This window comes from Cephus cinctus, unplaced genomic scaffold, assembly GCF_000341935.2.
Source record: "Cephus cinctus unplaced genomic scaffold, Ccin1 Ccin1_scaffold0709, whole genome shotgun sequence".
Taxonomy (NCBI): domain Eukaryota; kingdom Metazoa; phylum Arthropoda; class Insecta; order Hymenoptera; family Cephidae; genus Cephus; species Cephus cinctus.
In genome coordinates, this window is record NW_014333329.1 from 570,275 (window position 1) to 642,363 (window position 72,089).

The window sequence follows — 72,089 nt, forward strand, 5'->3', positions numbered from 1 at the left end:
AACAGCCGTAGTATCGGTAAGCGAGCTACGAATTTACGATTATCCGTATTCGAGCGAAATAGACCCTGTGGGAGCCCGTTAACACTAAATACGGGACAAAATACCGTAGCGTGACCCCATATCGAAGAAGAAACTGACGTTTCATAGAAATTTCGAATATTCTATCGAAGCACCAAAATCGTAATTTTGAAAATGATAAAATAAAAACGAATAAAAAAACCGAACAGATATAAACAAGCCAAAACTAAACTCACCACCATCGCGGAGACCGTCCGTCTCGTTTTGGATCTGCGACAGAAAAGTTGAAGCACTTCTGGTTAGTTCACTGACAGAATATAAACTTCTTCTGGATTTGGAGCTGAACACTCAAAGCCCCATTCCTGACCGGACCAGCCGGCAGTAGGAGCTCCGGTGTTCACTCCACTGCTGATGACGGAGTTCTGTGTCGAGATTGGGGTAGCCGGGTCCTTATATACCTAACAGGCCCTACTCCAGGGGCCCTTTGACTTAGGGGAGGCCCTGGGAAAATATCTCATACAATGGCCACCTTTGCCCAATTCAAAAGACGCAACCGAGAGGGTCCGACAAGATATCCATGATTGGCCCCTTACCTGTTCTTCTTGCAGTTCCTATTTTTCGTTCCTCTCTTACTTTCTTCTCTCTTCCACCAAATCCCTCTCTTTCCTTAATACTTGCGCAATAAAGCACAAGACCACGTTCGTGCTTCTTGCCAAGGGGAACACACATATTGGGGTAGCTTGTACCATCCCTTGGGAACCATCTCCAGGTGTCATTTCCAGGCCGTTTCTTACTAACAAATATATAACCAACACGTGAGATTCTATATTTCCACCTATATTTCTATATTTCATGGCCGACACTTTGAATATCTGATACAATGTAAATTTATTTTACTAGCCCATTTGAACCTAAATGACATTGATAGTAGCTTCCTGAAATCGCCTCAGTACTGGTTATCTCATAGCGACAAAAAAATACAGCATCCATTTTAGAAAGTGCAAATGACCTTGAGAACTCCTTTACGCCCCGACCTCGCAAAAAATAATATTATGTCCGCCTCTATACCGTACAAGTTTTGCATGAAACATTTCTTGAAATTTCTATACAAATAACAGAAATATTCCAGCTGGACAAAGTTATTGGTCCACCCTGTATATGTGGCTGTCTAGATATATGCTTATATTAATATGACGCAGTTAGATTCGCACGACGCAAAAGACGTCCGGTTTGATATTTTTTTTCTTTTACAGAAGGAACATTCGCAACGCTCCCCTTTAGTGGCCAGATCCAGTTACACGAGATTGCGCAACCGTTAGCTATTTCTCATGAAACGTTTTCTCCTACCCAAACTCCTCCTGGGCCCTCGCGGTATCTTTGAACAAGCATCATGGACCCTAAAGGATCGTGCGCGTGTATGACCCAAACCATCGTGCTACTGAAATCTGCATCGAAAGAGGTTCAACTGGATTCCAGTGTGAATCTTTCACACGAGGCTTCATCTTGTGGGGCAAGGATTTTCAATATATAAAGAATAAACGAGGCAACCTGCTATTATTTTAAATTACGCCAAAATACGTTCCATTATTGAATTATTCTGCTATTTGCGTTTATTAAAACTACAGGGGTTGTTATGATTATTCCAGAAACGTGTTTCAACGCTGTCAAAAGAGCTTTCGAAAAATTTCCATCATCCTCTGTTGGCACGTAGGAAGTAACTATTTTGAAAAAAAAAAGAAGTAGAAGAGTTGGGGAGCCAGTTTTGTATCCGGGATCCTTCGAAAAACCGTTAAGATGAGACGTTATTCATCATCGGGCCCAAAAGGTCCGTAACCCCAGGCTGCAGGATCCTGATCCTGAATCGCGTGACCGAGCCTGGCTGAAATATCTGGCCCACTTCCAGCACTTGGGATCCTTGGCTTTCACGGCTCTGGCCGTTACGTATTGTGCGGTTGTCCTGCTGTTGAAACTTCTGGAAGAGGATCTGTGAGTTGGACCGGAACTAAATGGAATTTCTTTCGCGTAAAATAATATATGGGGTGGATCAAGATGCGGATTTCTTCAGATCTGTACCTTTTAAATTATTTGGAACAGCAAATGACTGCAATCCCTGGACCTAAAGATTTACTTTAATGGGCTTCCACTTTTGGGACGGAATCATCGAGGCAAACTGGTTGGCAATAAACAAGGTAAATTGCTTAGCAGTGGGCGTCCACTCCGAGCAGGCTCTTAACATTTGAAAAATCCAAGGCACAAATACCAAACTAAATGTTTTACGAGGGACTGATGCTATTAACGAGGATAAATGATAATGATTTCGCCCTCCCCGGGTAGCCGCATTAGAATTATCGATGAGCGGTAAAATACATTCGGAAATTGTTTTTTATATTTATAAAAAAATTCATACGTGAAAACAATAACTTTTACCATGAAACAGCAAAACATTGAATATCCAACTTATTTCATGTTATAAATATCATGTTATAAACATTCTAATTACATAATCTCTAACTTTCATTCGAATCGCATTAAGTAAGGTTGTAATTCCGAATTCTTAAAACTTCTACCTTGTATTCTTATTGCTTGAAGATCTCTTGTTTATTGATTAATTGATTGTACGTGTCGTCACAGGGATAACTATGTACAGAGTAAATATTCAAACTTACTTTCGGGAGAGACACTTACGTTTTATGTTTCCCTTCGGAGACACTTGGAAGTAACGAGCTTGGAAGGTTCCGGTCTGTGTACGTGCGTTACGGAACCAGTTGACTAGTGTCTAGTCCACGTCATATAACACGTGAGAGGATCTGCTCAACAAACTGGTATAACGGACGAAAATTGCATATGGAAATGTCTATAGAAAAATTTTTTTACTGCTACAGCCATAGTTCTTACAGCTGGTAGAGATGGTATTAGCATCTGAACGAAGAATGTCTAAGGCCCATAGGTAGGTATAACAGGCACCTACCAAACGTTAGAAAGATTTGTAGTTTGAGTGGTGACAAAAAATGGGAAAAGATGCCGTAAACGTGTAGCATAACTCGAACCAAGGGTTCTTCAGGGACCATTTTGGTTCTTATCTGTCAAAGACTGAAACCGTCTGTTAGGGTTTCCAAGACCATAAATTTAACATTGAGAAAGTAGAACCTCTCATAGCCCTATTGTTTCTCTGCTTTGGAGTTCTGGAAAGTAGTTAAATCCTTGTAAGTTCTATGATCAAGATTTTTTGGAAAAAGGCATTTTTCATCTTTTCAGATATTTTCAACACCATGTGGTAATACATTACATGCTGCGGAGCTCTCTGTAGTCGATGATGGCGTCACGTGGCGCTTTAATGAGAATTGATTTTTCAATAAAAACGAAATTGGCATGAATCACTTGAGGAGAGAGTGATTAGACAAATTCTAGTCTACGTGCGCGGCGTACGATGCGGGTAGCCATTAAGTCTCTTCTCCATTGGGGGAGATAATTGGGTAATGACTTTTACCGTAGCTGTGTTTTAATACCCTCCCCGTTATCTCAATCTGCTGGCTAGGTATGCATATCGCCTTTAGTTAAATACATACAAACTTTTTTGTATTTCGTTTAAAAACTTTACAGCGGTGAATTTATTTTTCAATTTTCCCAAATACTTCCACCATGTCATCCATACGTGTACAAAGGTCCCATACTATGTTGGGGTACCTCTATATTTACGCAATGGCTTGTATATCCGAAGGGTGACTATTGAGCCAGGGGTGAGAACAGTGTGTAGGAATTTTTGCATCCCTAATTCCCACGCAATGAATAGAAGCGTTTGATCCTACCTGCGTAGGCGTGTCGGTTCTCCTAGGAAGTCTGCTGTGTGTGTACATAGAACTAGGCTTGTATTACTTAGCCATTTTTATTCTACGTGTCTTTGCATATTGCCCAATGAAAAAAGGGTCAGCCATACTTCGGTGCCCTTCATCTGGATCAATGTGTAATTGGACTTACATTAGCTCATTCATACTGGACCGAATCGAATAATGCTTATTTCACGATTCGTTGCTTTAGAATTCAATGGCATTTCCTCACGCGCTATTATTACGCGTATAGGCATAGTACAGCGATAACGTATAAATGAAAATTACAGGAAACGTGATAACGTATAATCGTAAGAGTTCGTAAAATTTAGTACCGTAAGAAATAAAGTAAATGGCAGCACCGCCCGTAATCGAATAACGAATATTTCTCTGAAGTATCGAGTAAAAGGGACATATCAGTAACGAAGGGTCAGACCTATTTCTGAAGTCGCCCAGCCTTGGAGAGAAGGGAGAAAGAAAAGGAAAAAAGTACACGCGGTAATTCGAATCGTGAGAAGAAAACCAAAAGGCCTGCAGAAGGTCAACTAGCTTCCAGCCGAAGCTCTTCTAGTATTGTATCTATCCTTTACTTAGCATAGGGCGAAGTCATGACTGCCCTGCCGGTTGGTACATTGGGCCCTCTTTAGCCCAGGTCCTTACCCTTGATCCGACCCTACGGCGCACCCTTGGATACCCTTATCCAGGCTACACGTTCTCTTACGTAGGCCTTGCGTAGATTTCCGTACACGCATCTGCCTACGTTCTCACGGTTTAGCACCCGGCTTCACTAGGTTGGGATTCGTACCTATGTTCACTACGTGTATCTTCCTACAGGCGAGTTCTGTATTTCTTTATATATTACTTTCCAAATCTTTAATTCAATTTATGGAGCTTGAAAAATAAAGAATTAAACGTCTTTAGCATGTCCGGTGACTATTACTGCATGTGCTACCAAATGTGTGATGCAACGTAGGATACGTAACCTTAAGGCTATACAGATGTATAACCGACCCTTTGCACATTGAATATATACAGAAAATTGGCTTTGTGTGTTATTTGAAAGATTTTCGTGTGCGTATGCATATGAGCATGGAAGGGCCCGATGTTTTTCAGCCCTCCCTACGTTTCTATTTTTATGTATTTCAGTACGAAGTTCCAAGGTTCCCAACTTGGTTTAATAATTTTGAAGTGATTTTTTCAATTATTTTTTATGAATGTTTCGTTTTCAAGTTCTACGCATCATGAAGTAAATTTCTAAGAATTTTCGAACTTCTGAGATAATATATAATTGGATGAAAATTAATCGCGAAATACTTTTGTATCATCGTAAAAAATTTTGAAGAATTTTTCGAAATGCTTCCATTAGATAAAGAACCCCTACGCAAGATACGTTACGCTATACACAATTTATATGCTACACTATACTTTATGTCCGGTTCAATTTGAAACCTTTTTTGTATCATGTCGACACAATGAGCGCCACTGAGACCATAGGAAATGAGTGTCCTGTGGAACAAGTGCATCAACCCTCTTCACCCTCGGTGCTCCACCCTAACACACCATAACAATTCCCCATCAGCAGGTACCTGCCACTCCTCCCATAAACGGCCAGGGAATTCGGCGTAGCGCAAGAGCAGTGAAGGTAGGTTATATAGTACCCCCTAACCGCCACGCAACCCGAAATCTTACAGCGTCGTCCGTTGGGAAGACCGTTTTTTTTCCATCCCATGAATTTCGGTATTTTACTATGAATTCCCAAAAATACCCAACAGTTACTCGAAGAAGGTAATAATTACTTCCTTGGGAATTGCACGGAGTTTGGAAAAAAAAATTGGATACAATTATTAACTGTATAATTATAGATAATATATTTTTTTTCAACAGTTTCTCTTATATGTATTTATTGGTTATGAATGGATCGTAAATGAAATTATGTCAAAGTTAGGAACGAAAACCAATCTCCATAAATCTGATGACGCCATGGATCTGAAAACGTCTAGAGATATCTATTAATGTTTCACGAAGAAATTCGAGTGTTCGTTCTCACGATCAGAAGGGGGTTAGTTAATCTCGGCCAGACGCCAAGTGAGCGCGTTGCCCTAAAGATTGCCCACATTTCCTCCCTTTGAAAATGCTGACTGACTTCACACTGGTGCCCACCCTCCGCTGTGTCCCACGTGGTCGAACGCTCCTAGCAGCATTGCAGTGCATCGCATTCTACCACCCCATATCGCACCACTCACTATCGACATTTCACTTTACACCACACCCACTGGGATTCTTTATTTTTTTCTTTTTCTCCCCTTTTGGGGTGCAGCACTGGTACACGTGTGCACCAACTTTCGGACAAAGAATGACTTCTAGAATTATTCGTCCGAGTATAGAACGTGAAGCAAACCCCAGTAAAAAACATGTTGACTGTCGTAAAAATTTAGGGTAGTTTTTAATTAAAAAATTGTCCTCTTCAAAAATTTCAAATTATTTCCAAGGGCCAGATTATATTTTTAGAACTGTAAATTGTCTGACTAGTCATTCAAACGTGGCGGCAATTTTGTTTTACATTTTCGTACGCGTCTCAACGGTGGATCAGTAAGGCAAAAAGAAAGCCTCGTTTCTAATACCCGCAGGCGGTAACCTGCTGATCGAGGAAATTATACGGACTGGTGATTTATTTTAATGAACGTTTGGTACGACCTGGGCAGTTTATCGTTCCCTATTGCTAAGTACATAGGGATACGATTTCAAACGTAACTTTGTCATTAGACGTGTTCGGATGAGCTACGTAACTTGTCAAATTTGCATTCGATTATTGGGATAATACGTAATTGAAAATACTGAAATCCCACTACTTGAGTCATCTGTACCAAAGTATCGAGCTCAATGTAATTAAGGAGTAATGAGTGCATGTTGTAATTTCTTCCTTAAGTAAATCTATATGTAGAATGATATATAGCTATACACAATACACGCTGGTACAGAAGTCAAAGTATGGTGTCAAATTGTTGACACTTTATATTGTTACTTTTTGGTATTACTAAATTAAAAAAAATTTTGATAACAATAGCCATTGAAATATTTTCATAATAATTATATAATATTTTCTTACTGAGATATCTCAGCCCATATATGAAATTTTTCGTAGAGAAAGGTTTTCCCTGTTTAATGAAAAGCAAAGGAAATTCTAAAGAGAGAGATGCGGGTGGGGTGAACGTAAAAGGGTTCGATTATACACAGCTCATCCCTCGATATTCTTAATCAGAGTTAATGGATGGTTTACGGTAAAATGTGGGTACCATGGGGGTGGCTCTTGGGGAGTTCCGCGATAGGGGCATGGGAAATATGCGGAAGTTCACATTTACCATATACATATATGACTCTTGGTCACGTTGCATGGAAGCATATGTTTTCTATGGGGGTGCATTATATCTTTTTTTTTTTAAAGATTGCTGGTCACGTGTCGAATCGCAACGAAAGCAACGTCAAAGCGTTGATTTTCAGTCATGTGCGGGTACACGCGTCGGTGAGAAATCAATAACTGAAATAGGAACATTCAAAAGCTATCCATAAATTCCTTCTCCGATATTCAGTTCATTTTATAGCACTTCGTCGAAACTGTTTTTACGCGCGATATAAAGTAGCTCATATTCGTTATATAAATTCATATAGCATATTCGTAATCCGTATATGAGTATAAAAACAAAAAATATTTTTTACAGCTTTACGGCTTACCATATTTTCTAAATATTATCTCCCGTTCGTATTTCTTTTTCTCGTATAAATACGTCCTGTGAAAATAATAATGAAACGTGAAAACAATCTAGTATGCTAAGTACCTAGCATATTAATTATCCCTATATAAAGTCGCTCAACCGATTTCAGTGCAGGTTCCGTCGCATGGGAATCCAAGGGCGGTGGGTAGAAATATAGAAAACAACCGGATATCAGCACACGGGTCGCTGAATAATTCTACAAATCAGGCCACGTCCGTCGCATTTGCATAGCGACGTTTGTATAATTTTCGTAATCGTCACACGTTCAGAATTCACGGTCAATCACGCATCGAAACCGGAAGTACACAAACGGAAGGGGATGAAAAAAATTCATTGTCGGAACCCCCGGATCCGCGTGATAAACGCTTGTTACGCTTCGTAACACACATACAGATATATATACATATATATAGATACACATTATTCACGTTAAATTGGCATCCTACCTGCCACTACAAAATATTTCTCAACATAAAGCTACATCCACAACAGTCTAATTAGTCGTTAGTTCTTGACCGATCTCTTGTACTTATGATTAGTAAAATTCAAGTAGAAACTTACACCTACGTGTTTTTCGTAAGACAGTAGAGACACGCAGTGTGGATGCAGCCTAATATAATTTGCTTTACTCACACATATGGTTTCTTGGTCATCGACCGAGCTGCAAAAGTATTTCATCGCATCCGACCCTATTAAAACGAACGGACTGTGTTAGAGAGTGCAGAATGCATTAGAAGAGAAATGCACTATAGAAATCCGCATTATCCGCTTACGTCTTTCCGAACATCCTCTATTATTTCGTGAACTAAAGTCGTTCAGCTGCGGATAAACTGAAATTCTATTCGGCGGAGACTGCTTAATCGTCAATACGCATCGTTGATTCCAGCGACTCCTTTTGGCCACGCTCAATCTCACCGGAACACACGATTGCTGGAGTTTACTTAAAGCACAGAATCGAGTCGAGTCGAAGCGCAGTTCAGTTCCTTTTGTTTCTTCGTTCTCTCCGCAGAATCCGAACTTCTTTGCAAAACTGATATATTCTCGCCACGTTGATCGTAAACTTTTTCGTTATCGTATCGACTGGTAATATACACAATTTTATTCAGTATATAATATTTCCCGGTCACAATGCAAAATTAATTTCTGCTACATTCACGTCACTCACGATTCGCCGTTGGTCAATAACGCACGATTGTGATGAGTCCAGTTGTCCGTAACAAGAAACGTAGAATGTTAATGATTGCGTTGGTGAAAGCTTTTGATTAATTCAACGACAATAATGTTATACTAAAATCAATGAAATATATGGGATTTTATAAGTTGATTAATGATATCCGGTGACTGTTGTTTTACCAAGTAACATCGAATGCTACTTCGTTTTCGTATGCTATGCACTTTATGAATTTTACAAACTAGAAGTTGATTCAGGGGAATTCTCATCGACAAACAGGAAGAGGATTAAGGTTGACTGTGTAAAATTTATCGAATTTTTAAACTACGACTCAAGTATTGAAAAAGGTATTTGGTGTACGTAATTTTTTAAATTTTTAAATGAAATAACTGGAAAATTTTTGCCATAACGGAAGAGATCGTTGAGCTGTTATATTGATTCGAGGGAAATATTTTATCAGTCGTTAACAGTGATGTCTGGCCAACGCAACGTAATATTATCACCCGTTGATGGCGATACGTTCAATTAACGATAAAGGCGAGAAATAGCATCGTGGTTATGCATTTATTAATCTATCGAATCGCGCGCAACCGTTTGTCCGATGTTTCGAAATCAGCGAGCTGTGAAAATGTTCATGGAAATTGGCGCAATGGCGCACGTTAACGCCTTTACAGAAAATCCGTGAAAGTATAAACAAACGGTACAGCTTTCGGGTAATTAACCAATGCCGTATTGGCATAAATCTACAGGGACGTGGACAATGATAACATTATTGCGTAATTTTATGCAATTGCAACGCCGAACGTGAGCAATTAGTTAGGAAGGCTTTTGGGATTTTGTTCGATAAATCGGCATTGTATCACTGCATATCGCGGTGGTACCAACCCTGTGGAAATATTCGACGTATACGTTGCTTGCTTCGCAATACGTTTATTTTCAAAGTCGAATGTGGCTGAATAAAAATTTTACGGATTCTCGTTAATTATACGAGCACACCAGTGGGATTCCCTAATGTATAATATAATTCAAACTGTGTTAGGGCAAATTTATTCAACAGACGATTTCCAACTAATCCCAAAATCTAAGTGAGAAACTAATTCTGTTACTCTTAGTGACTTCAGTCCTTTGCGACACTCTGTTTCAATAGAATTCACGGGCATGACTCTAATTTCTTTGAAATCGTGAGAGACCTTACTAATAATAGTTTACTACGGTAGGATTCTGCGAATGAACCAGATGGATTTAGACATTTCTCGTCTAATAACACACTCAAGGTCACGAACTTCAAACACCTAATATAAGTGCAATTATACGAGGGGACAGACAGGGGGATAATCATTCCGGATGTCTTAGCGTTCTGTCATGTGAAACAGCAGAGGATCCCAATTACAGGGTTGAAGTGGATTACGAAATCAGAGAGGATTAGGGTCTATCTTGCGTACTAGATTGACAATGTTGGTAGGCTGTAATTCATTGAGCAATTTCGAGAACGTAACGTCGATGGTTGATTAAGGCCATTGACTGATCGAAATTGATGACGCAACGAGCTGATAAAAATCAGGTGACTTTGCGAGCTTGGGAAAAGAAGCACTTCGCTCAAAGGAAATAGGGAATAACGTGATAAAGAGTAAAAGTCGTTTGAGGTTTTGCGATAGCGATTAATGAGCTCGTAATTTCCTTTGTTCGCGACTTTCAAGTTGGTCGCGTGGGCATCAAAGCTGAAGGACGCCGACGCTGGGTTACCGTCCATCAGGAAATTCTATCAAGTATTTTTCAAGCTTCCTATAGCCGGTGAGGATTATAGGAGGGTTGCTCCGCGATGCAGTTCCAAAAGAAAAAGAAAACAAATTTTCATTACTAAGATTTTCTTTTGATTTTATGAGAATCGATTTCTTATACAGGCGAGAGGAACGTTTATGTCGTGCTAACCGACTACGGGCCCTCCGATATCGTCACGTTGAAATCCGACGATGGATTTTTGAATCAGCGCTTTCAAATCCGGATAAAAATCTACCATCATCATACTGTTATGCAAGTAACGCAATCGTACGGAAGGGCTTCTGCTCTATTTCAGGTGAGTTTTCAATTACTTTAAAATATCGATTTGAAGAAATTGCTCTGGGTACTTCGACTTTGACAGTACATAAGAAAGATCCTAGATCAGGACTAAAGTCATGCTCAAGCGCTTTTAGTACCCTAAGATTTTTTTTAATCTTCAGGCTCGCATCTTTTTATAGAAAATATATATATATGTGCGTGTACGTATGTAACCTGGCTTTTATTTAAACCATTCTCTGTAGACCCTTTGCACGTTTATCCTTCACCGTTTCGAGACTGAATGGCAGAGCTATTATTATTATCCGCACGTGCCCCCCCCCCCTCCTCTGGACCACAAAAGATTCTGCCCCATGGAAAATCTTTCTTGCGTAGTTGTCAGCTAAGACCCTACCCAGAAGGAATACCCATCTGTAGGGTTTCTGGCGGGAAATCGCACTAGGCGTCACCTACACTCTCTACCAGTTTCTGATGATTTTTCAAATTTATATATCTTTCTGATTATACCAATGCCAATTGGAAACTGTGGTCTATCATCTTTATACAGTTTGTACATTTTCATATCGTTTTTATTTCTGGCCTTCTTCATACTTCAATCCTCTCGCTTATATAACCATTGTACTTTCCCTGACTGCATAAAGATCTTCGGTGTCGGCCGAATTGAATGCAGGCATTTATAGGGGCAGCTGTCCATGTGATAACTGTAGCTGAAAGAATCTATTGTATCTACTTTGCACGTGGTACCGTTTGCGCGGGAACTTTCTCAAAATCTGGAAAAGTGTAAGTTCTGTAACCACGTGACATCCAAGGGTTTAATTCAATTGGGAGTAAAATTATTAAAAATTAGAATGGAATTTACCCAGTGAACTTATCCAAAATAAGTTTTATAAATTTCTTGATAACGTTATTACTTGTGCGATTTGGTTGTTTTTTCTCTTTTGTCATTTGAAACTTTTAGATGTAGAGTGAAGAACGTTCGTCGCGTGGCTGAAACGTGTTTTGGTTTTCCTTAGACTTCATCCTTGCCATTGTTTATATGATTTCCTACGTGAACCATTAATTATACGAGATCTTGATAAATGAAGTTTGTCCTCTGCAGTCTGCCTTTGTTTCCTCTTATTTGAATGTACCATTGTGTTCCAGTACAGCGTGGGTATGGTTCTTAGGCACGCTACGAAAATTCATCTGCAACGTGCCGCGACAATCATCGAAAAGAGGTACAAGATCCTGGAACATGGAAAGGAATTTTTAAGTTTGACTTGAAGGTTGTGTTTGACGATACTATCTGTACAAATAAATAAATCTATGTATTTGATGTATTTGATTCATATACGCAATAATGAACTGTCTTCACTACTATGAAGTTGCCACTTGATATGTATGGACAGTCCGAATTAGTTTTTCATTTTTTTTTAGTTATTCCTGAATATTTCTTACCGGTCGTTGTGCTTCTAAATTCTTGTTATTATGGAAATTATATATTTCATTTATCTGGCTGTATTTTATATAGCAGCGAACGCGTCGTTCTTCCTTTTTATACGTCTTCCGTTAGCTTTGAAATTAGCGACTATCGAAAATTGATCACTCGAATCGTCTGAAGAATATTCTCATGAAATCGTCAATATGGGCCAAGGTACTTAGCTTTTCATTTAAATGTTTGATAATATCTTTATGTATGTTGGAATAAATCAGAAATAAATAATAACCTTTATTACAGGCGAAGATTCACTGCCAACGATAATGCCTTAGTATAATTAGAGCTTTGTCCAAAGTAAACCTCTGTGAATGAAGTATCTTTAAAAATTGTGCTACGCAAGTAACAGTAAAACTCTTGTTGTCTTTAATTAAAATCTAATCAAGAACTGATTTTTTTTGGAGGTTAATCGTTAGGGTGCATCAAACGTATTGTTTATATTTTATACGGTCCTGTGAGTGTAGTAGTTTTCTTTCTTACCGACTCCTGGCACGAATTCTCAAGCAAGTTACAGACTTTTCCCACAGGGCGGCAGCACCAACGCGTTCTTCATCGAGATTTACTTCTAGATTTCATTATGTTCTTCCGTGAGTTTCGTGTTAATAAATTAGATAAACGTGCCTGCGCTAATGAAAGAGAATTGCATTGTGTCGCGAGTGTAGACAACACGATTGAACAAAGATATAACTTTTAGATACTTCTGAGATCAGTAAAACTGTTTGTTGTGCCATCGAAATACATTGTACTTCTCATCCAATTGAAATGGATTCAATCGCAACTCGAACGGCACAGCATTACTAAACACAGTCCATTACGCCGGACGGGGGTAAGTAAACTTGATAAAATATTCATGAAAATTGGCAATGAAAAGCAAATGATGATCGATATCTGCAAGCATTAAGATCTACGTTAATCCTAATTGCAATTCAGATCTACGCTATTCCTAATTATATCTACATGTGGTTTACATCAAGGCAAAACCTGCAGAGTAGAGCATGGTGGCTTGTCTGCTGCTGGTGGCGTTGATTGATACCACCAGCACCACTAATGCAAAATACCGTCCAATTACTTGTCAGTTACGAGTATTATATCCCTATTCTATTCGCAAGATAAAAGAAACAAAAAAATTCTATTAAAACATATCCTAGCACTTAGCCAATTTTTCATCAGATTGACATTGTACACAATTTAAAAAAGAGAACAATATACGTACATGAGATACTTGAAAAATATAGAATTGCAGCAAACTTATATACTATATGCGTAGCTGTAGGTATATCTATATTATCATAGCATACAGTATACATATTATATAATATTTCATATAATATAGATAATAGACACTTTCAAAAGTATCCAAGCAGTAACTATCCAATCCAATCTATCTATCAGGGAACTAAGTATTAATCACTCAAACAACCAATACCATTTTCATTAATTTCTCCTATGAATGACAACCCATAACCTAAGTTTACGAATGAAAGCGGCTGACCACCTTGTCCAACTTGGATTATTTACGGGTGTAGTTCTGGAAAACGTAAAGGAGTTTCTTGCCAAAGCAGGAACGGGGATCTTCCGCTGGATTAAATCCTGGAACATGGTATCGCTTACCCAGGAAGTCGTAGACAGGGAACGCACGGTTAGTAAGTAGGCAGGTACTCGCTTCTGACGTTAATACGGAAAGTCCTTAAGCTGCAACTGTGGAAACTTTACGGACCGTGGCAATGACAGACACAATTCTTGAGAAGCCATGTTCAGGATTTCAAGAAGTGGATGCACAGGACAAATGATACAAATAGTGTTCCCTGAGTATATCTATACGAAGAGATTGCGTAAGAGCTAAATGAAAAACGTAAAAAATGAATCGAGATTAAATATTAAGAACTTTTGCAATTTTCAGAGTTAACTGACACGCTGGAAAATCGAGCATTAACAGAAACTAGGTGCAAGGTACGAAACTTAAAATTATGATGCATTCGATACTCGAAATTGACGTCAGTTTCGTTTTAACTTTAAAACTTGTCTGCTCCTCATCCAACTTACATAATTACTGGAAACTCAAGAAGTTACATCGATTAATAATACAGCCGTCGTTTGCCAATGTTATGAATATTCAGATATACATAAATTGCCGTTATAAATGGGCTCAGAATGGATTCGGTTATTGTAATTTAATTATCGTATACATACACACATATATATATATACTGTATGCATTTTCAATTAATCAGAAAGTCCCTACTGAATTCTTGTCTAGCTCGAGTATGAACATTTTCTCTTGTCACTATAGAGATGCACTTTACTTCCGGTTTCGGAGAAGCGTTCCCCTACCTCATATCTCTTTTGTATCCAAACTCAGCTGAGTTTCACCATTAAAAGATAATTGGAGCGTGTAAACAGTGCTTCCGTGCATCACATCGGAAAACGTAGGCAGAACGGTAGGTTTTGAATTTCCGCAATTCTTTTCGGTGGCTTTGTCATGTCTCGCTGAATCGCCTATTAGGATTTTAGTACAGTCACGGACACGCGGTGTAAAATTGAATGGATTACCGAGAATACAATGGCGCTATGAGTGCAGTACAGTTAAATAACATAATGTATGCTTCTATCGGACCGGTATAGCCACATAGGTACATTTGGCTGGATATTAAGCGAGATAATTAAAATTACATCGCAGACCATATTTCCATAGTAATTAATTCTATAATGAACACTCTGATTATAGGGAAATGTGATCACGTGGAACCATTATTAAATCGCCTCCTCCCGTTCGATTCGCTTTTACCATAATAAAGCATCCGAACTGCTCAGCTGGCTGGTTCCAAATAATCAATATTTCTTGAAATTAAGAATTTCAACCGTCCCCCTTTCGTTCGGCAGCAATTTCAAGCCGTACCCATTGTAATTCCCTTGTCCATCCCTCGATCCACCCTTCGTTCAAGCATATTGCAGAAAAGAATTGAAAGGATCTCGTTGCTTTGGTCGCGCGCGAACCGACGGATGAATTTCTAAACGGAAGTCGCCGGTGCTGGGTTGCCTACGGCGATCAAGAGGGACCGAGGCAGAGCGGCGAGACAAGAGCAGGCTAAAAAGAAAGAAGAGGGTTATAAAAAAAGAAAAACGTAAGAAGGAAAAAGAAGCGATAGGAAGAAATGGCGAATGGCAATCTCAGCGTTCGAGCGTATATCACGAAGCCCAAAGACGAGATTTTGTGTTATCTGTAATGGGACGCCATACGTTATGTCGGATTATTGGTTGACTTTCCTTTCAGGAGACGTGTGGCATTTCGTGCTGGTGGCATACGAGGGTAGTTCTAAGCTATACAAATGGCGCTAAAAGAGCCTGGAGAATGTCGGCAGTTTATAAAAGGGCTTTATCCTTTTCCTTGATTATGTATCAATTCTGCGAGTCTACGGATACAAGGCCTTATGAAAATTCATCGGGTATGTCAACTGTGAGTTGTGGAATGTAAGTAGGTTTTCGTTACATTGTAAAACCCCGCGCAAAAGGTTCGGCTTCGTCCTGGCCCAGGATCATAATTAAATGACCCTCGTGGAACGTGAACATTAATAATCTTTTCATTTTTTTTTTTTGGTCCTCGTTGAACTCACCGGAGTACAAAGTTATGATAACGGAACGGCTGGTTATTGGCCAAGCCCTTTTCGAGGGATTCAGCTTTTCATGGTTCTGCCTAGGTGGTATAGTAGCGTCAGCACTGACTTGTTCCTTTGCAGTTAAGCCGCGCTTACAATGCTTCGCTCGACCGGACTCCATTAATATCGTTCTTTTGTTTTGTTTTATATCTGGGCCCGACGTCGCAGTGCGATTCTTTAACGGGATGCCCGATGCGAGCGAGAGCCGAATTACTAGGAAACAGGGTGAAGCATTGCCATCACGACGTTACCAAACTAGTACGTTGCTTCTGTTCGGTGATACGTACTATTTATGCGCTAGAAAATTTTGCACGTAAATACACGAGCGTTATATCCGTTTCAGCGACAAATCGTTGCTCGCGCGACGTACCTCGCACGAGAATGAATTTATTTCCTTGCGGAGTTGCCAGAGACAACTGTAAAACCGGGCAAATATCCGCCATTATATCTCCTGTCAGAGTTATGGCTTTACGTGGAGAATTGTAAATAATGTGAGTAATGCTCCTTTTGCTCGATATATTATTGCGACTGTTATGGGATGTAGCTTTACGATTACGATAACTGCGTATACACTCTTTGACAAGGCTGTTCTATATATTTAGGAAGTAATTGTTCAATTGGACTTGTAAATGATTTTTTATTACTTTATGGCAGTAGTATTGTACTATGGGTCAATATTTCATAGATGGTTAGCAAAGTTATCGGTAAATTGGACAAGACGAAATCTACCCTACAGCTGGGAGAGTGGCGTCTCCTGTAATCCGGCTACTCGGAGGCTAGTTACAGTGGAGGATCTGAGATCGGGGCACCCCTGTTGCTACGGGATCTACGTTGACTAGGCGTCCGCACTAAGCTCGCTATCAATATGGATGCCCTGGAGGAGTCCAGGGTGTCCAGGTTAGCTAAGGAGAGGCGAACCGGGCCAGAGGGGAAAACCCCAGCAGCCAAAAGTCTCCGTGGCGTACAGTAGTGGGATCGCGTCCGGGAGTGGGACCGTGTCGGCAGCCTGTTCAATATCATTCGACCTGTAACTTTTTTCCGAATTTTTCAAATTTTTCTACAATCCGTTAACCTCGTAATGACGTTTTTCATAAGAAATTTGATTTTTTTTATAGGATTATGTCGAATTTTTTTTCGTCCTAATACATTGGCGGGACTGTGAAATGCTTTTCAAAGTTATCAGAGCTTTTGAGCAGTGCTTTAATTGGAAATCTTCAGCCTACTTACTTTTTTGAAGTCGAGCTTTCTTATTAGGTTAATTAAATTTTTCAGTTTGTGAATAATACCTACTGCTCTTCAGCCAATTAAAGCTCTGTAAATCATTCGCTGTATATGTGTCTATGTCAAGGATAGTAATAATCCAATTTTATAACCTTATATAGAGATATATAATTTTTAACTGTGCACCTGTTTTTCCTTATATTCCATATATTAAGAAACACGTCTAATGCTTATATTCAACTAATACACATTCCTCGTGCGGATTACCCTGCGACTTGTTTAAGAAGCGCAGTTAAGCATCGTTAACGGTTAATCTTAGTTTCGCCCGTAAATCGAGCAAGCCAGCCCTTTAACGCAAAATGTGACTTTCACAGTTTCCTCAACAGTCAACACTCTTTAAGAAAATAACTTTTACCGGGTATAATTTGCGCAGACAACATTCAACACGTTTCTTAACTCCCAAGAAATTGGACTGTCCAAGCGCCATAACCGTAGGTACAGTTTCACGAGACGCGATATATTAGAACTTTTAAGAAAACACGCGGCAAGTCGTGCAATTCGTTCGAGCTAGAATGACGTAACAATAAGAAAATCGCAACTACTTAAAACGTCCGTACTCTCGTTTATTACACGGTAAAGTCGTCGCCGCGCCTTTACTGGCTTTTTGATTTATGTTACATTCGACTGCAACATCATGGCAAGTAATTACTATGACCGCTGTAGAATCGCAATGCGCCCTCGTGATAAGCATACGTAAAACTCGGTGCTAGGTTCATGTAAAAAAGTAAAAATACAAAGCACGTTTCCACGTTCAATAGCCAATACCATCCGATCCGTCCATATGCCTTGTTCGTGAAAATTTATAGTAGAACCACGTGTCAGTCTTCTTTCATTTAAAATTTGTCTTAATTTTTTTCCTCATACATTTTTCTTGAAAATACATTCAGAGTATCGTTATTCTCATTATTTTATTTTATTCGGCAAACAGTCTCCGCACTTGTGTCACCCTCCGCTCTATGGGTAACGGGAAGCATCGTGTATCTGTCTGTACCAGTTGCCAACTTCGTAGGATGAACTTCGTTCTTGACTGTTCACGTCCTTGAAGTTTCTCTCGGAGTCTGTGGGTATCTTCGACAAGAGTTATAGTTGCTGAGAGTAACAGTCAATACCAGAAAGTCTTCGTCCAACTATTAAAGGTGATTGATATCGTAGTCTCTATAGAGGGACACTTCATAATTCAGTATTAATTGAATAAATAACGTTGATCTAGCTAGATTAACTCGTAGTATGATTAAGTAGGCAATTACTGTAATAAATTAAGGTTTTGCGTTACTGGTAAATGGGATATTTATTCATTACGAAAATTTCACGAATTTTCTACAATATCTGCTTCACCGGGTGACGTTATCAGTTCACGTGCAGGTAGTCACTCCAGCATTGTCGTCTGTTACGAAACGATTGATACACGGCCCGGCTGTAGTTTTTGACTGTGACAATACTTTGCGAATTATATGAAAGCTCTGAAATTCACTGGTGACGTAATAGGATTCTTTTAAATATTCAGACGAGGGACTGTTGAACGATGGGATCTTTTAATTAAATATGACAATTAAAATACAAATAGACTAACTAGCAAGGTAATTAACAACTTTTAATCGTGAAAAGATACAAATTTTTTATTTATAATTAACTCTATTTTTTAATCTCCGGCATTGCTCTTTGTTACGTTCGTAATTACCATTCCATTTTTGTTATCCGTAATGAAACATTATTCGTGATATAATACGTTGAATGTCCACGAATGTCAAAGCTAATGATACGGAGGTAGGAAAAAATCAGCTGGTATTTGTCGTTCAAATTGCCAATAATAATTGCCATCTGATTCGACGAAGCGTAACGAGAGATAAATCGACAGAAAATACAGCCAGGTTTCTCTTATCGGAGTAACAGTCGAACGAGCGTATCGCGCGAACCGCAGCACATAAGGGTGGCCACACAATGTATCTCTGCAGGGGGTGCGTGGCGCATACTGCACACGCCATAATTCTCATTGGCCTCTGATTTAGAGTGGAGTCGGTATTAAGTGCTTCGATAGATTACCCATCCCTAGGAAAGTTGTGCCACCCCCACTCTCCCTACTCTCACCTAAGTAGATAGCCACCCTCCATTTTCAGGATCATTACGGCTCCCATGCACCTGCTGGTTGGTAAAGTCGAGCTTAGAATTCCGACCAAGTTGCACTTTATAATAACTATCATCCATTTTGGTTTGTTAGTTTCGATCGGGCCCCACTGACCAAAGTCTTAAGTATATAATCTGATTGCAATAACTCATTTATTAACTGTCAGGGATTAGGTGCAGCCTCAGAGATTATTAAATGTATTATTATTAATGTAATATTTCACTTATGCCTCAGAGATTTCATATACAGGTTTTGCCAAGAGGTATGTTAAATCTTATATATCTACTTATACGTTGTGATATCACTGTATAGATATAATCAGTGGAATTTTGCAGGGAGGCAGGCGTCACTTAACGAGACACGCAGCAGGTTCCGCTGGGATTGAAGGAAGTTGGTGCAGGCGCGTACAAAGACAGGGATTGGCTGTGGGAGTAAGTTGGGACAGGGGGCTGGCGATTATTGACAGGCTACCCTTCACTTGCTTGTTAAGCGTCTGCTCTTGCAGCTAACGTCCTGATTACGAGGTGAGTGACGTTACTGGCTTTGAATTTTTCCTGAAGCTTTCATGTTATGACGTTAAAGTACATCATGCTTTTTAACATGGATCAACGTAGTACCTTCTATTTAAATAACGAACAGGTAAGAGTTGGTTTTAAAATTCGCTTCGTGATTCGATATTCTTTTTTTTTTACGTGTGTGACTAAAAGTGTTGGATTGTCAATGACCATTTTTTAATGTATCAGAAATATATTGATTTTTAGGATTTGTTCAAGTTATGTATATATCTAATGCTTGTAATTTTGTTCTACCGGAATGTTCTGTGGGATTGGATATTTTTTTAATGTTCTAAGGCATAGACGTACTGCATCGTAATTACTCCTGGATATAACTTTTGGTATGAACTGACACGACAAGAAGCTCCAGCCTCTAGGAATTATTGGAATTGCACTGCTGATATTTCCTGGGTATTCTCCAATCATTCCCTTTGGTTGAAACTCGAAGTATGTTTATACTCCTGGGTAGTTGCGAGTTCTCCGCGAAGGCTATGAATGCAACCTAACCTAACTATTTCCATCGTTGGCTATTCTACGGTCCATCAGAGTGACGTTATTGTAGCGTCCAAATGTAACGGCCATCATTAAATTCCATAGGGTACGTGTTGTGAAATGCTCGGAATTGCTGGAACGTAATAAATCTGTATTGTTACCTGTGTAAGTTGCACTTTGCAACGAGATCGTTAGAAGCCTCCTTGTCGCACGAGAGGATCGAATAGCTCGAGTTTATTGAACGTGAAAGAGTCTCGAATCCTTCGTAATATTAAAAATGGAATAAGTCTAATCTGGTATGATGACGTACGTAAGCATTATTAGAAATGACGACGACTAGAAAATTGTCTACTTTTATATTTTTGGTAAATTAGTGCAAAAACTGTGCATAAGATCGTCTCATAACACGTAAAAAGAAAGTTGGATGTCAACAAGACTGTCTACCTAAACGTATATGCTATTTTAAGGTAACGAAGTCCTTTAGTTCAGCGTTCCGACGTTTCTCAGCATCATTCGAGATTTTCCGTCCGTTCGTTCAAAAAACAACGTAACGCTTTAATTTTTTTCTTATATTCATCCAAGAGGCATAGTGACGTAAAGGTACTTTTTTTTTAATATTACTTTCTGAAAGTATTCGATATTATAGAAATATGATAATATCATGGTTCCATTTGGCACGATGCAGCAGTGACGCATTTCTAGGACGCTCGGAGATTCTAGTTTGGAATAATGCAGTAAAGACGTCAGATTCACGGATATACCTTCGCGGCAAGCTGACGAAACTTAATGGGAGGGTCTAACGTTTTAATGAATCCTTTATTAAGGAAAAATTCATTAGTAACAGAAACTCTCGAGACTCAAGGAGAAGCTTTAATTATTTAGCGCCTGACGTAATTTTCAGTGCGAAGAGTTGAAAAATCGTGACGCTCCTCTTAACGCGCCCTATATTATTTTTACTCTGGACTGTCATATTTTACCTTAGCAGATACTGTCGCTGGATTCCAGACGGTGCTATCTTTTATCTCCCAATTAGCTATTTCAGACGTTCAGGTAGATACCAATCGCAATACCCGTGCAACAAGGTAATAGTTGCGATTTCGTACCTTACACACGTTTCAGAACAGTTTACATTACCTTGTCCATAGTTACACACGTAATAACCATAATCGTTTCCAGATCGAAATCCTGTAGCGAATACAAAATTTGCTTGCTATTAAAATCCTATTTAGATATCACGTGAAACTATAAAATTAAAAATCTCTATTTTGTAAGACCTGTTAGTATATTTAACAAACAATAAAAAAAGGGTCCATCGGCACACTAGCGTCAAATATAGTACGAGATTGATCTATTAAATGAACCACAGCATCAGTGGTCCTAGGAGGAGTGTGGAGTGGACACAAGAGTTCATCAGTGGTTTTCAATTGTCAAGAGGATCTTTGATGTTTTATTTACGTCTCTTTGACAAGATAAAAAGTACAGAGGAGTGAGAGGGAGACAAGGATTTTAAAAAGATGAAGGAAAGATAAATTGAGATACAAACGTAATGAGCGACTGACCTAAGCGGATTCTTGCTGATGCAACTTCTTTCAGATAGCACTGGTAGAGGAGACTGAGAAATTCTGGACGAAATAATTGTCTGTCTCCGGGTATCTGCCATAGCACAATGGTGTATACCAACCTAACCAGACACTTGGTGATGTTAAAAGCATGCTTTTCTTTTGCTTATTTTTGCTTCCATTCCTTTTTCCAGATATGAGAGCGACGCCAACCTACACTGTCGTCACGAGATAACTGTCGCGTCCTGCTGAGTCTCTACGATTTTACTCTATTTCAACATGGATTTCACGGATTTGTTGGTTGGGTTCGTTTAGCAGGAATTCGTTCTCCACTTATTCCAGATCATGCTCTTGCATGCTTCCCTTAATTCCCACTGGAAATAGTCTGCCTCTGAACGAGTAATTCGAGAAAGAAAAAGCTGAAGAACACTGGATCCTTAGTTAGACACCATTGTTCACGCCCTCTATATACGGATAGGTACAAACCCCGTATAGTACACCGACCACCTTTTTTATCCTATAGAAACGTACCGACGCCATTTACGAGTAAAACCCATTATCCTGAAAGGTAACAAGAAGTACAGACAACCAATCGAATCTCTTGTTGCGGGTTCCAGCAGAAATAGAGCATGGGATGTCTATTTATACTTAGGACATGCCGATCCAAGCGCAACGATCATGCAGAAAGTCACCACCCGGCAACACATGTCGACCATACGCTGGGTTCTTTTAACGTGTGAAACCAGCATTATGGCATCGGTAAGTTGGGGAATTCATCGCACGCGTTGGCCCTATATCCAGAGAGGAGCGTCGGCAAGCGTCGCACTGCTGCCGATACGTGCCTGAGTTACGAGATACTCGCAAATAAAGGAGCACTCTTGCACTCGACCCTACGCCAATGGATCTGAGAGTCCAGGAGTTACCCTCACCTACCCTTGGACTGCCGACCTTAGTGAGTCTCTTTGCCTTCCCTTTTCAGCCCGCCGATACTCTTGGCCGTCTCCTTCCTATATTGCCATGCACGTTGGATACTACAATAGCCACGGTGCTAGCTTATAACAGCTAAAGACGACGTTTCGCAAGCCCTACATTCGATCTGGACGTTATCTACCCTCTGCTCCATCAAGATCTTACAATTAGTTCCTTTCTTCGTCGTTGCTTCTCGCTACTTATTTCATACTCTGTCTGCGTCTTGGGCTCTTTCACCCTGCTACTGGGTCACGGCGCATTCTTATGACTTTATGAGACGTTAGCCAATAGCTGAACTTAGAAAGGACCCTTTTTACCTTTCAGACACTCTTTCGAATAATACGGATATGAATCATTCGTTCTCTTGGGTTGCGGTGGGACTTCCGATCGGTTCTCGTTATCGCTGGATATTGCACGAGGGTTTACGATGAGAAAGGAGGTAGTTTCTAGATTCGAAGAGAATAGAACGCGGATATCTATGGTGTAATAAAGTTGTGCTTATATACATTGGAATCGTTGGAGACGTAAACCTTCTCGGGAAACGACAGATCTACCGTATGATGTCAGTTTGATTATGAGCTTTCCTAGAAAAAAAAAATTTAGATCGAGCATAAAATGTCACTCGACAATAAAATTTTTATTAATCCTTGCATGCCTCGCGCAGTAAAAGTTTTAACAGGAATTGTAAAACGCGTGAGACGTGCGTCTTGCCAATTCAAATTAATAATCTTTATATAGATCTACTCGATTTTTAAATCAATCGCGATTTCGTATTTTTAGTTGGATTTTCTTAGCAGGATATCTCTTCGCGCTGGTTACATCGGTGCAATACGAAAGTGCTAGTCGGTCAAAACTCACGGGACTCAGGTTTTATACTCCCACAAGGTATTATGACAATTGACTATGTGTATACGTATATTCACATTCGGTGGATATACAGACTATATCTAAAGGCAGTTCGCAATAACTGCTTGCTTTGTTCATGATTGTCAAGAATATTATAGCGATACTCCTCTTCGCGGCAACTCCGATACACCTAGAGAATTGATAACTGTAACCCGGTAAATGGAATTGGAGGTTTATCGAAGTGGAATTGATATTGTTTCACTTGGAAAAAACCGATCGTGATAGGTAGACCTGTTTTATATAGTTACAGGTTGATTCATTCGAGGGCAACATTGATTCTTTGTTATCGCTGCTAAAACTAGCTGTAATAAATTCGATCGTTTCTCATAATCACCCTAAGGCTATCCTGTAATTAAGGTGCATTATAAAATGATAGAACGAGTAATTATGCATTTCAAGAATAGCAATTTAAATGGACTTTGAATTTGATTGAGGAGCTATCTCTCTCGCTCTATCTCCCTCTTTCTCCATGGATTCCCTTTTCTGCAATATTAGCATTTAGATCGTCCAATTCCAGGGAGTAGAAAGTTGTCTTATGATCAGCATGCGAAGAAGAAACGATTCGCATGGACTAGTTATTCCTTCCAAAGTTGGAAAATAACCTTGGTCGACAACTTGCCAAGATGAGAATTGCCATAGGTGTCACCACAGACCGGAGAGAACAAAAACGGAGGAGGGCACGAGAAGATGAAATCGAGAAAGTTTGAATCGAGCAATAAACAATGCATTGGATTTTGCTGCAATCGACTATGCATTCGGTTATACAGTGCGTTTCCGTATCTTCGTCCGAGAGGAGCGAAAGATACATTAGAAATTCCAGCAGCCAAAGAGGAGGAAGGAGTCGTTAAGTAAACCGGGATCGTTCCTAACGATCTCGTTTGGGAACGCCGTCGTACTGCAAATCGTTTCCGGAAATGAGTAAAAATCAAACATCCTGTCTGCACACAGATATATCCAGGAGATAAAAAAGCCTGGCCAATTTCCACTTACGTACGTATGTTATCCACAGAAGCAACTTGGACGTTTCTCATCCGCGTAAAATATTGCTAAGTGGTTAGCTAGTTGCCCGCCCACAACTAGCTTCCGTTTCCGGTACTCCGATCGATCGTCGGAACAGGCGTTGATAGATTGACCAGCTAGTAAACTCTGCTAAAGAGCCGCCAGTTCATTTAATTGTATCGTTTACCGAAGTCATAGCTCACGTTCTCACCAGATCTACCATATTCCCTCCTTTTCTCTCTCCCTCTTCCAACATGCTCTCTCTCTCTATCTCCTTTACTATCCTGAACACTTCTGTCATGAAGATCCATCGTGGTCGTATCGCGAACTTATTTTCCAAGATGGATCGCCAGCCGTGAAATTCGTTTTCCTCCTGGCAACCTGATGACTGCCTGTCCAAAAGGTCAGAGGGTTACAGACCCGATCCTTCATGTTTTTCAGCTGCAACTTCCGCTTTTCTTTGTAAGTTCCATCATACAGTTTCATATACTTACAGTATGTAAAGTAAATATATACTGTGACGTTATTTCACGTCACAAGATTCTAAATTATTGACTTTCGTGTTTATCGTGCGGAACGTGTTGTCGTTGTCTAATATTGCCTTACATATATTACCGGTCAAGAACTTCAGTGTCTCGATAATATAAGTTAATAAGGTTAGGCTAATTTCTATGGTACGGTATTTTCAGGCGACAAATCGAGGCACCGCTACGCCGAGGAAGACAATCTATCGTAATCGAGAACGTCACCTTCTTCAGTCTCGCAAGAAGGAAGCTGCCTGCTGTTACGCCAGGGAGCGTAGACAAACGTCACCACCATCAGACACCTTCATCCCGCCACGGGGAACCCCGAATAAAGCCGGGAGCCGATCTGACGGGAACATCGCCATGGACGAACTACCGTCACGTCAGTCCAGGTACCGATGCCCGGTTAACGGCATCCGTACGGAAGAGGGAGCTCAGGCAGCTACCCTAGGCCGTGGAGTCACGACCCTCCGCCACTCCAACCTCCCATCTACCCAGGATCGGACGAAGACATCTATCTGCCACACCTGAAGATTCCCGAACGTGCTGCTGACAGCTTCGATCAACTTCGTGTTTTGGCTATGATCCTCACCACACAATATTCCTTTAGCGGTCATTGTTTCTCATAGTAGTGATATTTCTTATATTTAATACTCTCGCAATTAATTTAGTTTCATGGTGTTATTTATTTTTTATCATATCTGTCGCCTGCTTGTCTTTTTTATTTTTGCATTCCCACTCGCCGCGATTGACTCATTCGTGTTCGCGTGAATAGGTTTGTTAACGTCTGAAAAATTGTCTTAGGGATGTCTGTGATGAGTCATATTTATTCTGCAGCCTTTTGTAAAGTAGAAAGAAATCGGAATGTTCAGTCGAAGGTGCGATATCATAATTGCTAGGCACGGCCCTGTGCCGTGAGCGCGGCTAGGGCCTCGTCGCTCTCCGCGATACACGCTACTCCCGCGTCAACGAAGTATCCGAGATCGCAGTTCACGCGTCGCCGTCAACCGCGCTAGCGTCGCCGTGCGTACTTTAGCAAGGACCCGTAAAGCGCTTTAACCTTCTCTGTTTCCACCTGAACGTCACGACGCTTCCGACTAGCTAGTCACCTTGTAGGGCATTTGGTGTTACTATTCTTTAGCGACTCTCTGTCATCTTCCGCGTTAACGAACATCTTACGGACCGGCCGTATGTCTCTTGCTGCATTTGGTTATGCGATTTTCGGTGATCTTTTTGAAGAATTAATCTTTTGGTCTTAGGTTGTTGGCGCGGTTCCCGATTACGTTATATTAATGTTCAGTTTTTAGTGTAAATAGACCTTTTTCGAATTAGATAACTTAACTAGTGACAAAGAGAGTGCGTTGCACTCGTGGTATTTCCGCGAGAGATACCTGGCGCCCAGCCCGAGAGAGAGAGAGAACTTTCGTGATCTATCGACTTTCGATGGCCACTGAGAGTCGTTTTGCCGGCTTTAAAATTATTTATGTAATTTAAATAAAAGTATGTTTTTTTTTGCATAACGTTGCAACGTGTATCAGAATGCTATATCTATATTGAATATGCGAACGAAAAATTCCACGTTATTACGTAACTGCACCTTCGTCATCATATCGATTTCTACTTACATTTATATCACAGTCGTATTTTACAAAACGAATTAACAAAAATTGTGGGGAAATTTCAGTAACCACTGGGCAAGATGCAAATAATGTTCCGTGTCGAGAGAGTCATTCGGATTCTGTTTAAATCTCCTCTTTATGCTCCTGGAAGATGGTTTAATAATGCAACGTACCGCATTGCACGTACATATGTGCAGAGGTGTATGTATACGATGTGGGATATTTGCATAACGCTCGTCACGTCGTGAAGATCTGTAGTAGAGAACGCTGCGGGTCTGGCGCCGCATCTTATTGTTAGATCAAAGGAATATCTGAAGCTTGAGATGTCGCTATGAATTTTGATCACGACATTTCTCAATGCACTCAACGTCCTAATGTTTCAACGGTTTCTGCAACTGGGATCTCTACTGACAATGAGCGTACCCGGTATATAATACAGGTGCGTCTTTTCTTTGCCGTTGCACAATGGGAAATCGATGTTAACGTCTATGTTTACACGTGTTCAATACTCAAGATGGTATTACGTATATAGGAATGAAAAAAGTACACAATAGGTTATATTTTCCCACGTGGTATCAGGAAACACATTGTACATATGTTTCATGTAATTTTTCCATTTCTATGAAGATACGTATCTTTAATTCAAGGTTTCTCTCAAAGTATATATACTATATATATACACATAGATATACGCAATATAACTATTGCAATCTTTTAGATTCCATTTGACTTTGCAGATTCTTTTTCGTTTTTGTGTTTTAACGTGTGATAAATGTAAAATTTCTTTATAATTACCGAAGGCTCGTGCCTGAAACTTGACTATAGACACAGACACGATATTTGGGTCCTGATAGCAACCTTTCATTAAAGTGTAGGGAAATTCGGGTAAGTTCGAGAAGTTTGGGTAGTAGCGAGATAGCCGCAAAACCTGGATCTAGCAGCTCGAGAAATAGAGGGCGGCGAGGGGATGCTTGAAGGTAGCCGCAGTGTCGTGGGCTAAGTGAATCGATATACAATAGTTGCTAAACTCGAAACATAAATTCTACTGCGGTGTAAAACTTGAGCAGTCGGAGTAAGTTGGCTCAGCGATCAGTTGGCGTATCGCGATTAATTTCAACTGTTTCTTCCACGGCGGACTCAGCGACCGGCTGTTCGGGTTTGATTAAAAATCGAACTTCGGTCATGACTGGAAATCGTACTTGCCGTTTGCCGGTGGATGCAACTTTGGGTAGTTTCTTCGAAATTTCTGGGATTTTCATTGCGAAGCTTATTGCGAAAACTTATCGGTGGAAATGATATTGTAAATCCTTTATGAATCTTTTGTCGATAGCTTTTATTCGCTGTTCTATTTTTCTTTGTTCTTTTATGAAAGTAGTTAAATAAATGTTAACGATAGGCAAGAAGTAAGTCTTGCTGGATGCGATGGACAGAATAAGTTACTAACTATGTCGGTATAGTTATGCAGTAAATGTTGGGTCGTTATCATTAGTCTTGATTGAGTCGCTGCCTTATTTCACACTTTGATTATTTTTATCATTTAAACGTTCGATTCCAGGCACTGTATTGAATTTGATTAAAGGTATTATTTGATGCACACCATTCGACATTGTGAACACTTAAGATACTAGATTACTAACTACGAGGGTGCTGCTCTTAATTTAAAGCCTTTAGACAGGAATTTATTCAGATTAAAAAAAAAAGAGAATTTATTAAAAAAATTTTAATTAATTTTTGTATTATATTGTCGAAAGGATATTTTCAACTTGTGCAAAATTAATGATGCCCAACGACGTTACATAAAAGGCGTTAATGAACGATCAATGCCTTTTAAGTAAGAATAGGATTATATTGGATTCTTTACATTTCCTTCCCTTGATCGAGTCCTCCATAAATTAATCGAAGACCATCTTCGTATCACGATCTTATTAGCAATGCTCTTATCATGCTTCTAGTCTTTGTATACTTTGTTGTCCTGAGACTGCGGCGAACTCGTCGCTTTGTCTTGATCATTCGTGTTCGGTTTTGTCGAGGATTCAGGCCGTTCGTGAAGATAACTCGTACCTCTTATGCCACCCGGTGCAGCAGTACTGTCATAGAAATAATCTCGGGGCCGATAATACCTGAAATGGAAAAAAATTACAAAAAATAAGAGAAGCCACGAATCTCTTTTATGCCTGAAGAAACTTGGCAATCTTTTAGCCTTATCGGAATTCTATTAAGGTGGCCACGGACACTCTTGAACTTTATTAATGATTTACTTCTTGGAGCGTAATAATTATTCTTAGAATCAAGTAACGATGCGACCGCAGTTCGACCCTTTGCCTTTGTATTCGGAGCGTTCGTTAAATTACTGCCAATAAATTGCAATTAGAGAGGATGGGTCGTTTTACATTCCGGAAAGAATCCTTGCGAACCGTCAATTAAGCAAAATGTTATTAAATTTTTTTCTTCTCATTTCCAATTATTCTTACCTATGAAACTGGGTGGATGCTGTGAGGTCCTTTTTTTTTTACTATTTATTTCTGTAAATATTCCAGGGTGCAAGGGATCTTTCATTTCTCTTTTAATGCGAAGTCAATCGAGAAGTAACAAATCACTTGCGGATTCGAAGCAGGTCGTTTCGAAAAAGGGTTCAATTACGTGCTTCGTAGGATTCCGGAAAATCAATTCTCGATTTGTATTTTATGGGAAAATAAAGCTTCGTTTTTCTCCCTGGTAACAAGTAACATCACCGAAGGGATTTTATTACAAATTAATTTCTATGGCCCCTTGGTGGGCGAACAATGCCATTTTTCCGTATCCCTTTATACGTTACAATAATTTGCAATCGCGTTGTACGAGGTAATTAAAAGAAAGGGAATGCTAATGAATTTTTGAAATTTTTAATAAAAACCAATAACTCACCCTACATCACGATCTCTGTTCACGTCCCTCCAGTTATTTCGATTTCCGCCGTAATTCCACGCACTGGCGTATCCTCTGTCGTATCCCGGTCCCCAGGTGCCTCCAGAGTAATATCCTCTTCCGTCGCTTCCGGTTCCTCTTCCACCATACCGATCATACCCATATCGATCTTCGGAAGGTCTCCTCCAATAATGCTTTTCGGACGGCTCGTACCTGTCGTACTTGCCACCGCCGTAACTATTGATCCGATCGTATCTGCTGTAAGGGTCGTCATAGGGTCGCCGATTGTAACGATCATAACGATCGTATGGAAAACGAGAGTCCAAATTATCATAGCCATTGCCACGATCGCTGTATCGATCGTAACCCCTGTCATAATTTCTATCAAAGTACCGATCCCGATCATACCGATCTCGATCATACCGATCATAACGATCATACCTGAGAAAGAATAATAACTACGTCAACATTAAACATACAAAAAATCGCGCAGGAATAAAATGACGTGCAAGTATCAGAATATTTTGAAAATTAGAATCATTAAATACGCCAACTATTTTTTCAAATTAAAAAAATACAGAAAATCGTATTAAAAAAAAATCAGTGCACAAAAAATAAAATTGGTGAAGAAACGTAAGAAAAGAAAATAATACTAAATGATGAATTTAACGGATACCGATCGCCATAGTACAAGGGCCTCAATAAATCGTATCGTCCATACTGATCATAACGATCGTAGTCGTACCCAGGTCCCCTGGATCGGTCGTAGTCGTCGTATCGGTCACGGTATCTTCGATCCTCCAGATCATCATCGTACCAGTCGTACCTCGGTCTGTACTTCGAACCGGATACGTAGGCGCTAATAAATTAATTCCACAGGGTGAGTAAGTTCGAAACACCGGATACGAACGATTTGACAAGCTACAACGTATATATCCCGTCTAAATCCAGGATAATTACTCAAATGGAACTTATGGGATTTCTCTAATCTAACGTCACGGAGCGGTCGCACGTGTTATTCCATTATTGTAGAGGGTGGGTCACCAGAAATTCTTTTCCGTGCGAACTTTTCTCCATGAACTTTTGCAATAACGAACGAATTCGCCCTGGGCTCGCGCGTGTCTGAAAAACTCAAGGGTCGGAACGACAACTCACCCCCGATCGGTGCCAGTAGATTTGTTGGGGTCGCAGGTGATGCAGCGCGACTCGTAGTACGCAGCATCCCGATGTTCCACGGGATCCGCTCTGACGTTGATGGTACCGGAACTCAACGGGGTATTGTCACTTCCGTATCTGCTCATGTAGTACTGATCAGATCGTGCCTGACGATAGAGCGTCCCAAGAGTGGCCGACGCCGAGGGCGTCGTATCACTTGCTCTACCTCCATGAATCAGAAGGAGGATTCCTAGGCTGACGTAAAACTGCAAAGCGTTATACCAAGATCAATTTATACGAAGGCTTCCTTACGGCTTTAGCGAAAAGGCAAGTCTTAAGATGAAAATCTTAGCAGCTTGATAATAATCCGCTCTGAAGGGTGTCCGATCAAATTTCAAATTCCATGACTCCCCTGAAAGAATTAAGGACCAAGGGTTGAACTTGGATGCTTTACCATGGGAAAGAGGGAAATAGGGGTGTACAGGGTTATTCGAGACTGTTGCATTATCTGAGGATGGGTCTGTCATGTACCTGTCTATATTATCGTATTATTTAAGATCGAAACTATGATTGGTGGAAATCGTGAAAAAATAGGGGCTCCGAATCAAATTATTAACAGCTCAAGTAAAATGTTCCGAGATATCGTGAAAACGCGCCCTAATGAAATTTTGCCCATAGGCCATAGGCCATGCCATTCTTTGCGGGCACGAGGAACGCTGCTTAGCATTTACAGATGATATATTTCGCACGCGCAACGATAAAGTCACTCATGAGAACGGAACGAACTATTCCCTCGCGTTTTCATTTTTCATGTGACATTTCGAGGGAGCAATTGACGACGGAACCGCCGTTTCTTCGTGCTTCGTCGAATCGCAAGACGACGACACGTCTCTCTCGGCTTTTGCGTCAAAGAGATGCAACACTTCCGTTTCACGGGTCAATACACGAGTCTGACGTTCGATTTGCCAGTCTGCACGTGCATCATGCATTACCCTTGTATACGGCGATACATGGAGTATAGGTAACTTTACACGTAAGTACATGTGGGTGCCGAGTGCTAGATATTAGGCTACCTTCTCACCGCGAAAATTTCGTTTCCGAAGATTTATTAGTTATATGCACTGGGTCGAGGAGACCTTTAGGTGCGATAGTGCATACACAAATTTCATTAAATTGCCCTTTCACATATTTGCTTCCTTTGCCAATAGCGCGGTGCATTGACAAAAAAGTTCAATGTGAACGAACCCTTATGCGACGTTCGCTACTCTCTCTCTCTCTCTCTCTCTCTCTCTATCTGTCTCTCTCTTCCTGCAATTTCTTTGACTTTGAATATTTTTCTCTCTATTTACTCTTTTTATTATACCTCAGCGCGCATCATTGCTTTCGCGCAAAGACTGTCTAGCCAAAGTACGAATGTGTATGTATACATATACTTATAGTACGTAGGTAGCTGCCATTACGTGTAGTAAATGGAGTTCGCGAATTGTTCGCAAATATTTGCCACTTCATCCGCGGTCGTTATATTCAACTTCAATGGCATGTATTTTCGCAGCTTGATGCGGATGAAATTTTCAAAGTTTATTCATACACCATATATCTGTATACGTACACACTGATCTAAGTGGTTCGATAATTGGATTGCCGTTGCGGAGGAAACCGTACAGCCTTAAATTCTCACTGAGCGTGCAACCGCGTCGATTAAGGCGAACTTTTCAAGAGTTAAGAAAGAAGAAAATTGCCACTACGGTACGCGACGGGGTAAACAATAATTTAAGGCGAATCTATATCCACTTCGGTGGCCTCGACGTAACCGTGTTGCCGGCGGCAGAAACCATTCTTCTTTTCGTGGTGCGCCACTACCGAAATACTAAGAAACAGAAAAGTATTGTAGTATAGTATACTATAAGTATCTATACTACGTTGTACGTATGCTATATATACCTGTACAGGCTATTGCTTGTGCGCCAACCTACTTTATTTCAATCGAACGTATCTTTACTCGAGGCACGATCGATCCATTTCCCGGAGTAAACGATCCATGGCCTTTTATTAACTCGCCATTCGGCTCTTCCGTCGTAATTTTCTCCTTTTCTTTTCATCTCGAGGAAATTGAAGGAATAAGAAATCGCGCCCGTGGAGCTGGTTTTCAACGACAACAATAAGAATTGCTCATGCACCAAAGCCATACGTAGATCCTAGCATGTGTAGCTGCATGTAGGTAAATACTTGACCCGTAGGAATTTTTATATAGGATTTGAAATTTGCATTTCCTGGCACGGGATTATTTGTCCTTGAATCGAGACGCGCGAAATTTGAACTAGAGAAAAACTTGTTGGACTTTTTCTTCGTCGTTGGATGAAAACCAATAAAATGTTTGCATTCGTGTTGGCCGGTGTGAATGGCTGCTTAATACAATTTTCTAACGAAGAAACTTTTATGGATTTTTCTATCTTCTTTTTCTCTCTGATACTTTTTGACATTTTTTTTATGCATACCTACTCTTAACATTCGAGGATGAGCGCCAGTTTCTACTTGCAATTCTGCGTTCTTTTTACGGATTTATTTAACGCTCGTACCGCTTTACGGTAATGGAGTAACCGCATCCGTAATTTACATACTGAAATTAAAGTTTATGCCCGCGATATGAATGCTCACCGAGTACTAGACTTTGAAAGATGGAAAATAAATTCAATTTAGTTTCATGACTGTGATTACGGTTTCGGACAAGAGGACGTGAGTTGGCTCTCATTGAGAACATGGGATGCATATACAGGGTTATTCACGGCAAACGCACCAGGTGAAATTGGCCGTGAACGGATGATTTCATGAATCAGCGCAGGTCGGCATTATCAAAGAAATAAAAGCTAACGTTATAAAATTGCTAAAATCATGACTTTCACATTGTTTCATTTGTTTAAGAAGTTCGCACTGCTACGATTGGCAGAATCGTTCAATCGCGTCCAACTTTAGCCGGTCCGTTTGTCATGAATAACCCTGTATACAAACATATGTACGTAGACCATGCTTAACCTCAATGTAACACGTCAAATGCCCAATTGAAAAAAAACCCGCAAAAATGCAATTAGAATGTTGAAAAGGGCGCATATCGAAACTTAACCTAGTTTACGGTAGGAAAGTGCAAAAAAGGAAACGTAAATATAAGCTGTAGGGATGGTCTGACATTGAAGGGAGTGCTTTAGAAAGACTGTCTTGATTTTTCCTTTTCTTGAATAAAAAAAGAAGGTAATTGTATAATGTATTTGCCGCGTGCTGGTAAATCCGACTAATGAAATTATGACGTTTAAGACGAAGTTTACTCAGGCGAATGGGTTCGGCAATGGCTGGCTGACGACGCTCGAAGTGGAATAAATGGGACTCCATCCAAACCTCAATTAACCCTACAAAAGTAACATAAATTCATATTTAAATCTTAAATAACGCCGTTATTAAATCTGCGTCCTCCGGGGGCTGGTCGCCTCCTCCGCTTAATCTGGCCTACTGCCGCGCGTCAGTCTTTCTGTCCGCAGTAGGTATCCCTTCTATTTATTTCACTGTGTCTCCTCTCGCGCTTCTTCGCTCTCCTCGCCGAACAAACGTAACGAAATTTAAAATGCAAATCTCGCACCCCGCTATGCGCAATGTAATTTCGCCACGATCAGCTTCGCCGACGCAAAGGGGCAGCAGCGTCGTCCTCGCAGGATTATCGAGCGCCGTAGGTTCCTTCGCGTCGACGGCAATAAACGCCAGATACGTTTTCACGTGGACTTACGCATGGGCGCGTTTACGGAAATAAGATAAAAAAAATATTAAAAAAATAAATTCAGCAGCCTCGATTATCTTGCAAATTCATCGCGGCACACTTGTCGCCAAAACGAACGCATGTAAATTGAATTCCGGGACAAAGTGAGAGCCATCGTGGAAATGAAATTTGAAGGCAGGAGGAAGCGCTTGAGGTTCGGAACATCCCGTTCGTCAGAGAGCGAAGATCCCGATCGATGGGTTCATGAAAATAATTGAAGTCCATTGTTCCCCTTCCTGGGATTCCGGCTGTTCTCATACAATTACCGATATTCACCCTAGTGAATGTCTAGAATAAATTCAAGGCTCGTCCCGCACATCCGGAATCACTGACTAGCTTTTACTTTTTTTCCTTTCGTCATGATCGGTTTACGCTCTTCTATTTTTTTTTTGTCATGCTAATGCACCGTAGGAAGTCAAATAATGATTATTCATTTACAGTTACACACCAGGTATATCATTTTCATAGTTGGCTCGCATATTACGTCCCTTCCGGATTCCATTACGCATATGCTTCCACCAAATGAATTTCCACTAATGATTATTATAATGCGAGCATCAGTAGATACTAGGGATCTGCAGCGGAGGCGGATGTGCATTAATAGAATTCCCAATGAAATTCTCTGTTAAGTTATGAAGGAAGGATCGTTCGTGAAATTTCTTTTTTTTATACTCCATCAAAGCCCGTTCTATCCAGGGAAAGATACGCATTACAAATTTTATTTCCAACAAACCAAATTTCAGTAGTCGAGGTCACGTTACCAGGATGCCGATAATGCCCTGAATAACGCGTGGTCAAATCAGATAGTGGTATCATAAATCACCGGATATACGCTATCATATACCTACGTGTACAAGTGCAGGAGTCCTTGAACAGGACGGGGACGTTGTTCGGGCATTATCCATGGGCGGGTTGCATAAAATATTTCAACGTGATTTAAGCCGCGCGAGCTTTTCACGGCGTTTCGCGAAAACCTGACCGGAAGGGTGCGTGCTGGATTCGTTGCATTGTGAAGATCCGTTTCCTTCGTTCATTGTTTTTTACCTTCATTATTTTTTTATTTTTTGCACCAACACTCCTGGTGCAATTCCCACGAGTGACTGTAAGCTCCTCGATCGTGCCGCTTTGTTCGGTTGATCTCAGACTAAAAAATACTCAGATTAGGCAAACAATAGAAACGAGGGTAATACGGAAAATGGTAAATTGAGGAAAAGTCTAATTCCCCTTTTCACGATCGTGACGTTACGTAAAAGCGTCGCGACGCTCGCTCTTATGTATATGCGATGGCGCTTCGTTATTTTCTGGAAAAATTTTATCTTGACGAGAAGGCTACATTTTTATGGAGATGCGTCAACGTATTAGCGGGAAATGCTGCAACGACGGAAATATACATACGTAACATGAGGTGCAGCCGCACATAAAATTTGCATAAGCCAACAGAAAATCGTCGCGCATATTCTGGCTACCCCCTACTGGGATTATTATTCGGTGAATACCTTTAACAGTTAAAGCAGGCCAGGCCAAATCGTCATCCAGCAAAACTGTTCACTGCAATAAATAATTACGTCACGACCTACTCGTTCACCTCGATAACTAATAGAAAGGTCGAAAGATTTTTCGGATCGATTGCATTCGTGTAGTAATGTTAAGTGAAATTTATTGAATTTTCACCCAAAAACAATTGAATCATTCGTGATAGTCAGGGGTAAATTAAAGTCGTATTTGTTTAAGTCCTAGAGCTTTCCAAGTCCTTGAAAGCTTCTTTCCTTCCAGCAAGTCTGGCCTCCTTCGTTCCGGATCTACTGATTCGACCACCTAAGCTTTCTCGACCATCCTTAGAGACCCAGTCCAGAATCCGTACCATCCCTGAGAGCTTCGTTTCCTGGTACTATTTCACCGTAAACTCCGCGCCCCTCTACTCCTCGCGGAAAACACACAATTAAAAGGCCAGGAGATAAAACCCGCGATGTCACTACGCTCAACTATTGTAACCGGCAACCTATAAAGTTTAAAGAGTGGATTAAAGTCCTGGGATTGCGGAAATCGTCCTGGTCTGTATTGGGTCTATGTGTATACGTATACTTAGTATAGTTGGTAGCTTCACAACTTTTACCGAGTTTTATGAGGTAAGTTATGCCTTCTATTAATATCGAAGGAAATTGTCGACTATCGACTGCTGCTGTGGCTACGTTAGTTTTTCGGGTCCACGCGAGTACCGAGGCATTTCATTTTTACACGGATCGTAAATTTTCACTGGCGATACAACCGACGAGCAGACGACTAGACATGCTTTGCTTTACGACGCTGCTTTTAGAAGCTTACGAGAGAGTAAAATCTGTTTGGAAATGGATGCTTAAATATTACTTCTTGTACAAATTCTCGTGGGTTGTTTGACGATGACTTTGTCGGTGCTTGGTTTTTAATTAGGCAAGTGCTTCAAGTTTGTCATGTAGAAAGTGGTATTCTCGAAGGACTTCAGACTCTATTAACGAAACTTACCGGATTCTCATTAACCGAGTAATTTGACTAGGTTCGTCCATTCGTGATAACTGTGTCGCTCATCGTTTAAGTAGAATACCAGAATTGAAGGAGATTGCATGCTGTAATGTTAAATTCTGTCTTTATATGTATAGCTGGTGGAATATAGGAACTTACTACATATGATTTCAGTCTTAAACATCATATGAGAAATTAAATGAATACGATCGGCACTTCACCATTGAATTGACCACTATGAACTTACAGCATGCGTATGCAGTTATGAAAATTTTTAAGTTTAAAAAAGAAATGAAAAATCGTATAACCGTCCAATTTTCCACAATGAAGTTTCTTATTTTCGTAAAAACATTTCACGTGTATCAATCACTCGAGACTCCATCAGTTTTGCCGCAGTGAAAGGGAGCTCTCGATTGTTTTTTCGGATCGGTGCGGAACGCGACTTCCCGTTTGGAAGTTGACTTGCTTTCCGTTTTATAGGGAGGTAAAAAAAAAGAACAAATTCAACCGAAAGGGTTTCGAATGGAAACGGAAATAATAATAATTAACATCCTTCGTGAAAAATTTTTACACTCGTCCGACATGTCCTGAGGCTATAAATCACAGAGCTTTTTTTGCAACCGCACGAGTTCAAGGTACTTTATTAGCCACAGTGGCGAAATACCTGAACTGTATGCCAAGCGAAATAATAAGAGCGGATATGACGTCACGTGAGGAACGCGTGCGTACAATGGCCGGAGGGCGATGCTGCTGGGGTCCTCGCTCGGTTCACCTGCCCATTATTCACACCACAATGTACTTCCTTTGTCAAAACACTGCTCATTCGTTGTAATTATTAATGCGACGCCTGATGAGATTTTTCTGAATTCCATCGCTCTTCGTCGCGAGTGGCGTCGATTGGCGCCATCATCGAAGATACACCCCGTCAACATTATTCCCCTTGTATTTTATTCTCAAACCTAAAAATCCGACCATACAGTATTCCACGCAACCACCGTTTCAAAGTTTATATTTTAAGAATTTTCAAAATATAAACGTTGAATTAATCTGATATATGCACTATGATTCATGGCTTCCTGGTTCACAGATGCTCGTATACTCTTTCTTCCTCTATCCGTTTTTTTCAAACTTTTTTTTATCCCGCTTTAATCCCGTTGCGGTATGCACCTTGACCACGCGTGCTTCCCTTCGGGTTCTATACGAGGTCACGCTAAGTTGGGTGCTTTGTTACCAGGACCCAGTGTTTAGTAATTGTATCTTCCCAACTGCTGCACTACTAGTAAGTGATTCAGTTTTTCCCGTTATCTCGAAATAACGTACGTCCGTTTCGATAACTATTAACTCTTCGTTCACTGAAAAAAAAACATAATTTCGTAAATCGCCTGGTCGAAGTAACGGTCTTACGAGTATCTCAAGTTCTGTCTTAAGGTTCGGAAATTCCTCGGTTGTCTGTATAGCTTTTGTTCGAGTGCAGAAACTTCCCAAATAACTTTCGAAAAGTTATTTGAGATTAAACGTCGCTCTCGGTCACGTCCTTCGCGAGGAAGATTCGGCTGACCTTACACGTCATAGCGTTCAATCCCCCCGACGGCCTTTTGTACAAAGCTCGAAGTCGAATTTCGTAGTCGAACTTAAGACGAGTTTACGATCGGTCAACGTCAGACATGCTGGAATATAATCGCGTGGGAATGGAGCTTTATTCGAGTATTCGTGAAATTCTCATATTTTTCAGGTTTGAAAAGTTGCCGGGAGCATCTACGGCAAAGTTACACCATAAAGAAGTAGCGTTGACTTGTGGTTGCCATAACGAAATCATCGGAAAGAGTTGACTTTACTCTCTTCCTGTCCTTCATCCTTTTTCTTTTCCTTTCTTTTCTCTCCTCCTCACCCTAGCACCCTTCTCAACCCACAAAATTTCATATCGCTTCGTCAACGTCACCGACTTGCGACGCAGTCCTCCCGGAAGCTGGGAGTTACAAACTTTTCTCACCAAGTATCGAGAGTTCTATCCTTCTTTTTTCCTAGTCCTCAACCTCATCCCCTCTCTCTTACTCCCACAGGAGATAAAATCATACGGTGCCCTTCAACAGAGAATAACCCTGATTTACGTCATCAAGAGAATCGTCACCGCAGGACAATAGGCCATATTCCATAGGGACGTATACCATGGAGGAATGTGAGTATTAACACGGATGATAAAATTATCAATGTCGAGATTGGCCACATAGTGGCAGCAATCAGGCCAAGCGAGGCGAGGTGGAGCTAATTGAAGCATAAAATCGTACACAATCATCAAGGACAAGAATGTAAAACCTATAGGTGCAATTAGAATTCTATGTTAACGAGAGCTCGATACAAGCAGATTGCAGATTGCAGATTTATAATCATTGACAAATCTATGATCAACAGTTTCCCCATTAACGATAGTCCTAAAGGATTATTTTATACGAAACTTTATATGTTTATGTAGGCATTATGAATTCTCATTTAACGTATCGTTACGGAAACGATGTTGTCTTAAGGATTTAACGAACCCATTTGATATCGATAGTTTAGTGTCTCTGTTTTTTTATCGTTAACCTGAATAAGTGCGATCGTTACTGTACACCTCACCCGAAAAGCAAAGTAATAAAGCAGACTGCTGCAAACGCTTGAATGGCCGACTGTCGTCATTACCGAGACTAACGCTCGCGTTACGAGTAGGCGTCGTACTCGTCTGGATGAGTAGGAGAAATACGAAGCTTTTACACGAGGTCCGATTTTATCTGCCCTCATTATGCCGCAAGCGCCTGTACGGACTTTCCTTGTAAAACTGAAGCGTGAGAAGGATTGTTTAATATCGTGGCATCCAATAGTGTCTGCACTTTAGCCTTGACGGAGTCTGCAGTGAGGTGGCCATTTTGGATAAAATATATATAAGGTTCAACGTTAAATAGATAGAAGAGAGATGCCAGCAGGTACTATTTTAACGTGGAATGTCTATTCGGGAAAGTGGTCGCAGAGGCGTTACTGTTTTTACCGGGTTAAAGCGTCGGGACGGTGGCGTCGGCTTGTGCACTATATGTACATCGTTGATCGATCGCTTTTAAGTCGCGCCGCGTGATACCGGCTTAAAGCTCAACGGTAGCCCAAGCCTCGCCGTTGAGCTTCCGGCAACTTTGCACTGGGACAATTGCAGCAACGCGTAAAAGAGATCGTTTCTCTTCCTTTTTTTCCTGATTCTCCACATTGTTCCCGGTCGCTTCGTCTTCGTTGGCCAGATAAGGGACATTAACAGAGAATAAAGCAGCGAAGTTTTAAACAATTACACGCGGGAGTTGAGTTCATTAGAGGGGTCCTTAAGAGGGACGTTAATGGCAGCCGGATAATGCTTGGCTGGTTTATCCCCACGAAGAGTCAAATGTCAGCCAAGTTCCTAGAGACGACTTGTGCCCTTGGGTCGACTTTCCAAGACTGGCAAGTTTCGGAAATTCGCCACTTGCGAGAACGTCGAGCGTCTTCCTGCCTCGGTTGTAGCAAATTTCAATACGGTTTCTCCAAGTGTCTCTATAACTATATATATGCCTATAGCTATAATATATATATTATAGCTATGTATATATATATGCATAAGTACGTACAATTGCGATATTACGGCTCAGTCCGATTTCTAATGATGAAAAATCGACATTGATTAGGACCTGCGATATAATCACCCTTATCGCGACTGATCGTCCAATCCTCGATTCGCGAGTCCTGGTCTAGCGAGGAAGGATCGAAGTTACAAAAATGCCAAGAGAAAAAATATCTCATCGTTTTAAGATCGATTGTATCGGATGGTACTGCAGACTCCGATATATCTATATATTTCGTTCTATACTCCGTTTCTATCTTCATCCCTTTCATTTTCTTCCTTTCGACGTAGGCAGGGGAGTAGGACGCGGAGAGGATACACTAATCCTAGATTAATGATCTAAAGTCTGAAAGGTACTTTTCCTACAGGAAGGACACCTTACCCTCCTTTCCTTTTGTCTATGTCTTTCTCATCTTCCTTTCATTCTCTCGCACGGCTTATGGAATTGATTGCAAACTCAATTAGAAAGAGTGGTAATCCCTGTTGCAGAACTAAGCCCGTCTCAGCTAGTGGCTTTCGAATGCGATCAGATGGCAGTAATTGCATTTTCCAGTCGTGCCAATCAAAGATACATGCAAGTCTCAGTCACGCTTCTTCGGTTAGCATTGACGTACGAAGTATTTCAGACGCTTCGTTATTCAGGACTCGGAGTAGCGTGTTATAAATGGCCAACAGAGCTTTTACATTACCGCGTAATGCGCATCAATTTCTATTAGCATCAAAGATCAATACTGGTTTACCTTCTCTGCTCAGCTGTTTCTATTAATAAAGCTCATGGATTATGTGCAACCCGAGATGTTCTGTTTAAAGAAAATATTTAACATCCATCGATCTTTTACTGTAGAGCAAACTATACGTACGACACTGTATAATGTTCTGATATCTATATGCGATTGAGAGTTCATTCGACCTAATGGACGGGTTAATTAAATTTACCTTGATCGATCCTATTCTGCACTATATGACTTACCATTGCTATTTGTTGCACTTGCTCGCCACACACGCGAATATATCACTCGTGCCTTAGCGTCAGCACTGGATTCCCATCACCGAATGCTCCTTTACTTCGATATTATCCGCGCTTCCACACGACCGAGTCGCTCTACGGTTTGGACAGGTTTTTAGCAGGTGCTGGTCGTTTTATAGGTTCCGTTAACCTTGCCCTACCCCCACCCCATTGGCTACTCAACACTTGTACATCCCTCAACTCTCGTTAGTATACCTGTAAACTCGTTGTGGAACGATACGTGCTCGTCTTGTTTCTTGATCCTGCAGGTGGATGCTGCAATCCAAAAGGTAAGACAATCTGCAGGATAGTATGATATTGAAAAGTAATGCTTCGTATAACTGCTGAATTTTTATTTAATACCGGCGCTTTAATGATACTCGACTAAGAGTAGATTAATTTAATGACTTCTGTATGTAATTTTTGCAAGGTCCTGTATGGTCGTTAATATATTTTTCCAAAAATTGTGTAGGTGAAATTATTATTTTTTTTGGCATTCATTCCAATAGTGCACTACGGTCAACTATTGAATAACCCAGTGGGCTAATTGTAAGCAAAGTCCCTCAGTTTTCTGGCTCCCATCGTTACTTTTCGTTATTCCGCTACCGCGAGACAATAAATCACAGCGGCGGGTCCAGGCAGGCGTGGAAGAACATGAAGCATAAAGAATCGACTTAGCAGAGCGCCAAGATTCAATCTAGAGACGTGTTAGCCATCTTGTTTTACGGTCACTGCCTCGCAATCCGTCAATGAAGTGTCGATTTACAAGCTCACCAAAGTTTCATATTGTATAACAATGTTATCACTATTTTCAGTAGTAATATACGAGCAGCCCTCAACAGATTTGCGTTACCTTCGATAACCAACCGCATAGTCATGGTAACGCGTGGCACTTGAGTGGCAAACTGTACGAACAGGTAACTAAATTAGACTATAGGCAGGAAGTAGGAAACTCTGGAATTGCATGGGGAATTCTAGTAGAAGGGCGTCACGGTTCGCGCCACCGCAACTGAATTCTATCTTGTCCAACGTACAAACTTGCCTTTCATGATCGCGATCCTGGACCACGTTACAGGCTTCACAACGGTCGCTTGAAATACCTATCGCACGTAACCCTGCTGCCTGATAAGTAAAGTTACTCATACGGCACCAGTCTCCTTTGAGAAATACAATAGGCATTTCCCGAGGTAGCTACTCGAGCCAGCCCCTGAGCATGGTCAAGCAATTATTATAATTGGCCGATTTGCACAACGTCTATCGTAATATTATATTCTAAGTATAGGTATATATATCATGTACATATATGCTCTCCTGATTGCGTTTAACTTACGACCTTCGATCAAGACAGATACGAATGTGCAATTTAAAAAGGCAACGTCGAACTCAGAAGCTATCCGGTATCCATTGACCAATCCTCTTTACAAGCTATTCAATTTCGATATTACTGCGCAAAACGGAATTATTTACAAGCCTCTATTTTGCAATGGAGGTACACGACCGTAAACACGATGGCCAACCGCCTACCTGCCTCTTATAATATAATATAGATACGATACCACTCTCTAAACAGGATATTACAGTGAGATACGGTACCGACTGTTTAAATGAAAGGGATTCATTGAGGAATTATTCGGAGTAGGCTAATTATTAATTTGATCGATTATTCTCCCCTTGCGACGACCTTCTTGCCTGGTTACTTGACCTCGAAAAATATTTCAAGATGGTCGACTGGGGTGGTGATTAATTTCTTTGGGTAAAGTGCGGCTTAAAGGAGATCCAGACGGCTACTGGATGGCAAAGAGGAAGGGATCGTGGCTCTTTGAGGTGGCAACTTTCATTAAGATGTCAAAAGGCTCAAACGTCTTGCGGCACTTCATTGAAATGAAAACACAGACGTAGTACTTATACGAGTATTTGACGCAACCCTTCCATTGTTTGCAAATTTATTCATACAGGTCCATGCGTTGTTAATACAACAATGGAATTGGAGTGTTTTTTTTTTTTAACGAAGCCTTGACCAGACTTGACCGCATTAGCCACACGGATTTCGTGATTATTTTGTCAAAATTTCCGGGAGCACTCGCGTCGGTTCCGACACTGTGGACACAACTCATGTTTCGCGCGACTCGACACGCAATTATGAATGAAATTGAATATTCCATACCTCCCGGTCATTCGCGTACGATGACTAGTGGGATATATAATAAATTCAAGATTTCTAACGAATTCTATGCTACAAGTTACATAATTTTTTTTAATACACCTATACAAATTGATTTTGGTATGTTCCGTACAAGTGCACACTTTCGTTTTGTAACTTTTTACAACACTTTGTAAACTTCTCTATAATTTTCTTACTTCACGGATTTACCTCGGATAATACAAGTTTTCGTGTACGCAGACACGTGGCGAGTTGTCGCTGTCGATTGACGTGGTGTATAGGATGCGTATGAAGGAAAATGGTGAAAAAGTATTGAGACGAAAAAAAAGGAATAAAAATTGCGCAGATCCAGTCATCATTCTTCGGACTTCTGCAGCAGTCGGATGTGTGAGAACAGTCATGTAACCCGGGACACCACTGGAAAGTAGCGCTTCTCGCCTGCAAACTTCATGCAATTTATGAGGCTCTCGGGAGGCTCGGCGGTAAAGAGGATCGCGGAGGCTTCGCGTTCTATAAAATGTGACACCCATACCCGACCTCTTTCAAAACCTCTTATGAATTCTCTCAGCTCATTTTTAAATATATATGTATGCAGAGTATATGGGCATAAATACATATAACCTTCTATATCTGTATATACGTTCATATATCTTCCAATATATATATATAGTGACAGACAGATTCAGTTTCTCGGTTGAAAGGATCCTCATGTTTTTTTTTCCGTGAATCCTCTGGAACAACGTAAAATCGCCTTTATCTCAAAATGAAGAAAAAAAAGCGACATGACGAGCCACCTTGAAATTTGAGAGTGCGGCCTTTTGCAACGTTTCCACGAGACGGAGTCGCCTAATAATAATTTACCGCGTCTTTCCTTTGATACCTCAACGACGTCGAGTGAGATTTTTGTCACTTGTCTTCCGGCGAGGATGAACCCACCAAGATCAAGGTTAGTTTATTTCATAATGACGAAAACATCCTTTAAGCAATTTTACCTTTTTTTTTCGCAGCGCGGATCGCCTAAGCGCAAAGTCTGATTTACTAACGGCATTCGCTTGCCTAAAAGCTCCGAGGCTTTTGGACGGTGAAAAATGTATTTAATAAACTGTAGAATGCCCTCCGGAACAATTTTGCGAAATGCTTAAAGGCTGTTCAAGATCGCCAAATATACTTGATAAACTTTTATAATTCTACACGAGATTGCAAAAAAAAACTCGATATACGCAATCTCACCTAGTACCTAAATCTCTACATAAAATATTAAATCCTATGAAAATCAATTTCAAGTGGTATAGGTCGTTCCAAAAGATTGTCATGGCTTTGAGGGGTACTATGTATATAACATTATCCTTTAATTAGTATCTGTTCGAGATCGTTGCCACGGCTAATGATTTCAAACTAGCACTACGGACGTTAATTGGATAACTAGATGATTCACCGTAGCCTAGCGTTGTTTCAAGTCTGAAAGATAGCTACGTCTTTAAGACCCACCAGTCTCGCGTTAATTCCTATTAAATTTCAAAGTGCTTCTTTACCTTGTCCTTGCAATTCCGCAATATCGATACTGAGTTTCGTGAAATGCTTCAGACTTTATTTCCACGCTCGGCTTAAGCCAAGTATACTACTTATCTTTTATGGAAAGCCTTGATTTAATTAACAAAATAAAAACTTAACTCCAGAGATTGGCAAGATGCGTAAAATTCGAGGTCACGTATACAGTGACAGGTGCGATCGGTCGAGGCTATTGTGATTTGATAATAAGAAACAAGATCATCTAATCTAACTTAACGGTCGAGAAAGAAGTGTTTGCCTGTAGGCTATAGTGCTGCGTATATGTACGTATATGTAGTCTATGATTTGACATTGGTTTAATTACAATGTCAGATCCAATTAAAAATCTTTTGTTTGTATAGTATAGAATTCAGTATAGGTACTGATAGTATATATTTTGCCATTGTGATTTCAACCAATTAATTCTCCATTTATCTGGACCGTCGACAATGTACATTTATTATTTCTGTATCTGTGTATGACGAACGGAGTAACCTGTTTATTGTTCAGTAATATTATCCAGTCACGTTTCTAATTATGCCTTTGTGTAATAACCGATCCGATTAATTGTCAGTAGGCTAAAATTCATCCAATTCCGATCGTACAAGCTGCATTAACCCGTCCGCGATACTTGTAGCAATATGCACTGCTCTAATAGGAGGTCCAGTACTGCTCGATATTCTCTTGAAATTCGCACGTGCATTGGAATGAAGTTTGAACGACAATTGGCGCATTATTCATCAACGGTGACCGGCGGAGATCCAATGTGAAATAACCATACGTCTTCATATACGTACCAGAAGCTGTATTCGCGTAGATAATAATTACCCGATAGAAATATCGCAATTAATATAAAACCACAGTTGGCATATACATCAATATATTGACATATGAAATACATACGTATACCTTATCATATTAAATCCGGCTTTACTAAAGTATCAGTGCATCCGGGTGAATCTGAAAAATTTGTTGAATTCACCCACAATTTTGATCGTCATTAAAATTCATTGGAAATACTTGTTCCACGAATGAGGTTAACGAATTTACGTAATACATATCCTCTTTATTTGGTTCTTCCATTCAGTGACAGACTAAACCTACTATGAATTCTATACAGTATGACGTAGATATGATTTTCTATTGGAGGCTGAGGTCGTTATGGACCACTCGTTTAAAGGATTATGGTCGATGGCATAAATTGATAAAAATTTATCGTCGAATTGAATATAACGATGGATATGTGGAAGCAGAAGCTACCAGATAAGGAGTCACGCAGAGACGGTCACGCGTGACAGTGATGTTGGTCACATGTGCATGATAGCCCCATACGTGGAATATGCAATAAGCGGACGCCCCACTCGCCACAGCAGCTACCACAGGGGCGCGAAGCCAAGCCGGGGACGAGTGTTGCACCCCTGCCATATACAAGGGATGCTGGGCAGCATGTTCAGTGGCGTGCACTGCAATAATGCATTGCATTTGGAGACGTTAATCAAGCTAAGCGCTGTAATATATGGTCGCGCGTACTATTAATACTCCGTATATGTCAATCTATTTATCAAACCGACCTAATTATCTGCGTGAAATTGCCGTGGGGCTTTAACGATATGGCGGTAGTAATATGCCTGCACAAATTTCCTATATCCTCGATTATCATACCTTTGACAATTATTAAGGAAAGGAAATGCCGTTTAGTTAGTCGAGAATAATCGCCTGGTACCCTGGTGATTGGTTAATGGAATTTTCAATTTTGACGATCGAATGTGTATCGCGTGCGCTGGGCGAGTCGGTCGCTCGTTGCGGATCACTGACCGGGACTTCCCGGTAACACTTTAATTATTTCTCAGGCACGCCTTACGAATTGCCTACAGTGTCTCATAGTCTGACATACACGTATATGAGTTTGACTTAATTGAATTTTATAACTGGCTAATTACTCTATTTTTACTTATTTTTCTTATCGTACGATATACCACCTGACATCCATGAGAATTCTGTTTGAGACTGTGGGTCCGACTTTATGGTAAAATTAGTGTGAAGCTTCGTGCATTAATTCTCGTTCGAAGACATACACTTAATGCCTAAGGGAAGGCAATGGACTGAAAGTAAGATACGACGCATTACCTTCGATTCATTAATTCCTAGTGGAATATAATATAACAGACACTGGCCAATATCAAATATATCTATATTTGGATGCGTAGCTTTGAATACCTGTATGACTTATAGATATACTTTGAGTCGCGGAATTTCCAATTTATTGATAGTTTCATACTGCTTTATACACTTCATTAATATTGTATGCTTGGAAGTTTCGCATCAATGAGTAATAAACCAAAGTATATAATATATATACTCAGATACTGTTCGCTACTGTATTAAATTAATTATTCGCAGATCCCTTATCCCACGGAATGCCCATGAAATTTCAAAAAATAAAGAACAACCGAAATGTTTTTAGATCTTTACCGCCTTCGCTGCTGGAAACGCTTTTAATTTCACTTTCTGTACTGAAACCTTAGTGATCTCAGTAGGCATGGTCAAAGACGTCATGAATTATACTGTGAAGCCTTTCGAATAAATGAATTCCATAAAATTTCGCTTTGCCGCAGCATCCCATAGAACTCCTTCCACGTCCTTTAAGGGCGTATTTCGTTTGATGCACGGTAACTTTTTCTTCTTGTGCAGGACGCATCTGCAGAACCACTTTTCTTCGAAGTCGGAAGGCGCTTAGAAGTCGCCAAGAAAAAGAAGGCACAGGTCATATCCTATTCCTCTGGCGAAACTTTGAAAGACCATACGTAACATCGTGTGGGTAAGTCAATTTAAAAGTCTCGTGACTAATTGTACCATTTTATATTAAATGTATATATGTATACACTACCAACCTGTATAACCATTGTCTCGCATGTCTCTATCTTCTTGTATAAATAGAAGCACCTGAAGAGGAGGAACGATGAAGTATGACATCTAAAGGGTAAGAGAATAGGGCAGGGTAGAAGGATCCTGGTACACATGGTTAATCATTCAAAAATGCTTGGCAGAACTAGCTCGGGTCGAGTGCCTGTATATATGTATATACATAACATAAGTCTTCCTTATCGTGGAAATATTTATAATTTACTGGATTATTAATATGGAATAAAACTGTCTGATTCTGCTATGGGTATGGAGCTACTCCTTTATTAGCTTTTAGGTAAATTACAGAGTCTTACGGGGGAAGTTCAGAGTGACACGAGAGAGAAACTTCAACGTGAATGCTTATGGTACATACTATATATATATATATATATATAGGTATAGTATCTATAGAAGTGCTATGTGTACTTATGTACCACCATCGGGGATGCAGTGTTCTTGCTGAGGAGGCAAGAAACAAACCTGCTGAGGGGATAAATTAAAGGATAAAGAAAGGAGGAGGTGAGTGGGGGTTGGGAGAAAATCCATTACCATGTTCAACCTGTAATAAAGAGGGCCGAATATTCATGAAAGCCACCAAGAGTGCTGGGGCAGAGGGTTCACGTAGATAGGGCGAGGAAGTGCGCAGGGGTGGACTCGCAAATGATAAGACGGCCGGTTTAAATTGACTTTTTTGGATACGATTTTAGTTGGAACGAAACAATGGAAAATTGATAAATTTTTTTTTAATGAAATAAATAATCGATAGTTATATCTACTTAGATTACTTTGGGGGCACGGTGGAATCAAGTGCAGACTTATTACAGTTTTTAGTGGGTAATAAATAGCTTTGCGAAATCCGGTGTCCCGTATAATTTCATAAATTATTACTTCATAAAGTGATCTGGATATACACTGTATAGGTCTAACGTTTGAGGCATATAATTTAAAAAAATAATCTATTTCACTTTTTACGTGTCTTGGAATATAACAAAAATCCTGGATAAGACTCGTATGACCGTGTCGTAAGTTGAAACATCAACGGGGAAAAATAAAGTATCAGAATTCCAACGAACAATCGCTACTGCAATTTCAAGAGAAATACGAGCTGGATGATGCAAATTTTCAGATACGTGTGTTCCACCGTAGACTGATATTATTTTCTTTTTTTATCAATTACACCTACTTAGCTCGCATTCTTTTGAGGCGGCCAAAGGAAATAGCTTTCCTTGCACCAAAAGTGGGTTTTTAAGTACGTGTGAGAGATATATGCTATAATTCTATGTGAAAGGGTGCAAAGTGAGACCGGAAAAATATAAATCATAATGACCTATCACAGTAACATGCGATTGAAAAATATTCATAAATGAAGTAAGATGACACAAAAAAAATATATAAAAATTCCTCTAAATTCCAATATACCACAGCAATTTTAAGATGCCTCGAATAAACGCAAATAATGATAATTTCACGAATTCAATAGTACCGTTATTCTGATTTGCATCCAATAAGAATGTACGTGATAACCTTCCTCCGTTCGTTTCAATTTCATCGAGGTCTTCAGGAAATATCACTAGGATCGTTACAACCCCGCTTCACGATACACTCTCCACATTCTTCGGTTAGGTTAAGGGCATTACTCAAGTATTGCCATTTTATTTTAGTACACTCTCGGGATACCCACATCAGAGCCACTTGGCTGGGTAGTTACGAATGACGCCATGCCATCCAGCAACTGGTTACGGTTACGGTTAGTGTCAACATTAAAGCATCGCGGTAACTGGCGCTGGAGTCGCTTTAAAATTACTTACAAGCCCGGCGCCATTTTATTTTCGTCCACGAGCCCGAGATCCATCCTATCGTTATGGAGAAAACGTGACGTGGTTTGAGAAGCCTTTTGAAAATTCACGCGAGCCACACTGTACGAGCGTCCCATTCGGAATTTATAGCGGTGCTATCGATTTTTCTTATCATTAACGGTTCCTCCTTACGAATATAAAGAACCATACGTAATCCGGCCAATTTTTATCGAAAGCTCATACACGTAGACCTCAGCGGTACAGAGTCGAAAAATTCGCATAAAAATATCCCATTACGTAATCCCCAAAGGGATAGGCATTTAATCAAAGCCCAAAGCGAAGTTCGCGTCCGTGGACAGGCTGTTACGCTGAACCTGCCGGGTGAAAATGTGCTGTGGCATCGCGGTGAGAGATTTAATCAACCACCCTGGTGCAAAGTTTACGAGCCATGAGCAGACGCGGTGCGTCGGCGTCGCGGCGGTTAGGTAACTCTGCGTTAAATCAGTCTACGTCGATTCATCGAATTCGCCATGGAGCTGGGTTAGGTATATACAGTTATACATATATATGCAACTATATCTATATACATAGATAGGTACGTCGACTCGATAGCTCTTATCCGATCTCTAATCATCCTGGCTTGTTGCTGAGCTAAGGTGTTCTGCCCATCTCTAGTTTCCTTCAAATAGGTTGATACAGGCTACTGGCTACATGGTTTAGAAACCACGACCATCAGCAATTCTATGTAGCACTACGCCCGAAGCTTCACTGGGTTAAATGGAAGCAGTTGGAAACCAATAGACTCCTCGACTCGGCGCAGACTGAGGAGCAGGGCGAGTCCAGATGAAATGTTTCTCGTTTACCGGAACCAGTCATTGGTGTGCGATCAAGTCCGGATACGAAAGGAATGTTTGTCAGTTCCTGAATCCTATCAGTGAGTATTGTCCTTACTGCTGAAATACACAGTATAACATTATCTAAGAGATCGCTGTTTTATTCCGGGTTTTGTTTCATGGAGACGAGTCTACGGTTTTCTGGCATTTTCAAGGAGGCAAACAGCTGCAGTTGGAATGGGAAAAAGAGTGGAAGCTATGGGATGGAATCCAATCGACTGGGTACCTACCTTCATTCTGGAGGTGGAGAAACTGCAAAATAAAAGGAAAATGAATTTAATCCGCGTGTCGAGCATGGCTGTATAGCGTGGACGGCTAGTGGTTAAGGCTCTACGAGGGTGGTAAAGGGTTAGTGGCTATGAAAGAGGTGCACGAACACTCTACTGATCCGTTTACCAGCTTCAAATGGCAGCAGATAAGAAGACCTGCGCTATATATAGGTACCAATGTACTTTTGTTAGCTTCATGATGAAATTAATCTTTCGCTTCTTGCTGATTCCTCTGAAGGGATGCTGCAAAAATAATGTTAACCATTCGCGATGAGTCTGCGTATCTTCTTCCAGATGTTTCAATGATTAAACCAGTCTTTAAATGATTTATGCGATTAAGCTGAAGATACAACCGCTTTTTTCTTCATCTTCGCAGGGAACACTGTCGAGACTTTTTTTTTGCTTGGAATATCTCACGGAGGCAGGTAATTCAGGTAAAATTGTTTCTTTTAGCTCATTGTTTTTTTTCTTGATTTATTTTAGAAAATGTGAGAACTGACGACAGACTACTCAGAAAATTAACTACTCTGTGCTATGATCGTTCGTTGTAATAAAGCCTTTGCCATATTGCATGGTGAATCATGCACAGATCTTTATGAGGATGTTAACGCGTAATAGTCGTAAAGTGTGAGTCGTAAAAAACTGTGTTAAAATTGTAGCTATGGCGATGATATGAATCGTTCGTCGTCAAATATTAAGCCAATATATTTATAACATGTGGAATTGTACTATGTAACATGGGTTAGAATGATGCATAATTTGGAAAATATGGTGTTCCAATATTTTTTTTTTTTATTACAAGTCGGAAGTCCAATTTGCATTCTAGGTGTTTCTCGCCACAGATTTTAGAGTCTGAATTTCTATTTTATTGGTTGTAAATGAATGTCCAATTAAATATCATAGGAAAAAGAATCTTTGAATTCTTTTTTTTTCATATTCTGTCGGTTTTAACGATAACGAAGATATATAGATAGATATGAAAGTTTACAATGAGAATCCTCGTAGTGGAAAAATAACACGATATCAGATTATATCAATTGCTTCCGGGAGGAACTATAAATCCGGGTAAAAATCACCAATAGAATTTCATAAAAAGTTTTCAGTACCTATCATTCGAAAACTCATTTCGCTGATCCTTGGAAACGCGCGGAGCATACGTACTCTCGCCACTGTAGCAGAACACACGAATGATGGCCGCGGGAATAAAAAGCGAATCGTTAATACAGGATTTCGTTGATTCCCACAGGAAAGTCCTGTCGCCGTTCATTCCATTCTCGAAATTCATAGAAACCATCGTGGTTATTTTCCGGTTATAATAGGTAAAATGTAAAATTCAAATCAGTTAAATTCAGGCAGTTTATATGTATACAGTTAAGTCCCTACACTCGGAGGTTCATTACTTTTGGGACACCCTGTATATATATATATATATATATATATATATATTTGTACGTTTGCGTAATTGACTATGCGAAAAATACAAATTGATTTTCTCCTCTTCCTATATGTATATGCTGCAAGCAACACGCGACTAAATTGCAATTAATATCCACCGTCAGTATTAAAACCATAAAACCACGTGATTTCATGGTAACATTCGGCGACCGCGAAATTGCCTCATGAAACTGTAGAATTCAGAATGTCCATTAAAAAGCAACTTTCAAATGAAAAATACAAAAATCCGGTGGATTACTGTCATATTTCAAGGGATACGAAGCTAATGCAAGTAGGAAAATCCGCAAATGTTCCACCATTGCGATTCATAAGGTCTAGCGAATGTAAAGGTGTATCCATATGGATGAATGAAGTGTGAATATGACTGCATGTTTTCTACTTGAATTTCTTTGACGTTCGTTAAATAATTAATACAACCAATTACGCAACGCTAATTGCAGAATCATATTCTTGTTAATATAAACTTCTATAATGTTCCTTTTTTTATTTTTCACTAACGTATAGCATTACTTATTACGGACGAATGAAAAGCTGACTTCGACATACGTACCTTGCCACGTGCTTCGCCGTTTCTTCTGATCCACTTTCTCGTTACGTTTATATAGATATGGTGAGTTTGTATCTTTGCAGAACTTATTCATACGACCCATGTGCAAGTCTGTAGAAAGCAGAGAACCCTGCTTGCAGGCATGCGACGTATACTGCAGTTACACAGGGGCCACACTTTTATTACAATATAAATGCTACTGCTGGGTGAACTTTTTCAGGCATATTGCAAGTCTTACAAGGCCAAGTAAATTAAGGTGAAGAAGCCTTTTCTGAAATTTATTAAGGTAGCTTCTTTTTTAGAATCTCCTCGCTGGAAAATTCAACTTGCCAAACGAGAAGAGTCCCTCTCGACCTAATTAGGGAGGAATTATTCTGTTTGGTGCTTCCTTTTCTTCCTTATTTTTGTTTTAATGAGAAAGACCTCATTAAAGCTTGGAACGTTGAAGATTGAAATTTTGAGTCTTTTTTGGGAATCAAGTTGTTCAATCGTTGGAAAGGTTCCAAGAGATAACATAAGCACCCTGTAAACCGAAAAATCATTCTTAAACACATATTTTGGATTTTGGCCAAATGTCATACGTGGCTAAATCGTTTTATGCTTTTGTGCTCAGCGGGCTTGAATTAGGGAATTTTCCATGCGATAGCACGAATACCCTCCAATCATGAAAACAATCATCCCTGAACATGAATGTTATCGTATAAAACGTCTTTCTCCAGTCTAAAATCCAATACCGTATAGTTACCCTTTTATCGTCCATACAGTGCATGTTGGTACAGTAGCAGTTACAGAGGAGATGTTATAATCGTTATACATATATCTAGATTATCTAGGGATTATCCCTAGATCTAAATAGATTAATAAAATTATTTCCTCACCATTTCCTCTATGCTCACAATTAATAAATACTCCGGCATATAATTAATTATTTTATAAATGATAAATTTATATATTCAACCAAGGTACTATACCCACAAATTCATTGAGTGGATGTAATCAGTCTCTCTTATCAGAGTGACTGGTCCATCACAGTTATTCCGTTAATCATGGTATTTATAATGGACAAAAAAATCAGGGTTGATATCTGCCACTATATGTCGTAACTGGGGGTATAATTATCCTTTCCATGTACATGAAGAGAAATAGCAAATTGCTTGTCCACCTTCCACACCGCCAGAATCATAATTAGACCTGTATACTCGAGAGCCTTCTAACCCTCTTTCGCTCCCTCAACTCCGCCATCATCGTTTCGCTACAAAAACATCCCCTAAAAACTGTACTCCCGAGAATTAGGCCTCGCTACGTGGCTCGAGCTTATCGATGTAATAAGCTCTCGGGGTTGGGAAGGAAATTCTTTTGGAAGGATAAGTATTGATCTATATCGAGATCCTAATAATCTGTCAGTTTTTAAGATTTGGGTAAAAACTTGATCGGTAGGATGACGTGGGTTTTTTGGGAGATGGAAAAAAAAGGTTAACAAAGTTTTAGGTACAACACTGATATAGGATAGGATACAATGATTTTTGCATAATAATATTAATAAATTTTAATAGCTATTACCAAATTTACAGTTGTGAATCATTGTAATTTTTTTTTTTTTCATCCACTCAAGATAATTGAAAGAAATTTTTTATTCTATGGTTTGATTGTCTATTTATTGAATTTGATTGTCTATTTCTAATTATTTATGTGCGAACGTGGATCCTGTCATAATAAAATCCTTTCACGTTGCGATTCGGTATGCACCTTCATGTTTTTGCAAACGCGAGTCTCCAAGAAATATTTGGGCGATGGAGAAGAGGCTTAGAGATTTTTTTACGGTCGTCCTTTCACCGAGCATTGATTTGATTCTCCTCGAAGCTCGTGTTTTTTAAGTTCGACCAGATTTCGCGAAAATAGTGAAAGCTCGGTGGGAGTATAGAATAATTTAGTCGACCCTGGCGGTTACGAACAGTGAAAGGGGAATGAAGGTGAGGCCAGTACTGTGGGGAGTAAAATTTTCATATGAAATTTACGTTGTTCTTTTTTTTCAGGACGAGTAGGATGGTCTTCAGGCCATTTTTCCTCGCCGTTAGGTATGCCTGAGTTAGGTTCAACGAATGAAGAAAAGTCATATAGTTAAAGAAGTCTGCCGCTATATACCCGAAATCTCAAAGGCTTCGCTGGAGCGTCGAGTTTCAAGAAACTGAGCTAATCTTTCTAATTAAAGTTTTATCCGTCTACCGTTATCTAGGACAAATATTCGTTATGGCAAAAAGTTCAAAGCGGGGGAGTACCGAAAAAAAATGAAAAAGTTACATAAAAATAGGAGACTTGGCCTTCTACGTATTCGTTTATGGCAATTAACGGCAGCTGCCGACCCTCGTTGAGCCACGATATCGAAAAGCTGAGAAAAAAAGCTTGCCAGAGGAGAAGCTCGTGTGAATTATGCTTCTCTTAAAATTGTTAATGACTCACCATGAATCTAACTAATTGGTAGAATTCTGTTCTTCTAATCATCTCACAAATAATTCCAAATATAATAAATTCCAAATATATACACACACAAATATGTTCCAATTTCAATTTTTGCTATTAGCCAGTTACTCGATTCTTCATATCCCCTCAGAGGTCAGCATAAAAAAACAGGTTCGAAGATCATTTTGACATTCAATACAATCCTCTTTCACAAGAACCAGTTTTCCCTTTTCTTCAAATCTGTATAAGATCCAGAAGATAACATCTCCCTTCTCGTAGAAACCCCTTTAAAAGAAATCAAGAAATCTACTATTGAAAGGTTGATTAACCAGTTGAGCAAGGACATCGACTTTCTTTATATAGAATCGAACTAAAACCATTCCTACGTTCCACCACCTTGGGGAGTTGGCCTGTCTGTCCCATTGTACGTTTCTTTTCAAATAAAATTCTTCTGCCACATTACTTTCGGTCTGTCTCCAGCTGAGTTATCCATTCGAGACGTGAAGGGAATTTTCCAGCAAGTGACTACTTTCCGACAGCTTTACCACTGCACTCTATATATAATTCTCCGACTTATACGAAACTCCCTTTTCTTGTGGACGCGCCATAATAAACATCTAACGCCAAGGACAAAGGACCAGTGAATACAAATTATATAGTATTTGCTGATCAGCCTAATGGATAACTACAATATAGAACCCTTTTAACACCGCCAACGCCACGTGACATCCTGTTTAATCGTCATATGATTGATGATTAGGAACCAAAAGACGATGGATGACAGCGTGAGACCTTTAATGGATACACTCATTATCCAAGGCAGTCTCAGGGTTATCTCTACTGCTATAGCCTATCCATTCAAGTACAATGATCCACCCCTCTAAGATCCTAGCAAGAACCACCCCTTCGTCTATATTCTTATCTCTTACGCTGTATATTATATGGATTTTCGAATATCCCGAGATTTTCACAACCGGATTTTGCAAATTTCAAAGGATTTACCTTCCCACGTATTACCAGCTGCTTACCAGCTTCAAAGACTCTGATTTTCTCTAGTACCAATTTCAAGCTTTTCATCCGCACAGACAAGGTTACCGTTGTATGGTTGACTATAAGATCGAAATCCATATCCTAAAATCTTAACTAGCTGTCGACGTCGTACCTGACACGAATTACACGTCGATATCGTACACAGCGAACGATCCAGTTTTAAATGCTGTTTCCTTGTTTACATATAAAAGTATAACTCTCGCTAAAGTTACGATGTAGCTACTATAACACATAAAAGACTTCTTGACTTACAGCAGCAGCATCCTTATACCATCCACGTCGCGTTATTTCAGGTTATTTCAGGTTTACCGTGAAAGAGACGAGCCCGACTCTCACAATGCGATCCACACGTAAAGCGACTAGTTTTATGTGCAGAACACGAACGTAGCAGACGAGCTTTGAAATTCGGTACTGCGTCGCGCGTAATTCAAAACACGAAGAGACGATATTAAAGCAGTACCCAGTAAGCAGGCATAAAGTGTGCAGAGAGTCTACAGTACCCTCAAGAATTCCAGGGAAGGGGTAGCAAACTACTTGACCGTACTCTGTCCCCTATATAAGTATCTGGATGCTAGTAGCTCTTCTATCTGTTTACTTAAATCATATATTTATCTATATACAATATACATGTATAACAGTGCAGAAAAGTATGTTTGCGTTTTATTAAAGCCAGTTTTAACCAAGTCTAGACTGAGCTTGAGCAAAGCTCGACAGAGCGGTAAAGAATCAACGCTTCATCGACGCTTTAAATACATCTACCTACATGCCACGTAAAGCTCACTCAATCCTGAAATTGAGACATCAAAGGAACGTACCGACGTTTCTGCCCAAAGGGATGGATATTACAAGTAAACTTTTAAACTTCCAAGAGTACCCTATTCTTTTGATACTACCCGAGTGTACAGGGTGTACTAGTTTCAATACCTTTAATGGATCTATACGATGACTCGGACATTACAGTGATGGATTTTTCATTGATCATTTTTAGGTACTGTCCAAGTCTGATATACATGCACTATGCTTTATGAACTTTTGAAGTATACTTACCACCGTCAAAGGGAAAGGTTATAAAGGTTGTATCTTGGTCTCCAAGGCAGGTACCAGTTTGACAGTCACTTTTTAAAGTACAACTTTTAGCCTAGTTACGTAAATTATTCTTTCAAATTGTTATTCTCTATAACGAGTAAGAGACTCGACTGTGTCTGACGTATACGTCCAGGATACTGCCTAAGAGACTTTCGAGCAAGTTAAAATGAAGTTTAGTAATTATGACATGATGGCATATTTATAATTGGTTATAATTGTTTACATGCCTTTTCTATACAATGCTTTCATTCAATATACATTAGTAAGAGTGTCGCGCCGGAAGGGTCCAGAGGTCCAGGATTACTTGAGCTTATTATTAATGAGAGGTAAATAGTAATTAACTCATTCGAATGTGAGAGTTTCGAGTCGAACTTGAGACACGAAGGAACCGTCTCAAAATAAGATTTTCTTTTTTTGGAAATACTTCGCATCAATTGCACATTCAATTCAGGTTTGTTTCGTAATCATTTTGTCAAACCACGTATTATATGTATATAATGTCTTATTCATTTTACATTTTGAGTGGCTGGTTAACTTTTCGAACTCAGACGTTTGAGTTTCTATTATCTACAAGGTCGTTTAATTTTTCACGTTTGATTGTAGTTCGAAAGTTTATGGTTTTACCAGGGACCAAAAGTTCGGTGTGTACGTAATACTGCAAGGCCGAAGTAACGCCGCTGGTTTATGGTAACTTTATCGCGGTTTTGTGAAACTTTAATTAACTTGATAACACTCGGAACTCATTACGAGGAGTGTTTAATAATAAATTCGATTCTCACTGCGAGTGGCGCGAATTCAACGAATTTTTAACGCTTAACAGTACCATGGTTAAGTAGATTGAAAAAGGTTTTCTTGGTATAATAAAAGTGTCCGATATGCCAGCCTCGTGTAGGTGGAAAGACAGAAGAAAAAATAACAAGTCGCTATAAAAGTGCATCGACGCTGCAGTATGCAATTTTCACGCACTACTCCATCTTTTTCGTTTCACAAACGGCAACTGTATTTCTGCACTTTTCGTGTAGATAAATATAGATAGCTGCATCAACAGTATAGACACGTGAATACTAAGCGTATGAACTTCGCTATATGTAAATCACAGTTTTCGTACTTTTCACTGCTGCATGTTAACGTTTACGACCTCGACTACCGGCAGGCAGCCACGAGTAGATCAAATGCATTTTAGTTTGCACGATGCATCATTGCTATTTTGGAATTTTTTAATATTGCATCGAGTGCACCGTGAGACGTAAAATGCATTTTTTGTATCGTGTAAGACGTACTACCGGGTATTCATTGTACTCTCGCATTCTTATAAATGTGCTGCCATTTTCTTGCAGGGAAAAACGTTAATCGTCATTACTGCTGTGCCGTGTTAAAAAAAATTAATTAATTGCTCAGAAATTACCCCCGGACCCTTACGATCCTCGTAATCATTTTGTTCATTCGTACATTTATATTCGATTTTACGACGTCCCAGGAGAAAAAGTGGGAAAAACAAACAAATGTATTAAGAAGAAAAATAAAAATGAATTCCTTTCTGAAAACACGAGGAATTCGTTGCGGTTTAAGGATTTTGCGAATTATTTACACACTGTCCATTGGACTTATGACTGAGAAATGGAGTGCAACAATTTACCTATCCTAATTGACCTCCAGCATTTAGTCATTAATAATATAAATCTTCATTCATTTCGCTCAACGAGTTTATTATATAAATTCATATAAATCACCTATTTAATGGATCGCGTATCTTTAATAATATCCTCCCGACCTACGGGAGATAGATCACAACTCTGTTTTCACAATTCCAAAAAGCAGTTACGAATTTTTTAACTTTTTCTTTGTTTACCTCAATGTCAATTTTCTTAGATCGTCGATATGCTCTCGTTGTTGTATTCTCGCAAGATTGAATAATAGCTAATTAAAAAAAAATCACACATTTTTCGACGAATCTACGTCGGTACCTTTGAACAATAATAATATCAAAGAAATCATCAACGATTCAGTTTTACCCGAATAATGCAATTTCGTACGTGACTAGTATCCGCGCGTGTCTGAACATCAATTTTCATTAATGACTTTTTTTTCATCTCCACTAATACAACGATTAGTTTCTTTGGCCTATTCTTAGGAAAGTTTACATATCGTTAGAACAACGTCCTCCCTGCAATTCTTACAATATCCATTTATCCCCAGTGCGAATTTCATTTCCTTTTTACAAATTAAATAACAGCACGACCTTGCACGCTCTATGCATTCGAAATCGAAGTATCAGTACCGCCACTAAATCCTTTGTTTTTATACAGGATATTTACATTCAAAATTCAAATCGACCCGTTGTCAGGGATCAAGTCTGATCCTTGGATGTTCTACCCACCGGCTTCTCCTTGATCTGTGACTGACTCTTCGTCTGCTTCGTTAGCCTCTTCTTCTCCTTCTTCGCCGATGGCTTCTTTTTCTTCGCAACGGACTTCATATTGAGCGTCTGACTTGCGATATCTTCTCGAAACGCCAAAAAGCCAAGCTGAGCATGCGAGGCTTCGTTCAACGCACGCGATCGAATACAGGCTCGGTATTGATCGGTAGACAAACGCTGCCCGGGTCCACCGGAACAGACCTGAGAACATAGAAAACAGAAAAACAAATTGAATCGATTGCGAGTCATTTTTGGAGGGGTGCGAGGGGCTGGTAACAGTAGAGGGAAGAAAATCGATAGCGGAGCTGCTAGATTTACTGAAAGGCATTTCGCTGATTGCACAGTGGCGGTATACTGTACTAAACCTAATGCCTATAGTACACACGCTGAAAGCTCCATTCCAGAAAGTCAAACGTTAATCGCGACAGTTAGAGAGACGTACAGACTGCAATACAGTAATTCTACTTCGCTCGTTCTGTAAGAGTAGTACGAAATGAGCTCGTAACAGCCACTATTTACGAGAGGGTAGCGTAATATTTGCCCGTACCTGATGATTGACTGAAACTTTTGCGAAAAGCTCTCGTGTACTCAGATTCAACGCTTTGCAACTGAGCTTTAAACAGCCATGAGTATGCTTCGCGTAGAACTACGAGATTTACCGTAATTATTATACGGACTTTAATTACGTAGATTTGTGAGGTAACAAGAAATATCAATATAAAAATAAAAAAAATAAATGGAAATACAGATACATCCGCTCCTAGGATATACAGATAGATATAAACTATATTATGGCAATATATCGATATATCTAAGGTATATCTGTATTCCACTTTTATCCTGTTTTACAATGCGAAATTGCGTCCAAGTAATCCCGAAGATCTAGCAGACGTTCATGGAATTTAATATTAACCCAGCATCCCGTCGGATCAGCTTATAGTGGAACTATTCGGCCAATATCAAAATTACTGTGGTTACATTCCAATGTCAATTTCCCGAAGGAAACCCATTTACCCAGTGGAGTTAATTCCATCACATGGATTAGCGCGGCCTAGCGCATTGTCGAACCTATTATCGCGTCGACGAAGCGTTGCGCCAACCCGAGATTCCCTATGATCCTGCTGGTTTAAGATGTCACCCCTCTCTCTAAGTTACCCTGCACTGTCTAGGGACTCTAACCGTATATATCTATATACCACAACCTTGCTGTCTATAATATGTCTATCTTCATCTTCTCACGAGGCGAAAACGCCAGCGCCAATGGGACGGAGAGATCGCTGCTGGTAAATCCAATCAATGAGCAGCTTATTAGTGGGAAACTTTCGATAATTACTTTATACACGAAAATAGCTAAAGGCGAGAGCGTCGCGATGCCTTTCGAACAAACTCTAGTGGATCTCACGGAAATCACGTTACCATCGCGATAGACTAAGGTGATTGGTTATCTTGTGAACCTGATAGGAAATTAATATTTTATCTTAGCGACGTACTATCGTTTCTATACGTTCTATCCCCCTTTACCCAGATATAATCAGAGCTAACTTTTTGTAGGTAATCATGTTTTTCACTTTTTCTACGTCTACTGGACGTTGCTACGGATTTGTGGGAATTGTGCTGTATGGAGAATAGTAGGATATACGTATTTATAATAGAAGATCGAAACTACAATCGTATTTTCTAACCCGGAATATACATATATCCGTATGACAGACGGATTTGGGTCAAGCGAAAATAACACGCCTCGACGTCATGAAAATATCACATATCGCGAAAATGACACTGACATTTTATCACGCTACATTCACGACCTATAAATTCATCGATTCCATACGTAAAGTCTGACTATCAGTGATTCCAGTATTTTGGCTTAGCTCGTGATAGTGAACAATAACCGTTATCGGACTATAATATCTCAAAGCCCTGTCTTTCCTTTTAAAAATATAAAATCTCTAGTAACCTTCACGTCGTACCTCGTTAAATAGTATGTAATATATGACGTATTTTCTGTTACCATATATCTCATTACATTGAACGCTAATCAAATGTTGAAAACCTATTCGAAGGATGCGATAAACAAATGATTCTGCTCTAATAATTAAATTTACTACAGAGATAATGAAAAAAAAAACAAACCGACATATGGATACCGTACGCCGGTGAATACATAAATATATTTAATAAAAATTTGGTTACTCACTTTTGGATGCCAAATATGAAAGATTCCCGGATCCGTCGCCCGAACGACTTTAATATTACTCTTGACGTACTTTCGATAGAGGGTAACATCCTCGCCACCCCATCCAACAACATCTTCATCGAATCCGCGTACCCTCAGAAAATCGGACCTGTTACGGACAATCGAAGAATCGGATTTAACATGAGAAAAGATACCTGCACGTCCTCGACGCTGCTTATCGATTCGTAGAAATCTCATCTACATGAAATATATATTTTCTCGTATGGTAATCACCTGTATTGGCATGTCATCCCATAACCAAAATCTCTCCAGAAACCGGTATCCCTCGAGATTACAAGTTGGTCCGTTTCCGGCGGTACCTCCCGACCCTGAAGCGTGTACACAACGTGAGGATTATAGAGGCTAAAGACGATAGGATAATAAACCTTGCGACCTGGTGCCGTGTTCCATCGACATCTGAAACAAAGGGTAATCCCTGAATGCAAAACCGTTGCTTATGTCTACTGAACAAATCAGCGAGTCCCATATTAGGATTTACTAATGTACAATTCCCTAGGACGAGAGTTGCATTTACAGAATTTTCAATGGAGTGACAATATTTAATATACGTGTACATATATATACACATAAGTACTCTACCTGTCAAGGAATCTTGCGCTGAATACGACGTCGACGTCGCACATGAAGAGCAGTACGTCGCCCTCGCCATCCCAGGCACGTTCGGCGCCAACTCGAAGGCCCTTTCCTCTCGAGAATGTCTCATTCAAGGCGAGCAGCCGTAAGTTATGATTAGATCCGCCGCTACCACGGGTCATCAGGACCCTCGACATGATGGCTCTCGCCTCGGAGAGGCCTTCGGTGCCGAAGTAAACGACTGTCAGGTGAACCCTGCGATCGTTCTTCAGTCCAATTTTAACGAACTTATCCATAAAGCTCTGAAATGTATTGGTACGACCGGAAAGCGGTAGGATAATGTGAATGAGCTCCTTTTCCTTAGGCTGCTGCCTCTCGGTAGCGATGAACTGTATAGGCGCATAGGGCCTCATCAACGTGATCTTTGTATAACCAGATGGAGCCACCTGGGTACTTTTGCTCAAGTTTTTCGTCCTGAAGTACATCTCGTACTGCGTTCCGGTCGTTGGCTCGACCCTGTATAGGCCCTCCAGAAAGTCATCGTGAGTGTACTTGGTGGGCAAGGTGACATTCTTGTTGAGAATCTCGATAGCCTTCGTCAGTGCCTCGAGGAGATCTTTCCGCTTGAATCCTATAGGCTTCTCCACGACTCGTTTCCCCAGGCCAAGATCCACCGGGTACAGTCTTGAGAATGTAAAATGGCTAAAGGCGATCAGTTCATACTCGTTGTTCAATGGTAAACCCTGACTGATCTCAGCGAATTGGACCTGTCGTCTGGCCGCAAGGCAATCCCCAACGTCGCTGGCATTTATCCCCGAAGACGTCTCGCTGTGACCTGGTGGGCCACCTGGAAGTAAATTCACAAGAACTTCACGAAAAAGCACGTAGACTGTACATATAGAGATACTTAGTAAATCTGGGATTCAGGACAAACGACTTGTATCTGGGTTCACGGTTTTATACGTACATACATCTAGCCATGTCGCAGGAGATAAGTGTTTTTCAAGAGGCGAAACCCCTTCTACATTTGAAACTCGCCGGATGAACCGGACAAGCACGAAGTGAACTTCTCGAGTTTTCGCCTCTGCGAAAGGAGTCGACGTTTCTTGTCGTCGAAACTTTCGCGAGGAACTTTGCGATCGGATTGGATTCTGGATCCTTGTAAGTTTGGATTGAGCTCAGCTGGAAGGATCCTTTGCGGGAGTTAGAAATGAGAGACGTTGTATTTCCGACTTCGGCGTGAAGACGCGGATCTATTTTAAAAAGAAATCCAGAAACCCGATTCGGTCCATAACTATTGACACGTGAAATAAATCCTTCACGAACCCCACCTCGTACATCCACCGTAGACGAAACGTACCGGAAAGATGATAGTTATCGTAGTTAAAATGCTGTACGGTAACGCACTGTCGTATTGACAGGACTTTTGTTATAGGTGGAGATCGGATAATAAAAAGACTGAGAGTAGCACTTCTTTTCTCAAACGACGACACTTTCCTCTTTTACTGGCTATACCTAGAACACCTACAGTCTTCTTTCTGTCCTTTCCTTTACATTTTCCACGCCGGTTTAGACATCCCGTCACTTACGCTCTCTTTCTCGTAATGGCGGCGCATTGTGCACCGCGGCACTAAAACATGAGCCCGAGGGGATCTTTGGATGAGTAAAAAAGTTCAAGATCCAAAAGAGCACTCAGGCGAGTTACGCTTAGACATAAATTCTTCCTCTGATCCTGCCTTGAGTTTAAATCTCTTGCGTATCTACGACTGGCGATATATAATTCTTGATGTTCTTATTGATCGTGCATTCCTGATAGATCGAATTGAAATCTCGTATAGTACCTACAGCAGCTGTACAGAGTAGATGGATATATAACGAAGGAAATAATTATGCTGCAGTTCAAAGTAAATGAACTGGTTAATAAATATGTCAAATATCTTTTTGGCGTATTTTAATTAATGCGCGTGGTGTACATTTGTACATCAAAACTTTTATGAATTCACTAAAGCGAAAGCTGCTACTATTCAGCACCATAATATCATGACTCTGTACATACTGGCAAATAATTTACTAAAATTAAGAACAGAGAGTAGAAAATAAAAATGAATATACACGGTGGCAAAAAATTCTCGTAAAAATTTTACTTTAACCAGCTTTTATAAGTAATCCCGGTATTACGCGCTACGAATAATGTGAATACCGAGAATGTGAACCGCGAAATGGATGGACCGGAATCACAACATATATAACATGTATAATACATATGAAAAGTTTGAGGCTATATAACATTCACTATATGGACCGTGGTAATATAATACAAACCAAAATATTATATTCCATTGTTGGATACTTGAAAATCCATCGAACAGTAAAAATCCATAGAAACGAAACAGCAGCTTAAAACCATATAATGTAATCAATGACACATGGCAAAGAAAAGATAATATTAGCATCAACCATATGTATATATGTATAAATGCCTAAATGATCCATTTCGAGGATATGCGAAAATTTGAATTACAAATGATATAAATTTCTCGCGGTTCCTTTAGAAATTTCAAAGTATTATCACATACAACGAAACAAGCATGTTATTCGATGAAGCATCGTCGGCGAATAACCGAGCTTTACATATAATCGCAAAAAGTAAGGATGATTTGGATATTATTTTTTTTTCACAGGTGTAAATTTTCTTCAAACTTTTTATAACAGCATTTTCAACCTTCAAACTAGTTCATAATTATTTCGCGGTGTCAGCTTATTTGTTATCATGGAGACACTTCGCGAGTTATGGACACAGCGGCGATTACGACGGTATTGATTCGAGATTAACGGGAAGCTATGGAGCAGACGTTCATGTAGGTACAACGCATATGGGAAGATCGTACACGAGCGGCTGCGACTGACAACGTAAGCTCCTTATGGCGACGTCGCATTGTTCAAGTATATCGCTACCGCACCAGCTACCAATCACGTAACGTGCTGAGCTTTCGCGCAATATATGGGAATATCAATTTCCGTTCTCCGTATTATTCTCGACTGCGTACAATTTTACCACCCGGACCAATCACTTTCTATGAATTGGCCTACCACGAGAAATCAGCATTTCGACTTTATTCCCTTTACTTAAAGTCATACCCGAGTAGCCATGTATACCTGCCATGCTATATACTACAGACGTATGTACAATTTTGATCGATACCATGAGACTGGACTTGAGGCTTATTTCGAAAAGAGAACAAGCCAGTGCTAATTATTTCCGAACAATTAGTTTACGTAACAAGGGCTTCATTAGACGCGTTCGACAAGCGCGCCGGTCGACGTCATTTTCGAAATTTAATAATGGACAGTGCTATCTGGACTTCGTGATATACTACGTACCGGTTAGTTGAAGTATTTGCAATTTCAGTGATCGAATTTCGGCAGTGAGCCTCTCCACTTCCATTCTTGTCTCCTCCTCATGCTGATTCGCTTCGATTAGGCTGGCCGTTGTCACGGGTCCTGGAAAATAAATGAGATTGCAACTGCAGGAGATTCGCATGTTAAATAGTAGAAGGAAACTTTATAGTTTATGAAACGTGCGTTTCTTAACAGCTGTATTGTAGATCGAATAATATAGAATAATATCTCATATGCATTTTAGTGTATATGCAGCCACCTACGTTGCGTGTATAAAGAACGGATGCAATGCATTCACGCGCCTGGTGTACAATAGATAAGCAGAAAATTTTTCTCAAGGTTTTAACATAGTAAAATATTGTATTACAGTTTTATCCCATGCTTTTACGGTGTCTTGTTTATGGAGTGACTCGCTTGCGCCTTTATACTCACTCGCGAATGTATTTTCGCGCCGGCTTATGCATTCTTTACGAGTTGAATATCCCGCAGTGTCCTCAGCGCGACCTAATTTCGTATCGCAAAATAGCGTCAGCCTACTGCAAATCGATAATTTGCGATAAAGGAACGAACGGATGTACATGTACATGTACTTATATACGTCGCTCGATGAAAACCAAAGAAATGCGGTCTAAGTGCGAGCATCCTCACCCGGTTCGGCGTCCCACATTAAGCCTGCGATCAATTATATGAAAAATGGAGCATCCATCGGATTTTGCTCTATTAGAAATACGGGACGTTCGGTCTAACGGGTGTCCCGTTAAGACCACGACTTTGTCACCATGCTCGATCGGAGTGTACAATCGTACGGATTGGTAGGTAGGACACTGTGAGCTTTGGGGGGTGTGAAGAATCGGCTTGGTAAGTACGATAAATTGTGTGGCGTTTCTCTCGTGCCGAGTGTAATTGAAATGGATGCTTGTGTACTCGGCATAATGCTCGCTACGTTATATGTATATACCGTCTAAGAGCACCAGTTTCATCTATATAGGATATTTACTTTATATTGACTATAGTCGGAAATTAAATTATAAATAATATTCAGATTCAGATTTTCTATTTTTATTTTCAATGTGCTTAACAAATATACACATATATATTTTATATGAACTGCTTGGTAAATAAGTATTTTCCAGGCGTCATACGATAGGTTGTATATCACAGTACTGGTATATAAGACAAATATGTAAGGAAAGTAAATATATACTACGATATGTAGGGCAATAATTTTTTTTTGTCGTGGGTACAGCACAACATAGGCATTTCAAGATTTATCTTGGATTCACAGCAACGCCCGAGAAATGGCGAGGTACTAAAAATCCCCGTTGCCAGCTGAGACTGTATAGTAAGTTCGCAGTGACCCAGAAAGTTCCCAGGGCCCTATAGTGTAAGTAAGGGCTCCCCGTAATACTGATAAAACTAGAACACACAGAAAAATTGAAAATTTGACGTCTTCTGAAAGTTTTCAATTGGACAAGCAATAATGAAAAGAGATTAATAAGAATCCTTACGAATAAAAAAAAATAAAAAATAAAAATATATTCGATTTTAAAATTTCTCTATCATACTAAAGATCTTACACAAAACTTCTAGATTACTTGTAATCATCCCATGATTTGTGTAATGTTAAGATGATTTTGAGGATCCAAGAAATTAATCACGAAATCTAACCTCTCTCTAGAGATTACCCTGAAATTTGCATATCCGTTACAAGCATGTTGGTTACATAAGTGAACGTCTCTAACGCACTATTGTCCCCATCACGTATAGGCGCGTGCGAAAACTTTAGGGGTGGATAGAATGAGTAGCGAAGGGTAAGCAAGTCCTATGCGGTTTCGTAATTCAATTATAATATTTGCACTTGAAATAACCGTAGATCTAGGGGGTGAGTTTCGGTGATATACCCGCAATTCTAATATCACGTTCTATGTATACTCATATATACACATACGATTTCAGTACCTACGTATTCAAGGCTTATACCTCATATGCTTATAGCTCAATGACTTATACCTCAAATACATCTCTTTGAATGCTAATGACGAATTTTCAATAGTGACCTTTATGGTCATTTTTACTGTCCGGCGAAATCATTAATTGTTTGGCTTTCCGACCATGCACTACACATATGATTAATAGCACATATGTGATATACCTATATAGTTTGCTCTATTAAAGAAAACTCTTAAGCTGGTATCGAATAGACTTCGCGTACGCTTGCAGGCATGCTGTAATATTTTCAAAGGCTGCAGGGGGATGTTTGTAGACTCTAATCACGCTCCTGTTACTTGTTCGCTACGAAATACACGGCAATGGGCACTTAATTAAGAATGACATTTCGCTTTTCGATTGTATAAAAGAGTTTCGATATTTTATGCTTTTGACAGACTGACGTGTTACGGTTCGTTCGAGTTAGAACGACAGAGATGACCTATATGAAATAGTGGATAAATGCGGATATTTTTTATCCGATTAAGGATCATAATTTAATCAGCGCTACCCCAAACGAGACCGCTAGAACCTGAAGTTATATTTATTATAGTATATAACACCCGCAGCCGTGCAAACCACGCGCAGCAGTTTGGCGGTTAGTGGATTGTCGTGAAAATTAGGTTGACAGTAATTAACTGAGGGGTTGGTAATTGGCACCGTAGATAAAAGTCACCGGGACGCTCATTATCGCACCCTGATATTACGGACGGACTATTTCGCGAACATACATTTCTTACTATTCTAATACACTTCGCTGCCCATAAGAGGGTTAATTAATTTTGATATTTGGCCCTACGTATATTTTACGTGCAATGCGTAATCCTTTTAATGGCCAGGATGGCGTAGACGTAAGGAGAGGGTGATTTGGGTTCTTGATCTAATTACCCCTGGAACATTTGTCTTACTTACGTTCGCAAGCGAGCTGTTTCGTGGATAATGGACGAAAGGGGTAAAAGTAGAGGGTGGATGAAAGAGGGTGTTATGGGTCCTGCCAGCATTCGCAGCTGCGAGACAGGCGACATAACATCGTTCAACATAATTTAACGTACGTGCGAGTGCAAGAGGGAAGTATTTAAAATGCCTTTATGCTCACGTACGTTCCCACCCCGATTTGAACATAGGATAAATTTCCTAAAAGACTGACGTCACGGCAAACGATAAAAGCAATAGGGGTAAATTCCGTGTGCGCAGCCTGAAGAATATATTGATTAAATTTCAAGCCTTGAAGTAGTGAGTACGTGAGTATTTATTTCTATCTGGTCTATTGCTGTTCTCCTGTTACCCAAAGTAAAGGATACAGGACAAAATAGTAAATCTGACATTGGAAACGTACGTTCGTTTCATATTAAAAAAAAAAAAAAAATAGAGAATCTCGTTAACCTTTATAATCCCGTCACGAGTTCCCGCTCCACTTCCTACAACTATAGCCTGAAAATCTTTTCTTTCCCGAGGCTCTGCGGCAAAACGAATTCGTCCGCAAATAATTGGAAAGTCTTGCTGAAACTCCATCGCAGTTCCGTAACGTTATTTTCCCGGTACACTTTGGCTGTGTACGAACGGTGGATCGTCGAAACGATATAATGGCTGGAAAGAGATAGCGCCTTCGACGAAACTCCGAAAGTGCGCCCGACGAGGTTTATCTTCTAGGATCTGCAGAATTCCACTGGCAATTCCAAGCTAGTTTCTGCTTAGTCTTCTTGCCGTCGGTAATTGGATACAGCGAGCCACTCCGAGAGTAACGGTAGATTATAATGTCAGCGACGTAAGCTCGTACGCGAACAATACTACATGTTCGAAGATTAACGAAAGTCGTTCATAGGGATTACACATAAATTCAAATTTCCCGCCCTAACATGAAAATCCACAGTACGCCAATCAGCTCTTAATAATTAACTGCATTAGCGAAACGAAGTAACTTAACCTAAGATGCTTACACGCATGTATACATACTTTGATCTATGTGTACATACGTGGCAGGTGTACTTACGCGTATGAAGTTTCTAATAGATATCGCATGTACTGCGACTTACTTCAAGTTGTCGCGATGTACTTTCGCAAATTGCATGGATATAATGGATACACAGTACTTACGCGTACGCCTCGAGATAGATTCGAGGCTTGACGTAAATTTATCAGAAATTCTGCATCACTTCTGACGAACTTGTGCATATGCTGAAATGCTGAGAAGTCATTCGCGATTATCTACAAAAAGCAACCAGCCAGTTAGGATGTGGTTCCGCAATGCGAAAATTTGAAAAGTTCGTACTTTCCGCCTGGGGCAGAACTTTGGAGTTCTTTCGAAACCCTTTGGATTCAATGGTGATTGAAAACAGTGGAAGTTCAGGAACGAATTACTCCTAGTTCTCTCTTTGAACGATGGGAGCTTTCAAAATTTTTATACCCTAAGCACAAATACGAATGGCTCTATGGTGGGGTCTATTAATTATGTCAAAGAATAATAAACGTCATAGTTCTCGTGTTATTTGCTATTCGAGACAACAGTTACCTTGTGCTTAGGTCGTTTAGAAGGTCAGCCGACATAACGGGCACCATTAATTTCACGACGTTTTCTCATCCTGCCATAGCCTCCCATGGTGGCTGATGTTATTAACATAGGACCAAGGTGCGAAATGGTACCTAATTTTACTTGAAGATATACATACCTAAGATAGTCATTTGGGAAATTCTGCTTAAGGTGCATTCACATATCTTTGACGTGTTATATAGATTGGAGGTGTTCTGTTTTCAATGACCCACATTGGGCGCAGCTGGTTGCTTGAATTATTTGAAATGGCAGATTGAACGTGGTATAGCGGAGAACGAGATAATTATAATCTCATAGGAAAACCACTGGATGTTAATTACATTTTCATTATGCTCCACGTTGAATGCCAAGCAGCGACATATGCATGTGCAAATACGGTATTTGCTCCGAGAGCAAGTGTCGAGTTTCTGTCAAGATTGGAAACTCGGTATGACAATTAGGAACAGACGTAAATGAGACTTGACAAACCTTGACTTCTACAATGATTTCTGACTGATCGAATAGCTCGACTGATATTTCATCACGACCAAGTCATCGCTCGTTCTCGATCATTGACACACGATTCGCGTATGATTATTTTTGAAAAAAGCTATGACTCGAGTGCTATTGCGTTACCCTATGTATTTTCCGCTAACCTTGTAAGATCCATAACTTCCCTCGACATTATAATAAAAAGGACGAGGGAAAAGTAGAAAATAAATATCCAAGAAAATTTAGAAAAAAAAAAAGTGAAAAGCAACTTTTACGTATATACCATAGGCGATTGCGTGAACGTCAGTTT

At 40.0% G+C, this 72,089-nt stretch overlaps 3 protein-coding genes and 4 long non-coding RNA genes across 12 annotated transcripts in view; 4 read left to right on the forward strand and 3 right to left on the reverse strand.

Annotated features, from left to right (window-relative positions):
* Positions 1–430, reverse strand: part of LOC107270237 — an 8,934-nt gene extending 8,504 nt beyond the window's left edge. The window contains exon 1 of the long non-coding RNA XR_001538272.2: positions 255–430. This is a non-coding gene — a long non-coding RNA (uncharacterized LOC107270237). The remainder of the gene's footprint in view (positions 1–254) is intronic.
* The window catches only part of LOC112494722, a 91,218-nt gene extending 88,806 nt beyond the window's left edge, over positions 1–2,412 (forward strand). The window contains exon 3 of the long non-coding RNA XR_003060470.1: positions 1,272–2,412. This is a non-coding gene — a long non-coding RNA (uncharacterized LOC112494722). The remainder of the gene's footprint in view (positions 1–1,271) is intronic.
* A 7,905-nt stretch (positions 2,413–10,317) lies between these two features.
* LOC107270156 lies at positions 10,318–12,111 on the forward strand. Its single transcript, XM_025087633.1, has 4 exons — positions 10,318–10,344; positions 10,481–10,574; positions 10,685–10,857; positions 11,982–12,111. Exons 1-4 carry the CDS (start codon positions 10,318–10,320, stop codon positions 12,099–12,101), a joined length of 414 nt encoding a protein of 137 aa, XP_024943401.1. The 3' UTR covers positions 12,102–12,111.
* A 158-nt stretch (positions 12,112–12,269) lies between these two features.
* LOC112494704 lies at positions 12,270–14,267 on the forward strand. Its single transcript, XR_003060428.1, has 5 exons — positions 12,270–12,471; positions 12,556–12,899; positions 13,007–13,138; positions 13,875–14,144; positions 14,213–14,267. It is a non-coding gene; the product is annotated as an uncharacterized LOC112494704 (long non-coding RNA).
* A 14,039-nt stretch (positions 14,268–28,306) lies between these two features.
* Positions 28,307–42,069, reverse strand: LOC107270160 (putative carbonic anhydrase 2). Of its 4 annotated transcripts, none has more exons than XM_015744899.2 (5): positions 41,928–42,069; positions 31,050–31,315; positions 30,640–30,753; positions 29,895–30,335; positions 28,307–29,110 (listed from the first exon to the last, which is right to left on the reverse strand). In XM_015744899.2, exons 1-5 carry the CDS (start codon positions 41,928–41,930, stop codon positions 28,939–28,941), a joined length of 996 nt encoding a protein of 331 aa, XP_015600385.1. In that variant the 5' UTR covers positions 41,931–42,069; the 3' UTR covers positions 28,307–28,938. The 4 variants fall into 4 exon arrangements, with proteins under 4 accessions (XP_015600385.1, XP_024943365.1, XP_015600384.1 ...); XM_025087597.1 differs by having other exon boundaries at positions 30,616–30,753; XM_015744898.2 differs by having other exon boundaries at positions 30,571–30,753.
* Positions 42,070–42,185: 116 nt separating this feature from the next.
* Positions 42,186–48,786, forward strand: LOC112494711. The gene is made up of 3 exons (XR_003060455.1): positions 42,186–42,253; positions 48,364–48,490; positions 48,610–48,786. It is a non-coding gene; the product is annotated as an uncharacterized LOC112494711 (long non-coding RNA).
* Positions 48,787–58,322: 9,536 nt separating this feature from the next.
* LOC107270238 (chondroitin sulfate N-acetylgalactosaminyltransferase 2) overlaps positions 58,323–72,089 on the reverse strand; it is a 72,694-nt gene continuing 58,927 nt past the window's right edge. For all 3 annotated transcript variants that reach the window (XM_025087574.1, XM_015745077.2, XM_015745074.2), the window contains 5 exons: positions 66,757–66,876; positions 63,382–64,222; positions 63,016–63,198; positions 62,743–62,890; positions 58,323–60,746 (listed from right to left, as the gene is read on the reverse strand). In XM_025087574.1, the coding sequence (XP_024943342.1) occupies positions 60,477–60,746; positions 62,743–62,890; positions 63,016–63,198; positions 63,382–64,222; positions 66,757–66,876 (1,562 nt within the window). In that variant the 3' untranslated portion in view covers positions 58,323–60,476. The remainder of the gene's footprint in view (positions 60,747–62,742; positions 62,891–63,015; positions 63,199–63,381; positions 64,223–66,756; positions 66,877–72,089) is intronic.

Coding starts and splice junctions, on each gene's coding strand:
- LOC107270156 (XM_025087633.1), top strand. CDS start 10,318: ATGACGCAACGAGCTGATAAAAATCAG. Junction 10,345..10,480: donor AACGAGCTGATAAAAATCAG/GTGACTTTGCGA, acceptor GCGACTTTCAAG/TTGGTCGCGTGGGCATCAAA. Junction 10,575..10,684: donor TTTCAAGCTTCCTATAGCCG/GTGAGGATTATA, acceptor TTTCTTATACAG/GCGAGAGGAACGTTTATGTC.
- LOC107270160 (XM_015744898.2), bottom strand. Junction 30,754..31,049: donor TCTACTGGCACCGATCGGGG/GTGAGTTGTCGT, acceptor TTAATTTATTAG/CGCCTACGTATCCGGTTCGA. Junction 30,336..30,570: donor CCCTTGTACTATGGCGATCG/GTATCCGTTAAA, acceptor ATTCTTTCTCAG/GTATGATCGTTATGATCGGT.